This window comes from Homarus americanus, unplaced genomic scaffold (genome assembly GCF_018991925.1).
Source record: "Homarus americanus isolate GMGI-L3 unplaced genomic scaffold, GMGI_Hamer_2.0 scaffold51859, whole genome shotgun sequence".
Classification (NCBI taxonomy): Eukaryota; Metazoa; Arthropoda; class Malacostraca; order Decapoda; family Nephropidae; genus Homarus; species Homarus americanus.
This window is the reverse complement of record NW_024711292.1, coordinates 17,402,661-17,474,749: the sequence shown is the minus strand read 5'-3', so window position 1 is coordinate 17,474,749 and position 72,089 is coordinate 17,402,661. Positions and strand designations below refer to the sequence as shown.

The window sequence follows — 72,089 nt, the reverse complement described above, 5'->3', positions numbered from 1 at the left end:
TGTCTTGTCAGGTGACAGGTGTACTCGTTGGAGGGTAACTTCTTGAGTAACACGGTCATGTGGCCGGGTTAAGCTGATCGCATGGCGGTGAGAACTCTGGGTCAATGAGACTGACTTTTTTTGGGTCAGGTCTGGACAGCTTGTCCAAGTGTAGTTTCTTGAGTAACATGGTTGGTTTGATCTGACAAAACTTACTATACCTCCCGCCAAGATGAAAGCTTCTATGCCAGGAGAAAAAAACACATACACAGTAAGTTATCATAGTATGAACTTAACTGAGCCAAAGATCCTACATATCTAGCATAGTATCTGAGAAAAAACTTGCCATTTCACATTCTAAAACCAATAGCAGGTGTTACCTTGCCTTGCCAGCCCGGTGGACGGAAATAAAGTCCACAGGATAAAAAGTCACATGACTTGTACACATTGACAACACAATATATATATGATGGCATTGTCTTCTTCCTCTTAAGTAGGTTAGGTTAAGTTAGGTTAGGTTAAGTTAGGTTAGGTTAAGTTAGGTTAGGTTAAGTTAGGTTAGGTTAGGTTAGGTTTTATCATTGCCTTTTTATCTGTGACTTTTTTCTTGTGACTTTTTATCCTGGATTCGCCAGCCCATGTCAAAATGATGATTAGCCCAATTAGTAATATGCCTACAATATTGCATTAGGTAGCACAAAACATTGCTTAAATGAACTCATAGAAATGATGACTAATCTTCCTTAAAAAATAAAAACTTTCTCTGTAGTAAATGTTATCAAATGTCACAGAATGAAATACTTCAAAATACAAAAAAAAGGCGCCTACTTCCACATGTTAGGGTGTTTTTTTCCTTGTCTTTTTTAAAAGCATTATACATTTACAACAGCAATACAGTAGTGTGCCCCAGCATGGCTCACATTCTCCAGCAGCTGGTATCAGGGATACTGGCAGTGCAGCAGCGGGGGTAGGTTGGTTGGTTCTTTCTTCTGATGTCAGCACAACACGTTTCATGTCTTCTCTCTTCACATAGCACGTTTTTATTTCTTCAATACCACGTCTTGTATGTGGTGACTCCACACCTTACTTCTTCTCACTTCGTCCTGGTTTATAATACATATTTCCTCTTGCATCAGTTTCTATCATATTCCAGATGAGTTTTTCTTGACCCATTTGCGTTTCTTCTGTGCAGCATCATTTTCATATTCCAGATGAGTTTTTCTGTTACATCTGATTTTTTCTATGCAACATAATTTTCCGCCAATCCAGCCGGGGTAGCCGGTCACACTGGGGGAGGGGGGGGGGCCATCACTCAGGACGACATGGACCTGGGTTCGCCCTCTGTACACGAGTATCGGCTGGATCCTTGACCCCCTGTCCCACGCCCCCGCAGCAGAAATCCCCTCCCTGGTTCGGCTTGATGTGTGGTGCTGCATCCCACACGTCTTAACTGCCTAAAGTAGAAAAAAATATAAAGTCTCCTTAATCCTAGACCAAGGGAGGACTTGAAAGAAGTGTAGTGGTGTGTGGTGGGTGTGGTGTCTCATTCATCACGCTGTTTCTCCTCTGCTCGTATGTGCTGTGGTTGGAGTCAATGCTTGGTTCATCGTCACCTCTTGATTGCTGCTGTGACGTAGGGCCATCCTGGCCTATCACTGCAGACAGCTTGGACATGCGAAGTCAGGTTATCTCCAACATCCTGCCATGGAGCAGTACTGTGTGTGACATTTGACAGAGAAAGACAATCCTAAAGGGGTGATGTATTAGTTGGTAGTGCATCCGTAAAAAAATATTTACTTTATACATTACGTCAATGTTCGGCAACTATGGGATCCATCGCGACGATGTTCTCAAGGCTGGTTCGAGGAGTGAAGCTCTGCTCACTATGCTGAATATCATACCGTATATCACTACATGTCAAAGGGTACATTATAAATCATACTAAAATTCACACATACCACGATGAGAAACATTTACTTGAGTTGTTCAGATGACAACACTAGGACACTTTTCACGCTGTACTACTCGGGGTTCCTTACTGCACACGGTTAAACAAAACTCGAACTGAATTAAATGAAGGGGGAAACGTGCCAGGTGTAATGGCTAAGTGAAGGAGGGCGTGAGTTTACGCTGCTACCAGTGTAATGAGGGGATCTTATCGTAGAAATAATAGTAAGAAATTATTAGTTGTAGGACTGTAAAGTGAGGAAGTTTGGTAGCATGGCCAGTTAGTTATTTAACTTTATATTATATTCGTTGGGGAATCTTTCTAAACACCAACTCTAAGTACAGCTATTCATTATTTACTCAATGACACAGACACATTAATAGATCAATATATCGAAGTTACTAGACACTGACTCTCGGACGCAAACATGAAATGGATACACTTCCCACCGTAAGTAACTCACCCTTGGATCCCTCTGACAACGACTCACGTGCGACCTGAAGGAGGCCCAGCGGCTGGGGAAGCTGTGTGCAGGTGTTGCTGGACTCTGTCTCCTGTGGGAAACTCTGCTAGCTGGGGCTCGGTGCTGGGGAGGGGAAGTCTCCCTCTGGGGAGGAGATGTAGGCTCCCTCCCTATTACAATAATGATCCGAATGCTACTGTCTGGTTGGTGGTTGGTGATATGGAGAGAAGAGAGCATTAGCTCTGAGGGTGCAAGAAGGGTACAGTACAAGGTAAAGTTCAGAAGTGGGAAATATAGGAGGTTGGCAGCAGGTGGGCTATCCACCTTGCGGAGACGAGGTTTTGTCTTCCGTCAACAGTGCTGCATTAGAGGACTCTTGCGGGTAGGGAAGGCCGGTCTCAGCTAAGCTAAGTTGTTCTATTTGATGCCTGCTTGGGGCATATTATGTTGGGGAGGTCCCTGCAGGTCCTTGTGGCGCTGGAGGGGTGATCCCCATCTCTTTTGTTTTTAGTTTTTATTGAGGTGATTGTGATCTTTTTTTAGGTCTTTGTTTGTTTGTGGGGTCCCTCCAGGTCCTTGCATGGCTTGGAGAGTTGTTCACATCTTTTGGTTCTTTTTTATTGTGTATATAGAGGCTCTGGTTCTTCGTTATCATTTTTCCTGCTTCTAGGCCACCATCTGTGCGATGTGTTGTTGTTTTCCCCATTTAGTTGGTTTAGTATGGGATCCTGAGCTTGATGGATTTTTTCCCATATTGCATTTGCTTGGGTGTGTATTCTGGTGTTGAGTGGTCTATGCTGTGTTCTGTGTGTATGTCTTGTACTGTTTGTGTGTATGGTGGTTGGTGTTTTGCCGCTCTTCTGAGGGCTATATTTTGCACTGCTTGAAATTTAAGTTTGTTTGGCTTAGGACAAAAGCCCCCTAGGACAAAAGTCCCCCAGGAGAAATAATAAGAATTTTTAAAATAATTATTTTATTTTTTTACAGTTTATACACACTTCTCTAACCTAACCTAACCTAACCTAACCTTCAGGAATTCTGTTATAGTTAAATAAGTATTCAAGGAATGTTTATTAAATCTGCAATGACGTATGTTTTGTCTACTGGGGTAATTACTCCCCTAACATTCAGTGACCTCACTGGGCCCTAGGGGCAACTCAGTAAATACAAAATGAACATGAAGGTAAAATACGTCGTCTTTTTTCTTTTCTATTTATTTAATAATGTTGTATATCAAAAGAGAAAGAGCTATAATAATCTAATTATTTAAATTGTAATAATTTCATATTTAAATCTATATATTTTTAATATTTCTAATGACCCTCTCTTTAACATAAAAACAGGGGGCTTCTGTCCTATTTTGCACTTTTACTGAGGGGCTTTTGTCCTAGGGGCTTTTGTTCTCGGGGCTTTAGTCCGGGCCCCGGTCTGATCAGTGCTTTGTATAGGTGCAGTTGTGTGTTGGTGTTTATTTGGCGGAATCTTCTGAGCTTTGTAAGCTGTGATTTTGCCATAGCTATTCTTTCGTTGATGTGGGGGATTATTCCGTTTCTGGTTATCTTGAGTCCTAATATTCTTCCGTTGGCAGCATATGGTATTTGTTGGTTATTGACAATAATAGGGTAGGGATTTGTTTTTGCGATGTGAATTATTTTGAGTTTTTGGACATTGGATTTTATCTTCCATTTTCGTTCATAGTTGTTTATTATCTCTATTTCTCTGCTTGTTCTAATGGCCATCATTTGTTTGGATTTTCCGGGGTACCTGACTATCTGTGTGACATCATCTGCGAATGCTATATATTCTGATTGCTGTGGTTGTGGCATGTCTGCTGTGTATAAAGTGTATAATGTCGGCGATGTATTACTGCCTTGGGGAACTCCACTGTGAAGGTTGAAAGTTTGCCCTAGATGGTTGTCGATGATTAATTTGGTCTTTCTACTGTCCAAAAAAATGCATAGTAGTGTGGTGATATTGGGAGGCATGTCCAGTTTGATTATTTTCAACTTCAGTCCTTCATGCCAGACTATATCAAATGCTTTTGATAAATCTCTTAGAATTATATTGCACTGGTCTCTGTTGCTTGCAGCATTTGCAATTGATTCGTATATTAGTGCTATTGCTGTGTTGGTTCCTCGATTTTTCCGAAAGCCGTGCTGTCTCGGGTTATATTTGTTTTCTTGTTCTTGATAATTTCTGAGTCTGTGGTTGACTATTTTTTCCAATATTTTACCGGTTGTTTCCAGTAGTGAGAGAGGTCTGTAGTTCTCTGCTTAGGTAGGGCTCTTGTCTGATTTCGGGATGAGTCTGATTTTGACTATTTTAAATTTGGTAGGTGTAAGATTGTACCATCGTACGATATGTTTTCCCATGTTGAGATGGGGGCTTGTCTTTGGCAGCGCCCGGTTGCCAGTCACCAGCTGACGCTGTTAGAATAAAGTCTACAAAGAACGTGGTCTATGACTCAAACCTCTCACAGTAGGGAAGAAGCCAGTTGCAAGTGAGGCATTATATATATTTTTAAGCTGTTTGATCATTGACTCAGGTATGTTTTGTAGTACGGTTTTATTAATTTGGCTTATGCCAGGTGCTTTGTTCTTAAAGCTTGCTATTGTTTTTTCAATATCATTTTGGGTTCATGAAGCAATTATTGGGTTATTAATATTAAATGAATTAAGGTTGATTTTTCTAGTAGGTTTCCATTTCTTTGTGTGCTGGCATATATGTTCTAGTTGCCTGTTCTGTTTCTTGACGGAAGCTTCTATTGACTTCGTCATTGATTCTGAATATGTCTTTCCGGTATTCTCTAAATATTGGTTCTTTATCGTGTGGTTCTGTTGCCTTTCTTCCGTTTTTGTCATTTATGTAGCTACTTCCTTCCGAGTTAGTTCCCATTTGTTTTTTTTCCAGAATGCTTTTGGGTTTCTGTAGTCTGCTTGTGTGTCATTGATCAGTTTGTTCCATTTTTCATTGTGTTTGGTCTTGCTTATGATTTTCAGTTCTTCTTTTAAATTCCTGTATAATATTCTGTTGTCATTGTTCCACCTGTGTGTTTTTGTGCATTCATATAGATTGGTGAATCTAGTTTGGATCATTTTCTCGTCATATGTTAATTGTGCATGTGGTAATGTACGGTATGTTGTCTTTGGGATGTTGTTTTTCATTGCTGTTATTACTTCATTGTACCATGTGTCCAGTGTTTTGTCAATCTCTGTTGTGTCTTTGTTGAGTAGTGGTGTTGGTTCGTTGTTGCTAAGATCCGATTTAAATTTTTCCCAATTTGCTCTGAGTGAAAATCTTGGGATTGATGGAATTTGAATCGGGGAAGTGGATAGAGTTGCTATTATGGGTAGATTATCACTGGTTGTTGTGGGTCCAGCTTTTAGATGTGCGTTTAGATGGTGATGCCTATTGGTTAAAACAATGTCTGGTTTTCCCGAGTTACCCGCTGATACGTAAGTTTCGAAGTCGGATCCGAAGTGTGTTATTGTCCCGTGTTCGATTAGATCATGGAGGATTTTTCCTCCTGGGTGTCTGTTATTGTGTCCTAAGGTTGTGTGTTTAGCGTTGAGGTCTCCTATGAAGTATGCTGGATTGTTTAGCCTCATTAGTTTTAAGATGTCCCCTGTAGGGAATATTGGCCTTCTGAATAGTTATTGGGCCTCTTGTATTTATTTCATCTGCAAGAAAGTTGCTTTGGAAGTTGTCTATGATTTTGTATTGTATGTTGTGTTTTATAGCTATTGCTATTCCGTCATGTGGTTCGTCATGTATGTTCATTTGGTGTACATGGTAGTTAAAGATCTTGATTTTGTCATTGTTTTTCCGACCATGTGAGTTTATTAGTATTATGTCCGGGTCCAATATGTTGTATGCATTTGTTAGCTCTGTTTTCCGTATCTGTGTCCACTGTCCAGGCAAGGAGATTATGTTGTAAAATCTTTATGTTTCGGTTCTGTGCACTCGTGGATCCCGCGAAGTCAGTGCAAATTGCTTGCTTGCTCTTATCTCTCTTGTCGGATATCTCTGCAATTCCTCTTTTAGGCCTGTTCTTATTTTTTTTTTTTTTTAATGTCGACTTTTTTAATGTTGTTGTATTTGGTGTTGATTCTCCCGCTTTTGATCAGGGTTTCAATGTGTGGCTCCTCCACTCTATTGTCCCTAAATGTGTATTTTATGTTGCCTTCTTTTATTTCTTGTAAAAGTTTTTTGTTAGGGATTATCGGTTGTGAGTTGACGGAGAAAAATCGAATGTCGATATTTAATCCGTAGTCAGGAATCTTCTGAGATCTAATTGGTGACGATGGCGGGGCTCGGTGGCCAGTGGTGATCTCCTTCCGTACCTTTGGTTTTGTTTATTCAGTTTTTTGTATTTGTGGCTTGTCTGTTGTGATTATTGCTTGATGGCTCATTAAATCCTCGGTATCTGTCTCCATTACCCTCTCCTCACTTTTCTGTTCTGGATTTGATGCTTGCGTTTTTGCTCCTCTCTTGTCCGATGTTTTCTGGTGTGGTTGCACCTGAGATTTTTCTATTCCCAGGCTGCTTTCTGTTATGATTTTAAATATATCTGTCGATGGAGCATCGTCTGGGAAGTTCACATGGGGTAGATTGTTTGCAGCGAACATCTCTTTTGTGGTTTTCCCAAATGTTCCTGGTTTGGCAACGTTGTTGATGTGTGCGTGTATTATTGCTGTTAGAATTGTGAATGGGAGGCCTTCGTTAAATTTAAGGTTGGTGGCTTGAGTTGGTTGCACTTCTTTTTACTTTTCCAGGGCCTTTTTGGTTGTGTCTTGAAGTTTTGCAATGGCTGCATAGGTCTTGTTTGGGTCTAGTTCCATTTTCTTATTGGCGTTTTCTTTCTCCTTTTGGTCTTTTATTATTTCCTTTCTTGTGGGGCACCGGGCTGCCAATGTCCGGTGATCCCCTTTGCAGTTTAGGGATTTTGGCTTATCCTTGTCTGTGCAGTCTCTGAATGTGTGGCCCTCTGCCGCACATTCAGAGCAGTACTTCTTGTCCTTTTCAGGGCAGCTGGCTGAGGTATGATTGTATTATAACATGTCGAGCATGGTGTTATTGGGTAGAATCCTTCCTTTTCTATTTGGTGTTTCGGTATATGATAGTGTGATATGCTTATACCGCTTTCCACCGCATTCTGAGCAATGGAGATCTCAGTGAATCTGATCTTCATCATAGTTGGTGCATTTGGCATAAAAACTACCTCCTCCACTTTTGCCCAGGTGTTTTTCTCTTTTATTTCATTTCGTATATCGCTTGGTGTTTTCTGCGTGATGAACTTGTCCACCCTCTTCATTACGATGGATTTCCTCGCTCTTACTTGAGGTGGTAAAACTATCTCAAAGTTCCCCTTTTTCAGTTTTTTGACAGCGTCTGTGACGAGCATAAGGTCGACATCTTTTTCTTCTAAGCAGAGAACTATGCATGAGTCTCTTGCTTCGATGAGGGGCCGCGAATTTGATGTTGAGGTGGGCACATAAGATAGTGCCTAGTTCCTCTTTGTATTTTTCGGACACGCTCCTGATGAGGGGGCGCACCCGAATCCTGTTACTCGTTGTCTTTGTCATGCTTGGGTCGTCTTTTTTTTCATCCGTCCTGTGGTGGGTAGGGCCACCGTTGCGTGTGGCGACGCTTGTGTCTTACCTGTTCCGGGAGAGCAACCTAACAAAGGAATTTCAACACCCTCCACCGCCACTTTGATGGTCGAGTGGTAGTAGGGCGGTTCCTATGTCTCTCTCCCAGAAGCCCCGTTAGGGGAGCCTACTTTCCTAGTGTTTTTATTGCTCACTTATACGCGTGAGCTAGGGTCTCTATTCTGGGGGTTGAGGATTCAAGAATGTTGCCCCCTTCCCAGGTGGACCCGCACGATCACGGTTACCCAGGAAGGCTCGGCAGAGGGATAGGTTTTGCTCCTGTCCCCCTACAGTGTTCACTATCTCCTGGGAGAAAGGTGAACAGCTACAGGGAGGACCCGAGGACGAATACACCTCTGAGGGTGCAGGTCCCCAGTCCAGAACAAAGAAAAAGAAGGATTTAGTGGTAGTGATAGAACCCAAAGGCGCATGGACCCGACGGAATACCCCCTCGTGTTCTGAGGGAGTGTGCTCTGGCCCCTGTGCTTGCTCGCCTCTTTCGCCTTTGCCTCAAAACCCAAACTTTTCCTTCTTCTTGGAAGCATGCCTTAGTTCAGTCCATCCAGAAGAAGGGTGACCATTCTAATCCCTCTAACTATCGCCGCATTGCCCTAACTTCATCCCTCTCTAAGATTTTCGAAACTATCTTGAACTCCCATTTTCTCTGTCACCTTGAAAACCTTTCTCTTTTTTCAGATCACCAGTATGGCTTTCGCCAGGCGAGATCTACTGGTGATCTGCTCTCCTATTGCACCCATCTTTGGTCATCCACTCTTAGGGATTATGGGGAAACTCTCGTCGTGGTCCTCGACATCTCCAAGGCATTTGACAGGGTATGGCACAAGTCTTTACTTTCTAAACTTCCCTCCTTTGGTTTCTCTCCCCCATTTTGTTTTCTAATTTCTAGCTTCCTTGAGAACCGATCCATGGCAGTTGTTGTCGAAGGATCGATCTCTCGCTCTTTCTCTACCAGTAGTGGCGTCCCACAGGGTTCTGTTCTTTCACCTACTCTCTTCCTTCTTTTTATCAATGATTTACTTCACACTACAACTAATTCTATCCATTCTTACGCTGATGATTCTACTCTTCACTCTTCTTCATATTTTCCGGTTTCCTCCTAACTCTCAAACTAGATCTGTTTCTAGAGCTGATATCATTACTTCTATCAATGCGGATCTGCGCAGCATCTCTGAATGGGGAGGTACAAACTTGGTTAAGTTCAATAGTAATAAAACTCAATATTTACCAATTACACTTTGTAAATTAGACGATCTCCCACCAATTACAATTCAGGAGGCTATCATCCTGCCAAATTCTGAAATAAATATGTTAGGCCTCACCATTTTCTCCAATATGTCCTGGAAATCACACATCCTTAAAATAGCTAAAGCTGCCTCCCGAAAGTTGGGAATGCTGTACAGATGCCGTAGCTACTTCACTCCTGAGCAGTTGCTCCAAATATATCAGGGATTTATTCGTCCTAACTTGGAGTACTGCTCTCATATCTGGGGTGGCTCTTCTTCTGTCCAACTATTAGATAGGGTAGAATCAAAGGCATTTCGTCTTATTAACTCTCCTCCTTTAGTCGACAATCTCTCTTCCCTTTCTCTTCGCCGCAATGTTGCTTCACTCTCTCTCTTTTACAGGTACTTTAACGGGCAATGTTCGGTGGATTTGGCATCCTGTGTACCGCCTGCAAGGCCGTGGGCTCGTAACACACGTCTTGCCCGCGATGCCCACCGTTTCTCTGTGGATGTCGGTCACACGAGAATAACCCGTTATTGTACCTCCTTCTTTCCTCACACAGCCAAACTGTGGAATGCTCTGCCTTCTTCTGTGTTTCCTTACTTATACAATCTGTCTTATTTTAAAAAAGCTGGTTTTCCGGCATCTTCGTGGTGTAGATTAACATAGTATAACCTTTTTCTTCTCTATTTTCAATTTCTTTCTGTTCTTTTTTTTTCGCCCTCCAGGCCCCGTTGTGGGTCGTTTGACCTGTGCCCGGGTGGGCTAATTCCCGTAAAAAAAAGACAGTTAACATGGCCGGGTTATATTACTTATTATTAAGGTAGACAGTTAACATGGCCGGGTTATATTACTTATTATTAAGGTAGACAGTTAACATGGCCGGGTTATATTACTTATTACTAAGGTAGGCAGTTAACATGGCCGGGTTATATTACTTCTTAGTAGGTAGATAGTTAATATGGCCAGGTTATATTACTTATTAGTGAGGTAGACAGTTAATATTAACGACTAGTGGGGTAGACATACCCAGGTTATATTTCGTTACAATATGGGTTTAACGTTTTAAGATGATAATGTTATCTTACAGTAAATGTAGTAAGGTTTTGTTGACATTCCAGGTGGAGCTGAAATAATGCTAATGTGTATGTGTGTCTGTGGCGACCTGTAGTGTAATGGTTAGGGTGAAACTATGGGCAAGTTTCTTTACGCCATTTGCCTCTGTCTACCCAGCAGTAATTGGGGACCTGGATATTAATCGATTTGCTGATCGTGATCCGGGGTAATAGTTAGCCAGTGCAGTTGGCGAGATGTCCGGTTTTCTTGGATTATTCCTTGACACTGGGTCGTGTAACTCGTTAACTCAGGGTGTGATTGTTGTGTTGGCGACAGCTTCTATACCTAAAACAAATTCACGCCTAGGTGGCCCTTGGGCCGGCCATCCTCGTTACATGAGGGGCAACCATTGTCTGTGTGTGTGTGTGAATTTGAATTTGAATAATACCGCGGACAGCAGCTAGTTTATTGTGCACCCCCATGCTCATTCTGTGAGTGGTAGCGCAAAAGGGATTTTAGAGTAAAGGCCTCAAAGGGTGTTTATCAGACCCCAGTGAATTTGATATTTTGGCAATGCATGTTACACAATATTTCCAGTACATTGTTTGTTTAAGTCGGTACATAGAATTTTAATTAGGTGCTAGATGCGAAATGTAGATACAGACTTAATATATCAGCTATCTTGTCATCAGAGATAAAGTGCTATGCCATTGCATACACAGTGTGCTTGGATCTATCCCTATAAGGTTCTATTTTTTCACAGTCTAAGACGTAGTGTTGGAGTGTGTGGCCATATGTCTGGCCACACACTTTACATTTAGCTTTGTTCACATCTGCCTGAGTGGCCAACTGCCAGAGGTACTTATATCCTAACCTTAGGCTAGCGGTTACAACTTCTTGTAATCTAGTGATCTTGTTACTTGCTCCATATACATGTTTTATTTAATATATCTCATCATGATAAACAATGGATTGACTAGTGCCTGTTTGCAATTGTCTACTTGCTTAAAATTCATCAGAAAGCTATTTTCTGTTTACAGTTTTTAAGGTTCTGTTTAACAGTCATAGATTGTACTCAACATTGTCATTGTTGGACACGAGCTTAGCTAAGGCATCAACTCTATCATGTTTACTGATACCTATGTGAGAGGGGATCCACAGCAGCTTGGTCCTGATACCTCAGTCAACAAGACACATATGCTTGTGTCTGGCTTCTGAGACAAGCGGGTGACAATCTGAGTTTAGGGTATCAGGAGCAAGTAGTGAGGATAAGGAGTCAGTGGTGATGAGACTGTCAGTGGTAGTGTCTTCAACAAGTTTCAAGGCTGTGAGTATGGCAAATAGTTAAGTTTACTGAGTGGATGCCCAGTTACTAATTCTATTCTAGCTCCTTCTCTATTACATTACCGTAAGGCTGAATCACAATGACAGCACTTCCCTCCTTCCCACAGACAGTGTTAAGAGAGCCGTCAGTGTAGATGGTATGTATGATGTTATTTTCAATCTGTAGGTTATGTATGTGATCAAGAGCTCTCACTTTGGCAGTGTGTTGGATATAAGGATTATGTGTGGACAGTCGCTTAGACGGGAACGTGGATGTTGTGATATCGAAGGGAACTGTCCTCCAGTGTGGCAGGAAAAGCTGCTGCCTCAGCTTTGTACAGATGGTCTAGTTCAAACATCCTCATAAGTGTAACTGTAGTTTGGATCCACTTAGATTCACCAGTTTCATAATTCATATATTCTAGCAGTTTCTTAGAAAGTAGTAGGTAGTAAGCAGCTACCAAACAGGGAGGTACTACCGCCTGGGAAGATATTGGAAGCATAATGTATTGTCTAATGGTAGACCCTGCTGCCATATGGCATCACGAAAATTGTGACCAAGTCCCAGGTTGCTGATCTGACTTTTTGCCTCATTTACACACAATTGCAGGGTCTCAATTGTTTCTCTTACTTTTCACAACACAACATACATATATTGTTTCTCACTTTTGATTTTTTTTAGATTTTTTGCATGTCTTTATTATTATTATTATTATTATTATTATTATTATTATTATTATTATTATTATTATTATTATTATTATTATTATTATTATTATTATTATTATTATTATTTTTATTATTATTATCATCATTATTAGCATTACATTTTCGCCCCCCAGGCCCCGATGTGGGTCAGTGACGTGTACCCGGGTGGGCTAATCCCCGTAAAAAAAAAAAAAAAATCTGGATCACCACGCAAAAGCCTCAGGGCTATCATGAGGTTGACTTCAATTATTCTATCTTTGACACTAAGTTTACATAGTTCTTTCCTCATATTAAATACTTTAGTGCTCATGGGACAGCCTAAAATATTCCTAAGGGCTTTATTTTTCATTTTTTCGTCCTTGTCAATGTTTTCCTGTCATGAAGGACCAGGGCTGGTGCGTGGTAATCTATCAGAGATCTTATATAGTACTAGGTACATTGTTTTAAAAATTTTGATATTAGCACCATAATGTGGGTTGTACCCCACTAGACATTTAAGGGATTTTAACCTATCGGTACATTAGCGGGTTGCTGTTGTATGGCAGGTGGGGTACAAGGGAGAGATACCGAGATATTTAAAAAGAGACATAATCAATAGAGTTGTTACCTATCTTAAGTTTTACTGGTCCACGTTTGAGGTTACCAGCTTGTTTGTTGAATACTTTAGCGTTCTCAGTGATGATGATGAGACCAAGGTTCTCATAGGCTGACTGTACATGGTTCAGGGTGGTCTGCATTTCACGGTGAGTTTTAGTATGTATAAGAATGTCATCGGCATAGCTAACAGTAGCATTGCTGGGGTTCTCTGTGACTGAATTTAATAGTGCACTCATAAGAACATTGAACACGGTAGGACAAAGTACTCCATCAAGTTGCATATCTTTAACTTCACTTGTGTAACCCTGAAACAGTGCAGCAGCTCTTCTGTTAGTGAGGTAACCACTTATTCAGTGTAACAGCTGACCTCCTCTATCCATTTTGTGTAGTTCGTACAATATCAGTTTTTTGTTGGCAATACCAAATGCAGCTTTTAGGTCAAGAAATGTGGTGTATCTGTGCCTTTCATCCCCATGTACAGCTTGGAAAGTGGTATTGCAATTATGTACACCTTTACAATGGGTGTTCTCTGATTCTGTATAAAAATCTGCCAAGAACCATCCTCTCAAAGGTTTTGCAAAAGCAGCTGGTTAGTGATAGCATCAGGCTTTCCCGGCTTTGGTATTGGTACATCAATACTGTTGGTCCATGATGTGTGTAGTTGGCTCTCGGCATGACTCATATTGTACAATGCCAATAATGGTTTTCCCGGCACAAGTCTTATTAGTCTAACGATATTGCAGGTGACTCCGTCCTCACCAGGGGCAGTGGTAACGTGTCATAGCTAGATACACGAGCCCACGTTTATATTAGCTCATTAAATTTTTGCAGCTGGTTTGGATGGGATACGTGTTTTTATCTCTGTGTTTATGTCCCTCCGGGCTTTGCTGAGGGAGTGTGTTGGTTGAGGCTGTTGACATATTTTTCCCATGCATTTTGTCTAAGTTCATTCACGCGTTCCCGGACTACAGCAAGAGAAGCTTGAAACAGTTTGAACATTTGAGGTGTTCTGAGGTTTTTGTAACCCTCACCAGTCTGCCTGGCTATAGAGATAAGTTCGTTTAGTCTGGGGTCATCATAACACTGCTGTTGTCTGTTCCTGTTATGCTGACCACATTTCCTCCTCTTTTTGGTGGAGGCATTATTGGGGAAGAATGCATAAGTCCTAGCTAAAAGATCGTCATGGAGACTTTGGTAGTTGTCAGGCTTGTAATCTTTGTACCAGTCATAGATAAAATCTATGAACTGGTTTTCATGTTCTTGCTTAACTGTGAGTCTACATCTGTAAACTAGCTTTGATTGGTTTGTGATCAGACATAAGATCAGTGACTACATCAGAGCTTTGAGTTGTGTATGATAGAATAAGCCAATACACTTGTCTAGAGCCCCACCAAGATGTGTGCTGACTCACTGTCACCAATGATTTGAACATCTTCATATGCGCTTAGTAATGAGATAAGTCTCCTACCATTGGTGTTAGTGGTGGGGTCACCTAATTTCCTGTATCTAGTATTCAGGTCACCAATTAGGACAGTGGGTTCAGTATGTACGAAATCTGGGAAATCTGTGTAGTGAAGCTGATTTGAGGGAGCCTAGGTGTTTAGCACGTGGATTGTGGACTCAGGTGGATAGTGATCCCATGGTACTGAAACTTGTTAGTCTTTTTGGATACAAGAGGAACATGTGGTAGCGATTTCTTTACATACATGAGACATGTGTGAATAGAACTAGGATCATAATACACATAATTTGGCAGACTGGGTGGGGGCTTACCATTAGGTGTGAGACACTCCTGCAAACCTGTGCCCAGGTGGGCTAATTCCCGTAAAAAAGAAAAAAGAAAAAAAGACACAATATCAATGTGCTGAGTCACAACTTTGTGGTGGAGGTCAGGGTATTGTTTTCTGAGGGATGAGATGCTCCAACTCATCACCTTCACCTCTCCGTATCTCTGTCTGGTATTAAAATTGGCCATTACGTACTATATTTGGAAAGAAGCTGAAGACACTGTATGATACTGTTTTTTTTTCATGTTGTCTGTCCCTTCTGCAGGCAGGAGGCTTTTTTAATATTTTTTAAACATTCCTGGAGCATGTACTGCTCACCAGTTGATCTATTTAGGTGGCAGACAACAACATACTTTGGTTACACTCGACATAACCACCATTTTCTGTTTGTGTTTGTTCATCATCACTGACTAAGTCCACAGAGGCATCAGTAAAACTGTTACCAGTATCACTGTTTTCCTCTGCTTGGACACAAGTTCCTGGTGGATCTTGAGTTTCCACATCTGACACTTTAATTTCAGGATAATCTTTTCTATTACAATTATTGCATTGCTGAAAAATCATGGTGCTTAGTCCCTTTACTGAGTTGCATAGGTCTGCTATCACTTTATTTTGTTTGTTCAATTGATCTTTAAGCTGTTGTATGTCATTTTCCATGGTAGTGTTCACTACGTTACTTGTGTTGCGGCTCTCTGTGTCACTTCATACGGGTCTGCTGTTAACAGCTGGTACTGGTCGGTTAAGTGCGGTGGTGTGGGTGAACCAGGGGTTGTTCCTAGGTGGCTTCTCTATAGCAGTAGAGCTGCCTGACACTGGCTTAGATGGCGGATTTGGTCCCTGGGGCATGAGGGCAGTTGTAGTGCCATATAGGGACCTCATCTGTCTTACAGCTGAGGCATCATGTTTGTACAGTTTACCTGCAGTAATCTTCTCACTGCAGAACTTTGTTGTGTATGATCATGCACACAAACCACACCACGGTCTCTGAGAAGGGCAGACACGAGCCACATGGCCCCATCGCTGACACTTGCAACATCTCCAGGATCGAGGCTGATAGATGTCTACTTTTAGATAACGGTAAGCACCAAGGACAGTTAGAGCCCTGGGTGGGTCCTCAGATCCTATCCAATCAGCAATGACTGCAATCTTGCCTTTGAGCCGTCTTGGCCTTGTAATGTACTCATCTTGTTCGAGCATTACAGGGTGCTGGAACTGGTCGAGTCCTTTGATTATTATGGTAGTCCTGTTTGATGTCAATGGTGGATGTTGCATTGCTATTTCCACTAGTTCATTGTTGACAAGGTCACTTAGGATGTCAGGATCATTCTTCAGCATGACATATATCCCTGTGAGTGAACTCTGAGTGCGAACTGAGCTCCTGGGTGTCTCGCTGCTGTCTCATGTGTGTGTTGAAAGGTTAAGTGTAGAGACAGAAGAGAGTCTTAGACATTGAAACAAGAGAGTAGGTGTGAGAAAAATGCACTAATACTGTATGTTTAGATATATTATGTAGAGTGTGTGATCTGTTGACTTTTGCCTATCTCTTATTATATTAAACCCTGGGTATCTTAAACGTTTACCGTAGTAATGGATAACATAATGACTTATATGTTAACTGTCTGCCTTTGTTGTGAATAATATAACAATTGGCATGTTAATCATCAACCTCCTCAGGAGCTAATATGATTGGGCATGTTAACTGTCTACTTCAATAGTTAACTGTCAACATGAACTTTCCCGATTTCACAACTACCACTACAACCTAAGACAAATCTATCAATCATTTGCTTGACAATAATTATTTCCAGTTCCGGAATAATGAGAGATACAGCTTAAGGCACCCAGAGCTACTAAGACCACCCCCCATGTGCTCCTCTGTCTAATATATAAGGATGTGAAGACGGAGATGGACAACAACATCCCGACCACCAGTTACAGGACCATTCCCCATCCTCACACTAGTCACCAGCTGAGGCAGCTCAGTGTCCAGTACGCTCACGTGAGACAGCTAGCTAGTATCCGTGGGTGGACGCAGGAGCTGAGAGACCGGTACCGAGAGCTACAGACGGACATCCAGCACGAGAGCAAACGTCTACATGAACAAAAGTGGGCCGCCTTGGTGTGGGAGGCAGCCAACAATTTCCGCGATTCTGCTGCATTCTGGAAAGGGATCAAGCGACTGATGGGTTCCACCTCTAGCACGGTCCCTTACCTGCTCGACCAAAACAACGTAAAAATACTCGAGGAAGAAAACCAAGAATAACTACATCGGCGATATTTACGAAAAATCTTTACCATTAGTGAACAGGAGAACGAGGGCTTCGACAGGGAGTTTGAGGAGGACATTTTAGGTCAGTTGCAGGACCATCAGCACCTGCTCCAGCCGCTCCCACGGACTGACTTCACTAGACTGGTGGACGGAAGCTACCTGACGGAGCGCATAGTTCCTGCAGATGTGTCAGCCGTCATAAAAGGGTTTAAAATCAAATCACCTGGTCAAAGTCACATTAACAAGAAGATCCTGGCTCAACTCCCCGACAACATGATAGAGAGGCTTGCTCATATATGCAACGCCTGCCTCGCCTCTGGATACTTCCCTAAGATGTTCAAAATCGCCGTTATTCGCCTCATACCAAAAGCAGGGAAGCCTCCAAACAAAGTCGAAAACTTTCGACCAATATCGCTGCTAGAGGTACCTGCCAAAATCTTCGAAAAAATAGTCAACAAGCGATTGCGGATGTATCTGGAGGACGAAGACGTGCATAATCCCCGCCAGTTCGGCTTCCGCCAGTACCGAGGCACATCCACCGCCATAGCTCAGGCCTACGAGTAGATCGCCAATGCCATGACTGGCCGCCTGCAGTGCAATATAGTACTGAGGGACGTCAGCAAGGCGTTTGACAAAGTTTGGCACGCAGGGCTGCAGTATAAGATCATACAACTGGGGCTACCCGAAAATCTGACGCGCCTGCTGTGCAAATTCATTATGGACCGCAGAGCCAAAATCAAGATGCAAGAACATTTTGGAGAAGAAGTCTCACTATCGAGCGGCGTGCCTCAGGGCTTTTGTCTTTCACCAACCCTTTACACACTCTACACGGCTGACCTGCCACCCCCAATCGTCGGCAGCGAGTACGTCATGTATGCCGACGATGTAACACAGATCGTCAAATGCCCAGGAAGGTCCACAGCAAGGATGGCGCGACTCACTGATCGGGCAATAGAGGATATCTCGGAGTATGAAAATAAATGGAAAATAAAAACAAACAAACAAAAATTTGAGGTCATACCCATAGCCAAATTCAAGCCGGCGCCATTGATGATCGACGACGAAGAGATTGAGTACTCTGAACAAGGCAGGCTGCTCGGCCTCATCATTTCTCGGACGGGCATCATTCCCCACGTGAAGGACAGACTAAATAAAGCCAAAGTCGCCGCAGCCAAATTAAAACGTTTTAAACTGATGCCTCAGAAGATACAAGTTCACCTGTACAAGGCGCTGGTGAGGCCTGTGTTGGAGTACCCATCTATACCACTCGTCACACTCGGGAAGACTAGACTACAACAACTACAGAGCTTCCAAAACAAGTGTTTGAGGTCAGCCAGTGACCAAGCGCCACCCTACCAGGAGACAGTGGAAACCATCCACCTAAGAAATAAAACAGAGGCCCTCAACTTCAGGTTCCATCGCCTAGGGAAGAAGGTTTGGGACAAGCTCCTGGACGACCCTCACAGCCCAGACCACCTACGCGGGGAAGACATCAACGGAGGGAGACCCCACGCCTGGTGGCCCCGGAGTCTGCCCGCACTACAACAACCCAACCCGCGATCCATCTATGTCCGCCACAGTGATCCACCTTAGATTAAAACTTAGATGATATAAATTCACATTTAACAAGTCACAATCAAGTGAGTCCATAACGTAATACAGTATAAGATGTTAATAAACTTGTAATTGTAAAATCAATCTAGTCATTGTCTACTAAAATAACCATTGTGCAACCTCATTCTAAATCCTAGGTTAGCTTAGTTAGCCAACAAACTCTGTAATATGTAAAACAAGGGGTGTCGTCCCCCTCTGTTTAACTCATTAAACTTCTTTTCCAACCTTTCCCCCCGCGACTATATGTTGTGACTTCTCCATCCCTCATGTCTGGCTGTGCCTCGAGCCCCAGCATGCCTTCCATCCTTTCCCCACCTTAACCTAAAAAAAAAAAAAAAAAAAAAAAAAAAAAAAAAAAAAAAAAAATGTTCTCCTCTCAGTCCCAGACCTCCATAAAATTTCATGGTGTGAAGGTGTGGAACAACTTACCCCACACACCTGAGCAAAGACTACGCTCCCTTCCTTTAAATCATCTCTTAAAAAATATCTATTGTCGAAGTATTAATATTTCTTGTAACACCTACTATATTTACAGTACCTGCTTTTATTGTGCCATCATAACCGTTTTATTGGAAATTATCATGTAAATAGATAAGAAATTACCATTGCAATAAACATATTTGCCAACTAGACATAATCCTGACAGCTTTGTCCTCTCGTTAAACCTTAATACGGTACAACCCATGTTGTACTGCTCCCCCATTATACTTATGTTTTTCAATTCCACTGTAATTTATGTATATACTTATAATATAAATTTAAAAAAAAAATAATAATAATAAATAAATAAAATAAATCAATATTGAAGTGATAACAGTGGTAACATTATGAGATGTTCTTATTACCACCATGCTATTTTTCTATTCCAGATGTTGCTAAATGTTTCATAATACGTCCTTGGGTGCCTAAAAGAGAGCTCAGGTTCTCAACTGGCTCGGCCATGTTAATATTGTTAATATTATCCACTCTGTATCTGTGTTTTTTTGGCTAAATAAACTGTTTCAATTCAATTCAATCCAAGTATATGTTTCGTGTTCGTCCAGGCCTCAACCCCTGAACAAGGAAACAGTGTCTCCCAGATCCTTGCTCCAGTTTCTTGTCATCGTATGTAACTATATCTTGTACCTACCTGTTTTCGTTTTGCTTTACCCAACATTGAGACATATAAAGTCGTGACACCTGACATTATCCCTCCAAAAATATTTAGAAAATGTGCGTACAAATTTATTACAGACTTCTCTTATCCTTTCAAACCATCTTATTCCTCTGATACTGTTCCATCGTCTTCGATATTAGCCCGTGTTCAGCCATTTCTCCAGATAATGTGACCCTTCCTCTCCATCCATCTTAGTTTTAGAATGTCCCCCAGGAGAAGGCAACAATGAGGTTTCAGAAAACGCAAGTTCTTGGTATAATATTTTGCTTAAATTTTAATCTTTACCTGAATTTTAGATTTTGGCTTAAATTTATTGTTTGCTGTGTGTATACGTGTTGTGTTTGTGGGTTGTTGTTATAGTGGATTATAGTGTGTGTTGTGTTTGAAGGTTGTTGTAATAGTTGGTTATCGTGTTTGTGTCCCCGCTGTCACTAGTATTGTACTGTGCACTTCTGTTCCTCTTATACCCTTTCTTACCCATTATTCTTGAACTGTCTCGAAATAATATCAAGAACATTGAATTTCGTCCATTTTGTTTTAACCAGCTTAAATTGGTCGCTATTTGCTCATAACTACAGGATTTAATGTGTAGCCATAGATTCTACTATATGTGGTTAAGTTGGTGAAAGAGAGCTAAGAGTGAGGGAGTAGTGGTTGTCATATATCATGGGAAGACCACCACAATCTCTCCGGATGTGACGTAAACCTCACTGCTCTACTCATCGCTAGTTGTCGTAGCTACAGAATTAAAGTCAGTGATTAATTTTGTTTTTTTTAGTATCTCTTTGGTTCTGATAAGTCCTCGAAGTATCCTTCAAGAAAATTGTTTGCCCTACCCGTGTATCAACTTTCTCAGTTCGGATGAGGAATTATCTGAAATGTCCTCATAAGAAACCACATTTTCATGGAAAACTTGTGACGTAAATGAAAGAGGTGACGCGCCACTTGCCCACCAGGGAGCAGCCAACCAGTGCCCGTCCGACTGACGATCCACCAAGAGCTTCCACTTAACCAGCAACATTCAACAACGACCAGTCAATCCCAACTCCTGAGAGTCTTGTGAGAAACTCAAGGTTAGTCAAATTATTTAAAAAAAGTGAAATTCCATTCCCATCAACAAGGGGGTTTATAAAATTTCTGATCATCGTCCTTAAACAAGTTTTCAGTATACAGTACCAGATGTCAAGGTTCTGTAGTAGTATAATGTTTGGTGGTCACAAACGACTGCATAATGAAGGTCAAGGATGGGCCTCACCTGACCAGGTGAACGTGTGGGTTATCCTACATTATAATTTATACCAACAACATAATATTTATTTTATGAGGGACAGGTGACTGAGTGTGACGAGTGTGTGACGGGGTGTGGCTGTTACTAGCGTCGTAACAAAGGTGTGGATAGAAAGCAGGGTGGTGCCGGATGATATCTTGTGACGTACAGTATGTTGACTGACGTGCTATGATCAAAACGAACGTGTATTTAGAGGCAACACACTCCGCGCTAAGTATATATATATATATATATATATATATATATATATATATATATATATATATATATATATATAGTTACGCCGTCTCTTAATTTACTTAAATATCCAGGTTCTAGGCGTAACCACACAAAAAGTGAAGTAAATTAAAAGAATAAAAATAAATAAAGTAAACCTTTAAGAATTTAATTGATTAAATATTAACACAATAAAGAGCCTCGTAGGCTGTCACAACAAATTGATTCACCATCGAAACTTTTAAGACACAAGTGATACAAAACATCGAAACATCAAAAGATTAAAAATAAAGCATTGGATTACGTTAACACTGCATAAACATATAAAAACTATCACTGAAATTAACTAACATGAAACAACACTGAATTACTTGAATACAACTAAGCAAATACTGATGGACACAAACAGAGACATAAATAGGTACTCACATAGATATACCACATTGGTGGCGACAGGAACAACACAAATAAATTAAGAATAAGTGACGAGTGTCACTCAAAGCATGTGGACTGTATGACAAGAGGACTGAACTGACTCAAGTCAGTTGGTGGGTCCTATATATAAGGTCGGCTCCCGCCACGCGACCCGCCGGTGGGTCGTTTAACGATGCAGATGGTCGTTAGAGAACAAAGAATGCTGGTTACAATACAAAATAAAGAAATAAGATGGGCTTGAACAAATAATGACAGTTAAAACCTTAACAGCACAGGGTAAGGTGACTAGAATATATAATAGTAAATTTAACACATCATTACAGGAATAATATGGAACATGGGAGCATGTTATATATAAAAAAAATAGAAAAAATACGACACGGTCGTAACAATATATATATATATATATATATATATATATATATATATATATATATATATATATATATATATATATATATATATATATATATATATATATATCTTGTCTTAGTATGCCTTATTTTGAGTAAAAATAAGTATATATTAAATGCGTCCTCCGAAAGCGTCAATTTGCTACCAGAGTTTAACAGTTAATTCATGTATAAAATTTCTTATAAACTTCCAACGTGCTCATGTTTGAAATAATTATTATATTTATCTTTATTCAATTTAGCTAAATGTCTTTCTCGTCAGAAACGGTCATCCCAACGATTATGAATAAACTCATTTAGAAATACAGCATTACTTCAGGACGAAAAACACACTGTAACCATCTACCCTACATCTACGTCAAATGCTTTCAAAGCATTTTTAACCTTGGGCCACTGACAAATAAATTCATGTAACATATTATCAGTTTTGTACTGACCATCACTAAGGTTTATATAATTCATTTCCCTAATCAGTCTTTCTGTGACACAAGTTGATTTAAACACTTCTACACTGTTTTCTCAATCCATGGGATGATTATTGTTCCTAATATGAACGAAAAGTGCACTGATTTCAGATGCTGTTGTAGTATTATACTTGTGTTGTTTTATTCTAAGTTGTAATGCTTTCCCAGTCTGACCAACAAAATTTCCATTACAATTGCTACATGGAACACAGTAAACACTTCCATTTACATTCAAGGTTGAGCTGTTCTTAATAAACATACTAGTAATAGTTGAGTCATACTTAAAAACAACATTAATGTTTAGTAATTTAAGAGATTGAACTAACTTGCCTAGTATGTGCACAATAAAGGGAATTTTAGCCCTTTTATGACAGCGATCAACAAACAATGAAGGGTAGCCAAGTTTTTGTGCAATGAACTGAATGTGTTACAGTTCTTCTTCAATAGATTCAGGGTCACAAATTCTCAAACATCTCAAAAACATAGCAGAATGGTGACTCGATAAAAATGTATGAAACTGTCTACCTGTGTAGGCTTTCTGTACATCCTAAATTTATAGTTGGGACCATTTCTCTTGATAAGTGTAACCGCCCGATGAGCGACTATGGGATAATGAGACGTTTGCACGTAGGATTCGATTATTCTTTATTCGGTCAAAACCTGCAGAGTACAAATTACATATGTTACAGCAAAAGCAGATGACACAGCAAGAGAAGACACACAGGAGGAGACACACAGCAAGAGAAGACACACAGGAGGAGAAGACACACGGGAGGAGACACACAGCAAGAGAAGACACACAGGAGGAGAAGATACACAGCACGAGAAGTCACACAGGAGGAGAAGACACACGGGAGGAGACATACAGCAAGAGAAGATACACAGCACGAGAAGTCACACAGGAGGAGAAGACACACGGGAGGAGACATACAGCAAGAGAAGATACACAGCACGAGAAGTCACACAGGAGGAGAAGACACACGGGAGGAGACATACAGCAAGAGAAGATACACAGCACGAGAAGACACACAGGAATTCACTCGTACGTTCCTTCACTATTAACAACTACATATGATATATTTGAGTAGAGTAGGGTGTTACACCATATAAAAACTTACGTGCTAGCTCACTAGACGGATAGAAACTGTCTACTGAACCCCACAGGGAGCGAGTGAGTCAGCCCCAAGGCGAGGACCATCTGTTTCACATTTAACACCTCAGCAAAGTTCGTTGTAAACTCTCTCTCTCTCTCTCTCTCTCTCTCTCTCTCTCTCTCTCTCTCTCTCTCTCTCTCTCTCTGTCTCTCTCTCTCCTGTCTCCCTTTCTCTATCTCTCTATCCCCCTCTCTCTCTCTTCTAGGTTATCCTACTGTGGCGGTAAGACTCCCCCTGTCGAGCTTGCTCGAAAACCATTGTCTGCCGGGAGTCTCACTCTCTGACTTCCTCCAATAGGCAGAGCTTTGTCACTGGACGTATTAACACTGAGTCCTTCGTTTTCATCTTTTTTGCACGCCGCACCATGCCGTCATCACCCGGTACCGCCTCCAATACCCTTCCTAGCAACCATGTGCTCCTTGGGAGAGGATGTCCAGATACGATGACGATGTCCCCAGTGCGGAAGTTGCGGTGCGCCCAGAAGTGCTTCTGTCGCCGCCTGAGTGTCAGGAGATATTCCTTCACCCACCTCTTCCAGAACTGGTCTGCAATGAATTGGGCATGCTTCCATTTTCGTCGGTACACTTCTGCTATGGAATGATCGCCTACAGTGGGCAGGGTTCCTGCGTGCATTTACAATAGGTGAAACGGCGTGAGTGCCTCTAGGTCTGTCGGGTCGTCGGATACTTGGGTGATGGGCCTTCCATTGACGATCTCTTCCACGGCACAGAACAGGGTATTGAGTCGCTCGTCGTCTAGTTACTGTGTGCCGATCACCACCTGGAGAACCGTCTTCACCGTGCGGATCTGACGCTCCCATACTCCACCCATGTGAGAGGCAATAGGAGGGTTGAACTCCCATTCTATTTGTCTCTGCAAGAGTGTGTTCCTAACATTGTCATTGCTCTTCCACTTACTCACCGCCTCCTGAAGTTCTCTGTTCGCTCCAATCATGTTGGTTCCATTGTTGGATCTGATGCGCTTGGGAGGTCCTCTGCGGGATGTGAACCTCGTCATGGCGTTGATGAATGAGTCTGTGTCCAGCCTAAATGGATGGTGCAAGACAGCAGTCCAATACATACAAGTCAGGCAGTCAAGCGTTGGTTTGAGGCGCACCCGCAGATTATTCTATTGGACTGGCCCCCTAAAGGAGCCGATTGTAATCCAATAGAAAATCTATGGGCGCATATGGTTGTTGAATGGGATGTTGAGGAGAAAACAAGGGAGGCAGTGAGGAGACACGCACATAATGTGTGGGAGGGAATAAGGAGGAGGCCGAACATCTGCAGCAATCTGGTAGATTCCATGCCCACCAGATTGCATGAAGTTATAGCTGCAGATGGAGGTTGGACACGGTATTAACCTGTGGTCAAGAATTAAATCTCCGCCCTCGACGGTGCCTTGTAGGGGGTGGCGGGGGAGTTAGCTCTCTGGTGTAACCTCGTTGGGGCCACATAGACTTCGAATCCTAACTCTCGGGAATTTGTCCAGGTATTTTACTATGTGGTTTTACCTCACTTCACATAAGTATGCTTACAAAATCTATGCATTAATATGCATAACTCTTGGGAATCTGTCCAGACATTAAATATATGTTATATACTACAATAATCACATAGATATGTTTACAATGTTTATGCATAATAAATGTGAAAAATATTTTTGGGGTTTCAATTAACCAATTGTCATGCCTACAAAACAATCTTGATGCTCTAAGTTCATGTATGTGTTAAATAACGAGTAACTGATCCACATTATTTTGGTAAATAAAGAAATGAAAAGCAAGCACTTAGCCATATGGATATAGTTACACGGAAGAAGGGAAATAAGGATGAACCATGGTTTTGATGGAAACAATGTGCTCTGGGACGATGCTCACAATGACGAATGGGAGAAACCTCTTTATGAAACATCTTACCTACTAAGTGATGGTTACAAGTGTTCCCCGAAGAATGCAGTGATGGGTAGGGAAACACCGGGTAACACTGAAGTCCGTTTATTATGGATGAGAGAAATACAAGTGGTGACTAGCGTTTGCCATGCACGGCTCACACAGTCAGACTGAGACTGCCTTGCCATATGGCAGCCTCGGGGCAATGTTGCCACATAACACGTGCAGTGTTGCCACGTAATTATATATATAAATGCTACTCGGCACAGTAGCTTATTTACAAGGTTGCTACTCGGCACAGTAGCTTAGATGCATAACCTACACTAAGGATGAAGCTTAATGTTACGGAACACACACACACACACACACACAGTGTAACTTTATGTGACGCCTTCTGACTTGGGGTGGCTTTGAGCGAACCATACACTTGATATTACAATTTATGTATCCTTCCTGTCCATGATTTACAACAATAACTGTAGGGCAAAAGTTACAATATTATACTAATAACACTCATATATTGATACTATGACTAGTTACCAAGATACAGAGCACGATGAACATAACATGATAATGATAGTGAAGCCTGGAAGGGTTCATATCATAACTTGTTCGTTCGTGTGTATGTTACCCCGTGAGAGTTACCGTGGGCCTCCATGTGCCCAGGTGGGATGGTCAAAGTATTACACTATAAGTGAGGCAAATGAGCAGTGACTGATCCACATGTAATTTAAGGTTTTTGAAATATGTAGTTAAATTAAACGCGATTTTTCATATAGTTATGCGAATGAAGGGAAAATAAAAGTTATAGATGGGGTGTGGTGGAAGCATCGTGGTCTGGCACACACACACACACACACACACGTTGTGTGGAGTCATGGGTGGTTTGGAAGTGTTTATTTCCATTCATACTTTCGTAACTACAACCTATGGTAATTTTTCTTCGTGTTCATATATAATGAAGATAATGCAGAGTATAAAATGCCATATACAATATTTATACATAATGTCATCTATACAGCTGTACTATGACTGTGTGTGTTCGTGCGTGTGTTGCCTCGTGATAGCTAGAGTGGGCCCCGTCCAGAAAGGACACTGTACTAACCTCCAGCACCGACCCAGGTGGGCTAGAGAATATGGTTTCCGAGTGTACCTCTTGTACGATAAGTTCTGTGGGTTTTTTGTCCATGGGTAACAGTATGGGGTTCTTTTGGTCTTGATGGAGAGCAGCACGCTTCAGTCGGCTGCCTTCTCTGATCAGGCAGTCTGCACCCAGGTAAGGTTCCAGTCTCCTTACGTCACCAGTCCTGACGGTGTGTCCTCGTTCCAGTACCTCCATCTCGTGGGGAAAACCTTCCCTTTGTATCAGATGCAAGACAGCTAATCTTGCCTCATCCAACTCGCTGATCTTCAGTCGATCTTCTTGGTGACGTTCTTCCTTTGGATCGCTGAAGCGCCACTGTATGAACCTCCTTAGCCACGCCACACCTTTCAGTAGCTAATGCCACGAGGAATACCTTGCCCATAGCATTTTTTAGGGAACTCTCCCCCTGGTCAGTGCTCGTTACCAGTACTGTTGTATCTCCTTTTACCTCCGGGTCTTCATCTGCAAGGTTAGGAATTGGCTTTGGGCTCTTTGGCCAATTGTTTTCTCCCAACAGGAGAAACGGGGTCCCTGAATCCATCTGCAATCCTTGTTCAATTCTGCCCCATGCCGTTCACAACTGGCATCATCAGCTGGATTTTGGTTGAAGCTCATGTGTCGTCATTGTTCCGCGTCGGAATTCTCATTTATCGTTACAATTCGGTTTGCCACAATGGTATGGAAGCGCCGTTCAGTGTTTCGTATGTATTGAAGGGTGACCATGATGTCTGTCCAGAACACTGATCTGCCGATATGTAATTCTAGTTCTTCTCTCAGTTGTTTGTCTGCTATGGTCGCCAACACTGCCGCACATAGCTCGAGCCTTGGTATGGTTTGCTGTTTCAGAGGAGCTAGCTTGGCTCTGCCACACACAAAGAAGGTTGAGTGGGCTCCGTCTCCACTTGTGATCCTGAGGTAGGATACAGCCCAGTATGCTTGCTGGGAGGTGTCACAGAAGCGGTGCAGTTGTACCATAGTAATTGGATTTGCGCATTCAGGGTGGTAACGTCGAGGGATGCGTACTTGAAACAAGTGGGGAAGTTCATTTAGCCACTGCCGCCAAGCGGCTCTGTTGTGTTTGGTCATTTGCTAATCCCACCCGAAGCCTCGCCTGCACTCGTCCTGGAATATGATTTTGGCTCATATGGTGCTCGGAGTGATGATTCCTAATGGGTTGGATATGGAGCTGACCATACTCAGGAGACCTCGTTTTGTCCGCGATTTCGTCGCGATCTGGACTCGGACTGCGAGTTCGTCATTCTCTAGATCCCACATGATTCCCAATGCTCACTCAGCTGAGAGCCTGTCATCCTTCAAAAGTACTTCTTTCACTTTCATGGCTCTTTCCGTTTGTGGGACTGCTCTGGGGGCCCCTTTGTGGTTGCAGATCCATTTTGTAAGTCTGAACCCGCCTTTCTTCATCAACTGCCTCAGTTGGTGAGTGACTATCGTCGCCTTCCCTGGTGATGCTACTGAAAGAAGCAGATCGTCGACATAGAAGTTGCGACTTGCTTTCTTAATTTCTTCATGGAGCCTTTGCCCGTGGTCTTGGAATGTTCGTCATAGTACATATCCAGCACCTGATGGGCTCTTCAATCCCCCGAAGAGATGTACCTTCATCTGGTAAGTGACCGGGTTTCCCGATAGTTGGTCGTCTGTCCACTACAGGATGCTCAGGCAGTACTCATACCTGGTGGAACATAACCTAGATATCAGCCATAAGTGCCACCCTTTCTTGTCGGAACCTAAAGAGGACTCCCATTAATTTGTTGTTGCGGTCTGGCCCTTGCATCACTTGGCTGTTCAGGGACACTGACTCATACGTTGTTGCACAGTCAAAAACTATTCTCAACTTCCTGGGCTTATTTTGGTTCAATACTGGGTGATGTGGGAGATACCAGGTTTTCCCCGGCACAATGGTAAGCTCACGGTGTGGGACTCTCTCAGCGTGTCCCTTGTTGATCAGGTTTTGCATCTCTTCTCGATATCTTTGATGAAGGTCTGGGTCTTTCAGGAGACTTTTCTTCAAGCTTGCTAACCGTTGCTCAGCTAGTTTCTTGTTATTCGGGAGTCCCCACTCTTCATGATGGACCGGTATGGAAAGTTGATAGTGCCCGTCCACCCTCGTCACTGAAGTTGACCACAGCACCAGGACTCTTCTCTCTTCAACAGAGATGGGGTTTTCATTGCAGTAGGCTGAGTCACATTCCCAGAAGTGTCTGACCTGTTTCTCTAAACGAGTCTCCAGGCTCAGCGGCTTTTCTGAGATGAGGTGGTGTATTGCTAGGTGGTTACTTATTGCAGGTCCAATCTGGTCGTGTATGGCCCATCCTAGAAGTGTGCACACCGCGAACGGCTCTCCGTTCTCCCTAGTCCTTACTTCTAATAGTGTTACGGCTTGTGGTAATCTAACCCTATCAGGAGATCCACTCTTTTCGGTGCGTGGAGTGGTGTGGTTCCTTTGAGGTGCCTCCACTTGGCAATAGCTCTGGTGTCCGCAACCGATGCTTCCAGTGAAGAAGGCAGGTCACCTTCAGATCGATCTCTTTGGTCTTCACGCTCCTCGTCTCCTTCAGGGTCGTGCGTATGGATATTGAAACAGAATTCTCTGTTATTCGTAGTAGGTTGGTTGGGCTCCCGGTGCAGTAAGACCTGTTGTTGCCTGAGTCCAAGAGTGCTCCGGTGATCACTGTTGTATTCGTTTCTCGCATTATCTTCCCGACCTTGACCTTTAATATGGGGAGTGCAACTCTCCCTTGATCTGCTAGTCATATGGTGTAATCTTCGGGCCCCTCACACTGGTTATTTTCTCGATCGTAAGTATCTCTGGCCCATTTATACGGGTTTTCTCGGTTTGTGGTCAACGGTGCAACCTGCCTGTTTCCAGCCCTTTTCTCCATAACTCTCGAGCTGGATTCGGGTTTCCATGGCCTAGCTCCACTGGTCGTTGATTTCGGTGCTGACATGATGGCCTTGAGTTGACAGTCATCTAGCTTCTGCCGCTTGTGGTCGGGCGACACTTCTGTCTGGTATGCATCCATGGTGGAAGCTCTTTTCATCCCTTGAAAACTGGCTGAGTTCCTTTCTTGATGGCTCGTCCCGGTTTGGTGTGTTATTGCACATAGAATTTCTCGAGAATTGCAGGAGATTCGAGTGGAAGCTATAGCAGCCATCTATGCCACACCTTGTCTTCTGGATGCACTCGGCCATCCGGTGAGCGCGATCTAAGCAGGCGAAACAGCGAAGTTCTTCACGTTCGAGTGAAGTTCGCGCTCCAGTCGACATGTTGAGGAATGCTTGGCATCTCTGCAGAGGGTGATATCCAGGGCACAACGGGCAAGTGCAGTCGTCCCTTCCTCTAACCTCCTCTCTTCCCGAAGTCACTAGGCCCACAGGTCTCGTTTCTGATGAGGAAGGGTATGGGTGTGAGCCTGTTCGTCTCCCGCTCGGCTCTTCTTGTCTTAGTCCCCTCGAAGCCCTCCTTGTCCTGTCTAGCATCTCCAGAACAAAATCCTTCATCCACTCGACCCCTGGAGAATTCCTGTGTCCCCTTTCATAGCCATATGCTCTATCCTCGTATCGCTCCCTGATCTTTCCCGTGAATCTCTTAGCCAAAGTATTCAGTGATTCGTACGTGTCAATTTCGTGCAGTTTTCCCAGTACCTTTAAGTTGTTTACGCAATTTCCCAGATCGTCCACGAGCTCCAGAAGTCCTTTAATGTCATCTGTTCTCACGGCTGGGCCACGTAGGACCTTGCCTACTAGTTCTTGGATGTTGGCTTGCTTGTTGCCATAGCGGTCTTCTAGCAAGGCTAGAGCTTGTTCGTATCCTGCCCTGGGGTCTTCTATTTGCAGGCACGCTCTTAGGGATTTCTTAGCACGGCCGGTATAGGCCGAGAGAAGTGTTTCCAATTTTAGTGCATAGGGTATGGGCGCCTCCCCAATGTGGCTTTGGGAGGCATGCTTGAATTCCCAATACTCGTCACAAGTCCCTCCGCTGAACCTTGGCATCGGCCTCTGGGGAAGCCTCATAGTGCCCATTAACTCTCCAGTCTCTGGGTTGGTAGCATAATGTCCAATGGCCTCCCTTCCATCCGTCCTGGGCTGTATATCTTGTACTTGGTTTTCCTTCTCCTGGGTTCCTGTTGGTGTCTCTGCTTCCGGAAAGTGGGTATGACGGGTGGAAACATGTTCCCTCTCCCCCTGATGAGATGTTCCCGAATCTGAGGCGCTGAGTGTTGGGAACCCTCCTTGGGTGGGTGTCGAGGTGTAGCAGCTAAACACTCCTAGTTCCGGCGGTTGACAATGTGTCTCGTGGAAACCTCGTTGCGGCTGTCATTCCCTCACTCCGTTCCAGAAAAGGCTTTCCTCCTGGTACTGACAGCATCTCACCAAAGTCCTCCATATCGCCTAAAGTCTGCAGTTGCTCCATATGAGCTTTCATATTCTGCATCATTGCCGTCAATTGGGTGAGCGTCTGCTGATAACTCCCAATTACCCTATTCAACCGGCCTGTTGGTTGCATCCTTCTCTCGGGTGAAGGGGTTTCTCCACTTCGCCCTGGCTGTGCGAGTGACCGGTTAGCATCTCTGTCGTTCAGGGTCTCCAGGTCTTCTATGCTGGCTAGGCTTAACTCCTCTGCCTTGTTCCCTTCCATGACTAGCGGCACAGTGAACTCGATATGGCTCTTTTGGTGGAAAGTTATAGAGACGTTCGGTTAAGAGGGAGCACTCTTCAACTGAAACACCTGCTCGTTTATAACGATTTCATATAACTGAGGTCATACAAGTGATGTCATACAAGCGATGTCATACAACTGGAGTCATATAAGCGATGTCATACAACTGAAGTTATATAAGCGATGTCATACAACTGAAGTTCATATAATCGATGTCATACAACTGAAGTAATATAAACGCGTGCAATAAGCACGAGCGTTGTCCCACTAACACGACAACAGAAGAACCACAATCAGTGTAGAGATCATTACACAACTGCTAAGATCATAAAACTGATGCCACAAGCACTACTGTATCCTTACTCACAACGTTACTTAACTGTCACAACTACTATTTTCTAATAGAAAGGGCAACTCACTCGTTCTTAAATTTTATTTACAATTGGTGATCCAGTCTGGCTGTACACTTTGAACACTACCTCTTCCGCGTGTACGCACGTGTACGCAGGCGGCGTGCCATTCCGGAATGAGTGATAACACTCCCAAGCTCCCATACAAACAATTTTGGCACCGAGACCAGTCCTTTCTGACACTGAACCCACATACAGAGGTGTCACCCTTCTCTACGTACAAATACGAGTGCTATACACACACTCAACCCACTTTTCGCTGGGGTTAACTATTATTATATTATATTATAGGCATCACACTTTAGTCGATGATTCACAAATTCACACAAAGGCGTCCCCTCTCTCCTGCTGTGGCGCTCCAGGGTGTGTCGGGTGCCAGAGGGAAGAGCACGCTGAAGGTCAGTCGACGGTCGAGCTACTCGCCAGTTCTCAGTAGACTACTGTATATCGGTAAACTGTAGGACCCACGTTTTGACTGGAACCGCCCGATGAGCGACTGTGGAACAATGAAACCCTTGCACATAGGACTCGATTGTTCTTTATTCGGTCAAATCCTGCAGAGTACAAATTACATATGTTACATATGAGATAATTAATTCAATCGTACGTTCCTTCACTATTAACAACTACATATGATATATTTGAGTAGAGTAGGGTGTTAAACCAAATAAAAACTTACGTTTTTCGGGTCTAATGTAGGACTTATTAGCTCCCTGACTTGTTGAATTGAATTGAATTGAATTGAATTGAAACATTTTATTTAGCCAGAAAAATACGGATATAGAGTGGCTAATAATAACAATATTAACATAGCTGAGCCAGTTGAGAACCTGAGCTCTCTTTGAGGCACCTGATATATACTATACATTTATCTCAAGGAAGTATTATGTAACATTTAGTATCATCTGGAATAGTACAATAGCATGGTGGTAATAAGTACATCTCATAAAGTTACCACAGTTATCACTTCAATATTTATTTATTTTATTATTTATTATTTTTATTTTTTATTTATTAATTTACTTTTATTTATTTATTTATTTATTTATTTATACATATACACATACTGGACAGCTAGACACTATCTTGTGAACTACACAGGGAGCGAGTTAGTCAGCCCCAAGGCTAGGTCCATCTGTTTCACATTTAAAACCTCAGCAAAGTTCATTGTAGACTCTCTCTCTCTTTTCTAGTTTATCCTATTGTGGCGGTCACAATAAGCATATAAAAAAAATTAAGAGATCCATTTCATTATCTTTCAATTTTGAAGGTAATACTAGGGACAAGATCATTAAGCTTGTCCAAAAATTCCAGTGGGTCACTGTTTCTAGGCCAAAGACAAAGAACATCATCTATATGTCAATACCATGGAGGACAAAAATCACTTATGTTGAGTAGTAATGTACGAGTAGCTTCAAAAAACTCCATATTAATACAGGCTAAAGGAACAAAAAGACAATTACCCATGCTCAGGCCAAATATTTGTTTGTAAGACTTTCCATTTGCCCTAAAATCTTTGTCAGTAACGCATAACTCTATTAATTGGAGAAATATGTCATGTTCAATAGTCAAATCTAACAGATGCAATTTATCTTTAAGGAATTAAAGCAGGTCATTCAATGGTATACTCTACTGAAAAGTGAATTGACACCAAAACTTATAAACTCACATGGTTCATTTGTGTTTCTTGAGTTTATCAATTAAATCACTGCTGTTATGTATATGCCAATTAGATATCTGGCCTGTGAGAAGGGGAAGCATCCTAACCAAAAACTTGGAAAAATTTTAAGTAACAGAACCAACAAAACTTACGATAAGACGTAAAGGATTGTTAGGCTTATATGTTTTGATCAATCCATATATATATATGGTAAAATGGGATTGATTTATGAGAACTGTTTGATGAGATCTGGGTTCATTTTCAATAACTCCTTCATTTTAGAATTAGATAACTTATTAACATTTTCCAGGGGATCTTTTCTAAGCTCACAATAAGGGTTTTCATCAATTAGTAAAGAATTCGTCTTATCGGTATAGTGTGAGTGCAGTAGAGGAGCAGTGTGAGTGTCAGTAGAGGAGCAGTGTGACTGTCAGTAGAGGAGTAGTGTGAGTGTCATTAGAGGAGCAGTGTGAGTGTCAGTAGAGGAGCAGTGTGAGCGTCAGTAGAGGAGCAGTGTGAGTGTCAGTAGAGGAGCAGTGTGAGTTTCAGTAGAGGAGCAGTGTGAGTGTCAGTAGAGAAGCAGTGTGAGCATCAGTAGAGGAAAGTGTGAGTGTCAGTAGAGAAGTTGTGTGAGTGTCAGTCGAGGAGTAGTGTGATTGACAGTATAGGAGTAGTGCGAATGTCAGTAGAGGAGTAGTGTGAGTGTCAGTAGAGGAACAGAGTGACTTTCAGTAGAGGAGCAGTGTGAGTGCCAGTAGAGGAGCAGTGTGAGTGTCAGTAGAGGAGCAGTGTGAGTGTCAGTAGAGGAGCAGTGTGAGTGTCAGTAGAGGAGTAGTGTGAGTGTCAGTAGAGGAGCAGTGTGAGTGTCAGAGAAGCAGTGTGAATGCTGGGTAGAGGAGCAGTGTGGAGGCCAGCAGAGGAGCAGGAGTGTCAGTAGGGAGCAATGTGAGTGTCAGTAGAGGAGCAGTGGATGTCATGTAGAGAAGCAGGTGAGTGTCAGTAGAGGAGTAGTATGAGGCCACAGAGGGGCAGTGTGAGGTCAGTAGAGGAACAGTGTGAGTCTCAGTAGAGGAGTTGTGTGAGTGTCAGAAGAGGAGCAGTGTGAGTGTCAGTAGAGAAGCAGTGTGAGTGTCAGTAGAGGAGCAGTGTGAGTGTCAGTAGAGGAGCAGTGTGAGTGTCAGTAGAGAAGCAGTGTGAGTGTCAGTAGAGGAGTAGCGTGAGTGTCACTAGAGGAGTAGTGTGATTGTCAGTAGAGGAACAGTGTGAGTGTCAGTAGAGGAGCAGTGCGAGTGTCAGTAGAGAAGCAGTGTGAATGTCAGTAGCGGAGTAATGTGAGTGCCAGTTGATGAGTAGTGTGAGTGTCAGTAGAGGAGCAGTGTGAATGTCAATAGAGTAGTAGTGTGAGTGTCAGTAGAGGAGCAGTGTAAATGTCAGTAGAGGAGAGTAGAGGAGCATTGTGAGTGTCAGTAGAGGAGCAGTTTGAGTGTCATTAGAGGAACAGTGTGAGTGCCATTAGAGGAGCAGTGTAAGTGTCACTAGAGGAGTAGTGTGAGTTTCAATAGAGGAGCATTGTGAGTATTAGTAGAGGAGCAGTGTGAGTGTCAGTAGAGGAGCAGTGTGAGTGTCAGTAGAGAAGCAGTGTGAGTGTCAGTAGAGAAGCAGTGTGAGTGTCAGTAGAGGAGTAGTGTGAGTGTCAGAAGAAGAGCAGTGCTAGTGTCATCAGAGGAGTAGTGCGAGTGTCATTAGAGGAGCTGTGTGAGTGTCAGTAGAGGAGCAGTGTGAGTGTCAGTAGAGAAGCAGTGTGAGTGTCAGTAGAGGAGTAGCGTGAGTGTCAATAGAGGAGCAGTGTGATTGTCAGTAGAGGAACAGTGTGAGTCTCAGTAGAGGAGTAGTGTGAGTGTCAGTAGAGGAGCAGTGTGAGTGTCAGTGGGGGACAAGTGCCAGTAGAGGAGCAGGAGTAGAGGGAATGTGAGTGGCAGAGAAGCAGTGGAGAGTAGAGGAGCAGTGTGAGTAGAGAAGCAGTGTGAGTGTCTGTAGGAGGAGTAGTGGGAGTGTAGAGGGAGGTGTGTGGAGTGTCAGCGGAGGAGTAGTGTGAGTGCTCAGTAGAGGAGCAGTGTGAGTGTCAGTAGAGGAGCTGTGAGTGGTGAGCAGCAGTGTGAGGTGTTGTGGCGTAGTGTGAGTGCAGTAGAGGAGCAGTGTGAGTGTCAGTAGAGGAGGTGTCAGTAGAGGAGCAGTGTGGGAGGGCCGTAGAGGAGCTGTGTGTGTCAGTAGAGGAGCAGTGGAGTGTCAGTTGGTGGCGTAGTGTGAGTGTCAGTAGGGGTAGTGTGAGTGTCAGTAGAGACAGTGTGGGAGTGTCAGTAGAGGAGCAGTGTGAGTGTCAGTAGAGGAGCTGTGTGTGTCAGTAGAGCAGCAGTGTGAGTGTCAGTTGCGGCGTAGTGTGAGTGTCAGTAGAGGAGTAGTGTGAGTGTCAGTAGAGGAGTAGTGTGAGTGTCAGTAGAAGAGCAGTGTGAGTGTCGGTAGAGGAGCAGTGCGAGTGTCAGTAGAGAAGCAGTGTGAATGTCAGTAGCGGAGTAATGTGAGTGCCAGTTGATGAGTAGTGTGAGTGTCAGTAGAGGAGCAGTGTGAATGTCAATAGAGTAGTAGTGTGAGTGTCAGTGGAGGAGCAGTGTAAATGTCAGTAGAGGAGAGTAGAGGAGCATTGTGAGTGTCAGTAGAGGAGCAGTGTGACTGTCAGTGGAGGAACAGTGTGAGTGCCATTAGAGGAGCAGTGTAAGTGTCACTAGAGGAGTAGTGTGAGTTTCAGTAGGGGAGCATTGTGAGTATTAGTAGAGGAGCAGTGTGAGTGTCAGTAGAGGAGTAGTGTGAGTGTCAGTAGAGGAGCAGTGTGAGTGTCAGTAGAGGAGCAGTGTAAGTGTCAGTAGAGGAGCAGTGTGAGTGTCAGTAGAGGAGTAGTGTGAGTGTCATTAGAGGAGCTGTGTGAGTGTCAGTAGAGGAGTAGTGTGAGTGTCAGTAGAGGAGCAGTGTGATTGTCAGTAGAGGAGTAGTGTGAGTGTCAGTAGAGGAGCAGTGTGAGTGTCAGTAGAGGAACAGTGTGAGTGTCAGTAGAAGAGCAGTGTGAGTGTCAGTAGAGGAACAGTGTGAGTGTCAGTAGAAGAGCAGTGCTAGTGTCAATAGAGGAGCAGTGTGAGTGTCAGTAGAGAAGCAGTGTGAGTATCACTAGCGGCGCAGTGTGAGTGTCAGTAGAGGAACAGTGTGAGTGTCAGTAGAGGAGCAGTGTAAGTGTCATTAGAGGAGAGTAGAGGAGCATTGTTTGCGTGCAGTGTGAGTGTCAATGGGGGTAGTGTGTGAGTGTCAGTAGAGGACCAGTGTAAGTGTCAGTAGAGGAGAGTAGAGGAGCATTGTAGTGTCAGTAGAGGAGCAGTGTGAGTACCAGTATAGGAGAGTAGAGGGTATTGTGAGTGTCAGTAGAGGAGTAGTGTGTGAGTGCCAGTGGGGAGTAGTGTGAGTTGTCAATAGAGGTGCATCGTGGTGTCAGTGGGGAAGTGAGGGAGCATTGTGGTGTCAGTAGAGGCAGTGTGAGTGTCAGTAGAGGAAGCAAGTGGAGTGCCAGTAGATGAGTACTGTGAGTGTCAATACAGGACCAGTGTAAGTGTCAGTAGAGTAGCAGTGTGAGTGTCAGTAGAGGCAGTGTGAGTGTCAGTAGAGAGGAGCAGTGTGAGTGTGTCAGTAGAAGGAGCAGTGTAGTGTCAGTAGAGGAGCAGTGTGATTGTCGGTAGAGGAGCAGTGTGTGTGTGTCAGTAGAGGAGCAGTGTGAGTGTCAGTAAAGGTTCAATGTGAGTGTTAGTAGAGGAACAGTGTGAATGTCAGTAGAGGAGCAGTGTGAGTGTCATAGAGGAGCAGTGTGAGTGTCAGTAGAGGAGTAGTGTGAGTGTCAGTAGAGGAGTAGTGTGAGTGTCAGTAGAGGAGTAGTGAGGGTGCCAGTAGGGGAGTAGTGAGGGTGCCAGTAGAGGAATAGTGAGGATGCCAGTTGAGGAGTAGTGAGGGTGCCATTAGAGGAGTAGTGAGGGTGCCAGTGAGGAGAGGGAGTAGTGTGGGGGTGCCCAGTAGAGGGAGTAGTGAGGGTGCCAGTATGGGAGTAGTGACGGTGCCAGTGGAGGAATAGTGAAGTGCTAAGGAGTAATGAGGGTGCCAGTGAGGAGTAGTGAGGTGCCAGTAAGTAGTAAGAGTGCCAGTAGGGGAGTAGTGGGGTGCCAGTAGAGGAGTATTGAGGGGTGCCAGTAGAGGGAGTGGTGGGGTGCTGGGGAGTAGTGAGGGTGCCAGTAGAGGGTAGAGTGAGTAGTGGCCGGTGCCAGTAGAGGAGGGTGCCAGTGAGGGTAGTCAGAGTGGAGTGAGCGGTGCCAGTAGAGGAGTAGTAGAGGAGGGTGCCAGCAGGTGCTAGTGAGCGGGAGTATTGAGGTGCCAGTAGAGGGAGTAGTGAGGGTGCCAGTAGAGTGCAGTTGAGGGAGTAGGAGGGGGTGCCAGTAGGGGAGTAGTGAGGGTGCCAGTTGAGGAGTAGTGAGGGTGCCATTAGGGGAGTAGTAAGGGTGCCAGTAGAGGAGTATTGAGGGTGCCAGTAGAGGAGTATTGAGGGTGCCAGTAGTGGAGTAGTGAGGGTGCCAGTAGAGGAGTAGTGAGGGTGCCAGTAGAGGAGTGGTGACGGTGCCATTAGGGGAGTAGTGAGGGTGCCAGTAGAGGAGTAGTGAGGGTGCCATTATGGGAGCAGGACACCTCCCACAGCTCTATCAACCGACGCAATCATTAGTTCTATCCCTCACGTTTCTATTTCCCGACAGGATATGACAGAGAAACTCTCTGTTCACCCATCCAACTCTTTGTATGTGTATCATTTTTTTTCCAGTCTTTGTCAGTTAACAGTCTGTCATTTGTTAGTGTTTTTCAGTTTGTATTTCATTATCAGTTAGCAGTCCATGTCATTCTTTGTCAGGTTTTCAGTTTTCTCAAATTTTCATTATTTGTCAGTTTGTCAGTCTTTGTCAATTTGTCAGTTTTTCACTCTCTCAGTTTAAAAGTCTTTGTCAATTTGTCAGTCTTTGTCAGTTTAAAAGTCTTTATCAGTTTAACAGTCTTTTTCAGTATTTGTCAGTTTAAATCTTTGTCAGTTATCAGTCTTTGTCAGTTTTTGTCAATTTGTTAGTAGTTGTTAGTTGAACTGTGTTTGTCAGTTTGTCACTCTGTCAGTTTAACAGTCTTTGTAAGTTTGCCCGGTGTAGTTGCTGAATAATGTAGAATATTTTTTGTAAGGTTTGAAGAGTTTCTATAGTATATGCTATCCTGGGATTATTTGGCAGAAAAATTAGAAAGTTATAGTTACTTTCTGCACTTTGGGGAACTGACTGCACGACTCTCATATATTCTAATGTCACACCTAATGATTCAGATATATCTGGAAGTCTTCAGCTTCTAATTGCCTTATTTTGAAAATTATATTCTTGGTTAGGCTGTGAGTACTTCATTTCCAAGAGTACGTTATGATTTAAAGTGAGGATGTTTGTACTAAGAACACATGGCTCCTACAGGATGGTGTTACCGGTGTTGGTAGCTTTGGGAGGGCTCGTGAAGGTCCGCTACTCACACACCCTCGTGGACTCGCAGATCTTCCGCCTTCATTACCGCTGGACCTCCGCCTTCTGTTTCATTAGCTGCGCCCTTGTCACCGCCACCAGTTATGTAGGGGAAACGATCCAATGTCTGGAAGGTCAAAGAGACGCCCCCAAGCCCATTAACACCTACTGCTGGATCTCTTCCACCTTCACCATCAACTCTACTGGTCGTAAGAATCCTCTTTGGCTATTTGTTGAATATCTTGTAGGTCTTTGATCAAAATATTTTTTCATACAAGTGTTCATCACTTATATAAACCTTCTACTGCTGTATAACGGTGCTGCTCCACGAAGGCTTTTTCCACCCGCAGCCAGTATTCCATAGTGTACTTATTTTATTCATGTGTACAAAGGCTTTCAGTCCTCCTCTCAAGCTAGGGATGATCCAGTTTGTTTTGAGATAAGACACTGAGCGTGGTTAAAGCACAATATTACCATATTATCAATGCTCCAACTATTCATAAACAGTCACCAACAAAACTTCAAAAATCTTACAATCTACCCACAAACTTCTTCATAATTAAGTTACCCAAAGAACATAACACCATACAGTAGTGTTCAGTTATCCCAACGATGTTTCTAAAAATCTTGTTAATGTTCACCAAAAATTATAAAGTTAGGGTAAACCTAGTGTTTACACAATACTGTGTAATGATTATCATAAAGTGTATGATGGCCAGACAGGGAAGGACGTATCTGCTAAGTTAACTAAATTTAACGTGTCATAAGAGATGGCAAGATAATTCGGTAGTATGTAAACATGAAAGTGAGTTGGGTCACACTATTAACTGTAATAATGCTATTATAATGTACTGACTGTAGCTTCTGAAAAGAATCAAAATCGTATGGTTTGCTTTCATTGACAAAAATCCAAATTTCAAAATCTTAAGAAGACAATGGTCCTCTAGAGATGAGGGCTGTTCATGAGACCTTACCGCAGTAGGGTGTGTCATAGGAGGGAAGATCAGCTAAAACTAATGGCCCATCACTTTTTTGGTAGATTTTAGTGTATATAAACAGAAAATAATTTCAGTTTCAATATTTTGCAACCTTTTGCTAGGTAAATTTTAGCGTGAAATTTATCGAAAATCTAACGTACAGCTGCATTAGTGCATTACAATTAAATAGTGAACATTGCTTTCTGACTTCATTCTTTAACAACCCAACTAACAATATTTTTTTTCTGTTTCAGATTCTGATGCATTTATAAGTTGATAATATTTGCGATGGCTGCTTGTGTCAGGACGAGGAACCAAAAATCCAGCCTCTCAGTCACTATCTTGGGTCTGGGAGAGAGCTCCTGAAGTCGGAGTTGCCTACATTGAGAGATGCTTTGAGATACGGTGTTTAATCAGGCAAATCAGTGAAAAGAACCAAAGAACTTACACAAACAAAGACATTGCCAGTGATATGACCAAAGCTGTCTTGGCACAGTACACTCTGGCTAACGCTCAGTTCAAGCCTCCAGTCATAACAAGTCAGAAGAAGATTAGTGAGAGACTGCTAGCCAGTTGGGAAAAGACAAGAGATATCTCTTTTGGGAGAGGAAAACTTGCAGTTAAGGACAGCTTTGCCAAGCAACTGGACCAGTTATTTGACATAATTACTTGCAAGTGCCCAATTGTTCTCTGTCCTGAGTTTGGATGCGATCGTGACTGTAAATCCGAGGCCCACATCTCCTGTATTTGCAAGCGTGAACTGAAGATTCCTGTGATCGAACTGGCATTTGTCAAAGCACAGAGAGAGAAGACTGGCAGTATAGGGGCTCTCATGATTTCTAGCCAAGATATTCCGGAGTCCAAGAGACAGGAGGCTGCCACAGAGAGACAGAAGAGGAGAAGAGTTGCCGAGGAAAAGAGACTTGAGAAGGCCCAGGGTGAGGTAAAAAAGGCCGATGATTGGAGTCAAGCTGATTCAGAGTTTAATGACTTCCCATGGCTGATCCGAGTGCTGACCAGGAGAATGGTGACTTTGTCCCTAACCCAGAAAATAATGATCCCAAACCTTCCGGGCATAAGATTCGAAATAGGAAAGATATCCCGAGCATAGCTCTGGCCAGCATGCGACACCACACTGGTCTCAGAGAAACTGCAGAGATAGCAACAGCTGCCTGGATTGACGGTGGTTTGATAACACCTGATGATGTTCACCTGGTGATAGATCATAACAAAGTAAGGAGAGCTCAGGAGAAACTTGTCAGTAACCTAGAAGAGGAGTTTGATAAGGGGATAAGAGAAAATGGAATCAATTGTTTGTTCTTTGATGGGAGAAGGGATGACACTAAAGTGTTCATGAAAGTTGGAGATTCTGACAAGTTGTTCCCTGCCATGGTGAAGGAGGAACACTACTCCTGCTGCAGTGAACCAGGAGGGAAGTATTTGTGGCATTTCACTCCAGAGAAATATGACATCAGGAAACCAGCTGAGATAGTGGCAGATAACATTGTGAACTGGCTCAGAGAGAGGAACGTAGACCAGACCCTGCAGGCCATTGGAGGGGACAGCACCAACACGAACACAGGGTGGCAAGGGGGGGTCATACAGTGGATAGAGCGGAAGATTGGGAGGAAGCTGGTCTGGATTGTTTGTGACCTCCACACCAATGAGTTGCCACTCAGACATGTGATCCAGGAGCTGGATGGCAAGACTCTTTCAAACAACAGATGGTCTGGTCCTCTTGGCAAGATGCTGGACTCTGCCACTGAGTTAGAAATAAATCCGAGCTTTGAAAAAATCACAGTTGGCCCTCCACTCGTTGAGCTTGCACATACTGTCATTGACGACCTGAGTACTGACCAGTACTCTGGTTACATGATTTGCAGTACCATCAAAACTGGGGTCATGCCTGATAGACTTGCTTACCTGCAGATAGGTCCAGTCTCACATTCTAGGTGGCTCACAACGGCTCTCAGGTTCTGCAGAATTTGGGTCGCTCATCATAAACTGAAAGGGAACCAGCTTCACAACCTGAGACTTATTGTCCAATTCATCGTGAGTGTCTACTTGCCAAATTGGTTCAACACCAAGGTCAAGTCATTGTTCTCCGAAGGTCCGAGGCATGTTCTCTTCCAGCTTGAGCTCCTGAGGAGTCAGCCAAGGAAGGTTGTTCAGATTGTGGAGCAGACTGTGAGGAGATCTTCCTGGTATGCTCATCCCGAGGCAGTTCTGCAGACAATGCTCTGCAGTAAGGATGAGGAGGAGAGAAGAGTGGCAGTCAAAAAGATCTTGGATATGAAACTTATGAGAGGATCTGGGCATGACGAATCAGTTGGTGACGATTCCTTCAGGGTCAGGAAGACTCCTGAAGTCAATCTAGGTGCCAAGACCCTCACTGATCTCATAGATCTGGATAACATCCAGGCTGGCAGTGAGCCCCTTCTTACCTGCAGCCTCACCAATGTTCAAGTCAGAGCTTTCCTGGACAACCCCATGCATGTCCCTGCCTGGCCCTCGTACACCCAGAGTATAGAGCGTTGTGTACAGCAAGTGAGCGAGGCCAGCAGTCACGTGTACAGCCAGGAGAGGAGGGAAGGCTACATCCGAGCTCAGGTGGTCAGCAGGGAGGTGATGAGTAGAAACAGAAGCAAGAAAGACATGTTCTCTATGGTGTGCAGCAACACCGAGTCGTAGTAGTAAAACCGGTTTTTCTATTTGATGATTTTGTTTTCTAAAGGAATATTAAATTTAATACATGTGTCAAGATCATTCGTTTCACTATTCTGGATCATTTTCATCCTAATAAATTAACCTGATACATTTACTTTACTTTAAATAAGCTATTTAGTGGTGTTGGTAAAAGGGTGGGAATACTGAATTTTCATAAGATTTCAAGTTAAAATTTACCTAGCAAAAAATGAAAACTTTTCAAATCTGAAGATATCACATGATTCTGCACATAGAACTACATCATTAATACCATGGGCCGATTTTTCAAACTCAAAAAAAAAAAATTCGCCTCCGTATGACATACCCTATTACCGCAGTCCATTGTCTCGTCACAACACTTGATGTCAATGAAGATGACCGTAAATCACGGTCGAAATATAAAATGTTCCTGTGATTTTTGTTTGCTTTATCTTCTACACAATACACTGGGATATATTGTTTGAACACACATACACACACACACACACACACACACACACACACACACACACACACGTTGCTTAAGAATAAGACGAATGAGCAGGCTTAGTATGAAATGAAACAAAACCTAGAATTGCTTTTGCTATCCTTGTAGTGCCGTGGTAGCGATCCCTGCTCAGACGCAGAGGTCCGTGGTTCGATTCCCTACAAGTTTGGTATTGTTTGTCTGCGTGTATATACTGTGTATATATATATAGTGAGTGCGTATTACCTGTAGAGAATAATAAATTAAGGTAAACTGTACATGTTGTCAACTAAATTAAAACTTCTCAAGTTTATATTTATAACATTGTTTTGATCCAGATTTATACCATTGAAACTGTCTCATTAGCAGCAATTATTTATCAATATATTTAGAGGATATAAGTGTAACATATCACGTGTCTCCTCAGTCGCCGCGGGAGTGGGCCTTTACGACCCCAGGTATCACCAGAAACGAGTCCACGCTTATTACCAGTGGGTGGCTTCAGTCCTCTTTCTCCAGGTAAGTGGTGGCCAGAGTCCTCTTCTCACACAGTATACCTGAGACGTGGCACCGCAGTCATTTTCTCGCACATAAGGTTGAAAGTTTTGATAACTCTAATTACAAACTAATCCCTTCAAATCCGTGGTTTATGAGATTATTTTACAACACACACACACACACACTCACACACACATATACACATACACACACACTACTACTACTACGTGGCCTCCAGCCTCCCCCAATAGCCACACCTTTGCCGCCATTTTTTTACCTTAAAATTAAATATCCTAATACATAAGTAGCTACCCTAGCAGTGTTGAGTTAGTTGAGCTGCATATCTATGCGGCATTCAGTGACTGTAGCCTCATAGTCATTATCTGCAACTGTTGTCGGCTTTGGGACTGATGCTCTCGTTCCCCTGAGGCACAGCAAAGCCGACCTAAGGAGAGAGAAGGACAGTCGACATCTCATCCAGGCTGTAACATAACTTCTGGGCTGCTGCTTCTGTTCGGATAGCACCTCCGCGAGTCTGGCATAGAAGCATCTTGCACTTAGTCCCATCCCACCAGAGGTTGTGAACACTAGAGGAGTGAAGCTGCCTTGATCAACGTTCTGAATTCTCTCCCCCGTATGCCCTTATCTTGTCGTTCTCGTTCCTCCTGCGTGAAGCATCGAGAGTTAAGTTACGGTGACATGCGGCCATGGGATCAAAAATCCTGATGTCGAAGAAGGCTCGCTGTCCCAGCGTCCAGAATCCTCGAGCACTGACGTCAACACGGGCTTTGTTGGATGTGTTTGAAGTCTCACCGTCCAATGGAAGGAGGGTTGGTTCTACCCTGACATCACGGCAGATTTCCTTCAACATATTTGCTGTCAGATCCCTTACTTCGTCATGCCTCATGCATATGAAGCCCCCTTTCTTGCACACCATGGCGTGATCGACATCATACGCATTGGGAGGGCAAACCTTCTACTGGCCTACCGTACCTTAGAGCATTGGCATCTGTAAATTCTTGTTTATTGAGACTGAAACCATTTTCCCTTATCGGTAACGTAGTTAACCAATTCGAGGTGCCCACTTCATGTGCTATAGCTACTTTTTTTCAAATTCTCTGGTGCTTGCAGCAATAGTTAATGCAACTTATCACTTTGGCCGTGCTGTCATTCTGTCGTAATGGACCTTCAAATCTTGTTTACTTCACTGGTATCCACCTCCCCTGTTGCGTTCTGAGCTATTATTTGGTCCGTGAGGCCTGCCGTGAGCTTAACTGAGTTTTGATGTTCGGTGGCAGTAATCTCCTCTGGATTGGTCAATCCCATTCCTCCCAGTCGCGGTGGTAGTGCAAGGAGTGATCTTTCTGCTGGGGTTAAGTGAGGGTGTTTCACTAATTTGGGAATGAAATTGACGCTAATAGCTTCTTCCACAGGGTGGAGGAGGGGTCCGATATCAGGGATAGTGCGCATCAGGTACAATAGTTCCAGCGATGCTTGACTCCATGGGTGAATGCCGTAAAAGCCGCATGTGGCTCTGTGTTAGCAATCTCAGACAGAGCTGGGATTTCCCTAACCCACTCATTCACCTTTCTCGTTACGTACTCGGTCTTGAAGTCCGTTGTGCTGATTACTGAGCCTAGATGTCTTTGGCCATCCTTTGTTATTTTGACCTCACTTCCATCGAACACCTCCATTCATAATGTTCTGGCTTCACAATGAGGAAGGACTTGCTGGCATTTGGGTGGTACCCAATTTGTGGCCTCATGATGTTACCAGGTCCCACCACTTTTTGATGTCCTCCATTTTTCGTGGTCCTGTAAGGTCATCAGCGTACGCCACTTGCTTGACCTCAGTTGTTTCAAATTTTATTGTATGTTGGAGCACGGATAGGCCTATTGCATACATTGCCATTGCAACAGGGTCCCCCTGCGTTGTTCCCTCGGTTGACTGTATGATGGAATCACCTCTTAGAGCCTTGTTGTTTACTATATAGAGGTCAGATGGATTCCTATAGGAGTTTTCAACATACATTGCAAAGCTTGGACACTTGATCTTGATATTGTACAGTGCGGCCTTGCGGTTAAGTATGTTGAATGCGTTTGAAGCGTCCACCAGGAGAACATCCTCACAATCACGCTGCTCAAATATCGTTCTCATGGCATGAATGGCAGCTTCCTCTCCAGCCTGGTGGCCAGCACAAACTTGCAGTTTCCCTGCTGCTGCCCTGACATCATCCTTTACCACCTCCAGTATGCATTTTCCGATGATCCGCCTTAGCACTTCCCCCACCCCTATAGGCCCACACTGGATTCTTATTCAGGGGAATGAGGCGGCAGGCAGTCAGAGCATGGAGGTGTTGGCAGCACGAGGATGCCAGCTTTCTTGCAAGGACGCCAATGGCAGTGCAGAGGTCACTTGCTATGGGGCCAAACTTGTCAGTGCTGAGGGTGACTCTCCAACCATTTGCATTCATACCTGAAGGGCCGGCACCTCCTCGAGTCTTCAGTGTCTTACTACTACTACTACTACTACTACTACTACTTTGCTGTCACTTGGAATCGAGTATGACGATCATCCAGCCATGACACAATGATATGCGTTATTTAGGATGTCACTTTCGTTGGTGAGCTCTGATGTGATTCGCGAGGCCGATACGGGATCGCCAGGGCTGTCCTAAGATGTTACACGAGTGGAGAGCTACATCTAGTGTGGGAAGGATGGCGGCAGTGGCTTTCTGGTGCTGGCGCTTGTCTGCCTCGGTATGCAAGCAGGCTAACTCGAAAGTACTGACACCTACTTGTGCGGCGCTCCTCCAAGCGTTACGGTGTGGATTGATCGTCTCCCAGGTGAGAGGGTCGATTTGGCACTTTTCTGGTTTCTCTTAAGACTATCTTTATATCTTTTCCGCTGTCCGCCAGCGTTACGTTTATCATTCGTTAGGTGACTGAAAAGTAGCTGCTTGGCAGTCTACTGTCGTTCATGCGGGTAACAAGGCCAGTTCAATGCAGTTGTTCATGGATAATGGTAGCCTCAATGCTCCTACAGATGGTGTCAGTGAGAATAATGGCATTTGTTCTCTTGTATTCCCGGATAACTCGGATGATGGAACGTAGACTACGTTGGTGATAGTTTTCAAGTGCCTTCAGGTGCCTCCTATATGTGACCTATGTCTCGCTGCCATACAGCAGGGTGGGGAGGACCATTGTTCGATAAATGTGCAATTTTATAGATACTTTCAGCTCCTTACAGCTAAAGACAGAGATACGGAGTCTACCAAAGACTTGAGATGCACATCTGATCCGATGTTGAATCTCTTCATCGATGTCCGCGGTGGTGGCCAGGTGGAAACCAAGGTACTGGAAGTGGGTAACATTAGAGAGGGTAGTACACGGCCGTCAGTGCCAGTGTGCATATACATCTGCATAGGTGTTCACGATCTCTTGTAGGTCGAGTTCAGTGTGAGCGACGAGGGTGATGCCGTCTGCATACAGAAGTTCTGTGATGGAAGCGGCCGACACCTTTGTTCCTGCCTGGAGTCGTGTTTTATTGAAAAGTCCCTTCATCCGGTACTGGATGTCTACCCCGCCGGCTAAGTTGGCACTGGCACGAGTAAGGAAGGCAGCCAAGAAAATAGAAAAGAGAGTTGGTTTCAGTACACATCATCGTTTTACCCCCGTTTGGATGGGGGAGAACTGAGACTGGATCTCATTGTCCATGCCATTGTGAAGTTGCCTCACAATGGCCTTAGTAAGGTCAAAGAAGGCCATGTGCAGGTCACGACCCTATTCTATTCACCTTTCCTGTACCTGGCGGGCAGCAAAGATAATGTCAGTGGTGCCAAATGATGGTCTAAAACCACATTGAGATTCTGGGAGGAAGTTTTCCGCTTCAGGAAGTAATCTGTTCAGGAGGACTAGGGCGATAATCTTGCGAGCTACGGAAAGCAGTGAGATCCCGCGGTAGTTGCCACAGTCTGAGCGGTCTCCCTTGTTCTTATAAATATGACGATCGCCTCGATCTTGGTATATTTCCTCCTTCTCCCATACATTCTCCAGGAGTGAGTGGAGACAGCTGGTAAGCAGAGGCCCTGTGGCTTATTTTTCTTCTGCTTGATGGCGGAAGCTACCTCATCCAGGGATGGAGGATAGCTGATGTGGGTCAGCTCTGGGTGCTCAGGATCCTGCTAGGTAGTCACGACATCCACATCGGTGTTTCGGTTGAGTAGCGATTGGTAATGCTCTTTCCAGCGCTGACAGATGCTTTCTTCGTGTTTAATTAGGGAGTTACCGTCGGGTAAGTGGAGGGGAGCCACGTCATGAGTAGTTGGGCCATATATTGTTTTAGCAGAATTGAAAAATTCACGCATCTTATGCTGATCATCAATTTTTTGCATTTCACACACAATAGTTTGTGAAGTTCGCGTTGGACCGCCGCTTTCTGCTCGTGGAAGGTATCAGCTTTGGTCCGAGACTTAGGGCTGTCCTGACAGTCAGTGAGAGCAGCACTTTTACTATTGACGAGTACTTCTATTCCAGATAGTCTTCATCAAACCAATCATTGTGTTCTATTTTGATCTGGCCGATGTCTCGTCGCAGGTTTTTGTGATGACAGCTTTGATGGGACCCCATCCGGCGCTAGGATTTTGGTTGTTTGTTGTTGGGTTATTTCTCAGCCCCTGGTTGAGCTGCTCTCTGATAGCATGTGCTACCACTGGATCGTCTAGTCGCTTGGTGTCAAAGCCTCTTCTGGAAGTTTGTTGCCTTCGCCGTTTTGGGGGGAGATGTGAAGGGAGAGTTTGGCTCCGAAGAGCCAATGATCTGTGTCACAGTGGTCTGCACCACGCATGGCACATGTGCAGGCCTATAGCTCTTCTTAGCTCCTTGGCTAGTGAGTACACTCAAAGAGGGTTGGACGAATACTGCCAGCTAGAGGCATCCCGAGCCCTATCTAATGGTTGTAACAACGCAAAACTTGTTGTGCCCCACACACATCTGGCGAGGTCACAGGTCGGGCAATGAGTTGAGAGGTACTGCCGTATGTTATCGTCTAGGCTAGGACCTGGGCTGTGGAGCCATCGTCTCCTCCTTAATGCACAACACCACTTTTCTCGTTACTCTTATCACCCTCCCATAATTGCAATAACACTGCGTGCGAGGACGGCGATAACACCAATATTCAAACTGAAGTTGTTTTGGGGTGACATAATGGGATCACACGTTTCACCACTCACCTCCCTTAAGTGACAACCGAATTCTACCCCTACGTGTGAGTGTGTCTGTGTGTATGTGTGCGCCCACCCTTTATTTATATTTATTATATTTCATATGTTGGTATTATCACATTTTCCATCCATGAATGTTATTTATTAAACCCATTAGTGTACAGATGTCTATATTCTTCCTCCTTATAGTATCATAAAGTACGTCAGTTTGAAGCAGGACTTCAATTGCTGTAAGCTACTATTAAGGACGTCTCTTAGGATGTTACCTACTGACCCCATGACTAAGTAGCATAATAGTTACTTTCTATTGTACAGGGCTGCCTCTTCTACCTGCCCCACATGATATGGAAGTTCTATGAGGGCAAACAGGTGGACCATCTGCTGCAGGACCTCAACAAGAACCTCTTTGACGATGATGCTGAGAAGAAGAAGACAAATATTGTCTCGTAAGTTGATGGAATCAGTGTAGACCCTGAGTGTTGCTGTACCTCAAAGAGATACAAAATTTAACAGCTGAGAAAAAATGCCCCGCCCTCTCCTCAAGAGTTACAGCTGATTGGCTGTTGCAAACCTGTCCGATTTTGTCCTGAGTAATGATGTATTTCAAAATGAGTTTATTCATAATGACCGTTTCTGACGAGAAAGATATTTAACAAAATTATATAAAGATACATACCTTCATTATTTCAAACAGGAGCCACCTAGGAAGTTTATCAGAAATATTATACGTGAATTAACTGATAAACTCGGGTAATCAAATTTACGCTTTCGGAGGATGCATTTGATATATACTTATTTTTACCCACAATAAGACATACTAAGACAAATTACATTTCAGTAATATTACATTATGCAAAAACTAACATTTTAAAAGATCAGAATCACATTGAAATATTACTCGACCGTTAGCAGAGGCGGGAAAATATGAAGTACAGTGTAGTTCGCAGTCATATTTCATAGGTGCTCCATTGTTTTCCCTTTTTCTTGTGTGATTTTATCAAGATTTATCTTATCCACCACGTTTTCACTGTGGATCTACTTGATATATATATATATATATATATATATATATATATATATATATATATATATATATATATATATATATATATATATATTTATTTATTTTTTTTTTTTTTACGGGGATTAGCCCACCCGGGCACAGTTCACTGACCCACATCGGGGCCTGGGGGGCGAATAATAAATATAATAATAATAATAATAATAATAATAATAATAATAATAATAATAATAAAGAACCATAAAGAAAAAAAAAAGATCAGAAGTGAGAAACAATATATGTATGTTGTGTTGTCAAAGTAAGAGAAACAATTGAGACCCTGAAATTGTGTGTAAATGAGGCAGAAAGTCAGATCAGCAACCTGGGACTTGGTCACAATTTTTGTGATGCCATATGGCAACAGTGTATACCATTAGACAACACATTATGCTTCCAATATCTTCCCGGGCGGTAGTACCTCACTGTTTTGTAGCTGCCTAATACCTATAGTCCATGTGGCGCGGTAGTAGTGATCCCTGTTCACACGCTGAGTTCAAGGGTTCGATTTCGGACTATCTATATATATATATATATATATATATATATATATATATATATATATATATATATATATATATATATATATATATATATATATATATATATATATATATATATATATATATATATATATATTTATATAATGTAGATCCACAATGGAAACGTGGACAAGATAAATCTCGATAAAACCACACAGGAAAAGGGAAACACTGGAGCACCTTAGCTTTCGTCCTTAATCAAGACATCTTCAGAGGCAACTGAATTTATAGGGATCCACTAATCCACACACCACCTCCACCGCACACGAAAGAAGAGCGTATAAAAAAAATGAGCGACGTAACAAGTAAGGTAAAGTCAGGTCAAAAACTTGAGACCAACTAATCATCTATCCTACATCTGCCTCAAATGCTATCAAAGCATTTTTAACCTTGGGCCACTGACAAGTAAATTTATGTAACATATTATCAGTTTTGTACTGACCATCACTAAGGTTTATAGAATTCATTTCCCTAATCAGATTTGCTTCAACCAGAAGTTTTTCTGAGACACAATTTGATTTAAACACTTTTATACTGTTTTCCCAATCCATGGGATGATTATTGTTCCTAATATGAACGAAAAGTGCACTGCTTTCAGATGCTGTTGTAGTATTATACTTGTGTTGTTTTATTCTAAGTTGTAATGCTTTCCCAGTCTGACCAACAAAATTTCCATTGCAATTGCTACATGGAACACAGTAAACACTTCCATTAACATTCAAGGTTGAACTGTTCTTTATGAACATACTAGTAATAGTTGAGTCGCACTTAAAAGCAACATTAATTTTCAATAATTTAAGGGATTGGACTAACGGGGCAAATTCCTTACGATAAGGTTGAGTTAAAATAGTCTTAAATGTAGGAACTTGTCAAGTATGAGTACATTTGTACAATATAGGGAATTTTTAACCTTTTTAAGACAACCTATCAACAAACAATGAAGGGTAGCCAAGTTTTTGTGAATGAACTGAATGTGGTGCAGTTCTTCTTCAACAAATTCAGAGTCACAAATTCACAAACATCTCAAAAACAAAACAGAAAAACTTATATTTGTGTAGACTCATGGGGACTCGATGAAGTTTTTTTGAAACTGTCTACCTGTGTAGGCCTTCTGTACACCTTAAATTTGTAATTGTGACCATTTCTCATGAGAAGCATATCGAGGGAAGAGATCCATTTGTTTCTCTTTCAATTTTGAAGGTAATACTAGGGACAAGATCAATAAGCTTGTCCAAAAATTCCAGTGGGTCACTGTTTCTAGGCCAAAGACAAACAATATCACCTACATATCGATATCATGGAGGAATAAAATCACCTATGTTGGGTAGTAATATTGCTTCAAAAAATTCCATATAAATTCAGGCTAAAGGAGCAGAAAGATAATTACCCATGACCAGGCCAAATATTTGCTTGTAGGACTTTCCATTTACCCTAATCACATTACCAGTAACGCATAACTCTATCAATTTGAGAAATATGTCATGTTCAGTTGTCAAATCTAACATTCAATTTATCGTTTTAATGAATAAAAGCAGGTCATTCACTGGTACCCTCGTGAAAAGTGAATTGACATCAAAACATATTAACTCACATGGTTCATTTGTGTTTCTTGAGTTTATCAATTAAATCACTGCTGTTATGTATATGCCAATTAGATATCTGGCCTGTGAGAAGGGGAAGCATCCTAACCAAAAACATGGAAAAATTTTAAGTAACAGAACCAACAAAACTTACGATAAGACGTAAAGGATTGTTAGGCTTATATGTTTTGATCAATCCATATATATAAGGTAAAATGGGATTGATTTATGAGAACTGTTTGATGAGATCTGGGTTGATTTTCAATAACTCCTTCATTTTAGAATTAGATAACTTATTAACATTTTCCAGGGGATCTTTTCTAAGCTCACAATAAGTGTTTTCATCAATTAGTAAAGAATTCATCTTATCATTATAATCGTTTTCATCCTAAATAACAATAGCATTGCTCTTATCAGCCTTAATAATGTGGATATTCGCGTTACTTTTCAAGTTTTTCAAGGCTGTTTCAAATCTTTTTGGAATGTTTGAAACCATTTCCTTACGTAAAACACTATGTATACAACCTTTGGCAATGGAAATATCTTCATTTGTGACATCTATCGACTTATTTTTTTGCAGTTTGATTATACCTTTAGCAATTGTAAGTGGATTAACGGTGCGCTGAGCAATAGAAAACTTCCTACCAAAACCAAGCACAAGATTCTCATTTGTCTGTAGTTCTTATGATGATAAATTTATGAACAAAATTTGGATCACTCAATTAAGTCGAGTAATTCTCGTCAAACAAAGCATTTAATTTAACATTGTAGATGTATAAAGGTATTAACAAGGTAGTAAAAGTCACCTCCTGCATCACCAGCTACCTGAAGCTCTCGTCGGGTCTCAACATCCACTACTCCGTCGGGTACTTCTTGTGTGAGGCGTTGAACCTGGTGAACGTGGTGGGCCAGATGTTCCTGATGGACGCCTTCCTCGGAGGGTTCTTCATGAAGTACGGCAGCAAGGTCAGCTTCTTGTGTTATCATGGTCTTGATGATCATCACTTGCGGTGACACATGTTACAAGCTTGTGTGACTGTGGAGCACGTCAGGTATTGTTGGTTGCTTGCCAGGACCCCCAGGAATCCCCCCCCCCCCCAAAAGAGATGTTAGTATCACAGAGGAATCTTTTTACTAGATGGGTGGCGCCAACTCTTAGTGAGTGGTTATGGAGGGGTACTGACTGCGTCGTTAAGGGTCAACAAAACGAACACAATAGAACAAATTAAAAAAAAAAAATCTACTTTCGGCAGGAAGATTTGTTATTACCACTTCTAACTTTTCAACAGACTAACTAACTTCATAACCTGTCTTATAATACTTAACTTTATAACTTTCTAATGAACTGATTTTACAACGTGCTTACCGGACTAATGACCCAGAATCTGCTTTTCCAGGCGATAAGCTTCTTGGCTGCTGACGACGCCAAGAGGAACGACGCCTTGTTGGAGACTTTCCCGAGGATTACCAAGTGTATCTTCCATACATTCGGGGCCTCCGGTGCCATTCAGAAGAAGGACGTGCTGTGCGTCCTCCCCCAGAACATTATCAACGAGAAGATCTTCCTGGTGATGTGGTTCTGGTTCATCATACTCACCATCCTCACCATTCTGCAGGTGAGGGAGAGTGAAATGGTCAGGAAAGTGAGATAGTGAGAGAAAGAGGGGGATTGTAGGGGGGTAAGAAAGGTGAAGAGAGTGAGAGGTATGGTGAAAAATAGAGAGTTGTGGTGAAAGGGATAGGGATGGTGAGATGAGGAAGAGGATTGGTGAAAAGGAGAGAAAGATAATGAAAGAAAGAGAAGGATGGTGAGAGAGAGAGAGAGAGAGAAAGATGTATGGCGAAGAGGAGAGGAGAGAGGAGTAGTCAAGGGAATGGTAATGGAGGGAGGAAGGGTGAGAGAGAAAGAATGATGATGAGAGAGGGTTAAAGAGAGAAAGAAAGAGGGAGACTTAGAGGATTAGGGAGAAAGATAGATAGAGAGAGAGAGATAGACATAGAAAGTGATGGTGAGTGGAGTGAAATATAGTAAAAGAGAGGGGGGTTTGGTGAGAGACACAGAGGAATAGTGAGAGAGAGAGAGAGAGAGACAGAGAGAGGATGGTGAGAAAGGAGGATGATGAGAAAGGAGGATGGTCCTTCACTTTTTGATGCTGTTAAAACTTCCTACTTTCTTAACTGCGCTGCTTTCAGTGACATTTTCTATTCTTAACATTAATGATGTGACTACTTTCTAATCTTAATGTTACGACACTTTTTACAGTCTCAACTTTAATGGTGTAACACTCTCTAATTTGAACCTTAATGATGTTAAATATTTCTCACTCTTGACCTATAAATTATAGATTATTTTACATTTTCTAACTTTTCATGCTCTATCACTTTTTGGGGGTCTGTACCTTCTTATTCACATTTACAATTCCAGCCCCGTAATATTCTTTTTCTTAACCTCACCACCAGCTTGCGTGGCGCCTGGTGGTGTTCTACAGCCCCTCGCTTCGTATTCGTCTGCTGGAGCACCGGGCCTTAATGAACTTCTCGCCCCGAACGGAACACGCCGTACGCCGTATGCACCTGGGAGACTACTGTCTCCTTGATGGCATTGGACGTAATCTAGGCACACTCAACTTCAAGGCAGTATTACAGGGCTACACTGAGGCATCTGAAGAGATTGATGATGTCCCCAGCGCTCCATCTCTTGGCGCCTACCGTACCTTTACCACCCCTAACGAGCCTGATACGCTCCCTCGCAAGCGTCCATTGTATCAGGATACTACCCTGTAGGAACATGTGGCTCCCAGTATAACTATATCCTATTACACTGTATCACTCTAAGCTTCTTAGGGATGTACACATTATAAAAAACCTGCGAGATATCTAGTTCTTTTTTTATAATGTTATTTTATATATGCTCTTCAATGCTATTTAATGTTATTATTCAACGTTATTTTGAAGTGAAACAATCATGTAAGACACACAACAGGGTCCTGGGGTGTTGTTGATGTAAGTCTGTAGAAACTATAGATGGACGTCGTCCTCAAGGCGAACCTAGTACACATGTTCTTCTGTAAGTACGTTGTTTAGCTGCATACACACAAATACCCACATGAGCTCGTTGACATGCAAATAACTCTAAAGTGTGAAAATATTACCTTCGTGTACTTCACTTTCATTGTTGGAACGTACAATACACGACCTTAGCCAGGCATCAGTCATCACTGTACACTCGCACCAAAAAGTATCGGTGCATGGTAAGATCGACGACTTCCGAAACGATATGTATACACTGTGATATGTCGGGAAGGTTGGTAAGTGCATCCTCATAACCCTCCCCCCACTAGGTGTTGCCATATAGCTGACAATCAGTGTGTTTGTTTCCTCTTTTCGGATTGTTGTTTTGTGTCGACTGAATGATGATCGAGGGTTCGGTCTCGGTGAACGTGGGTATAAAACAGAGGCAATATGAAGCAGTAGAGATCTACACATGCCAGACGACATGGAAACCTCAGAGGGAACACGAGGAGCTATTAATGCCCTTCATAACGAAGGGTTCTGCGTCACAGATATTAGCCGGCGGGTTGGTGTCCATAGGAACACCGCTGCACGATGGATTCGGTGATACCTCGAAACTGGCGCTACAGACGACAGGTCTCGGAGCAGCCGTCCACGCTGCACCACCCCTCAGGACGACAAGGTTGAGTGGTTTATTTGGTAGTGTCGCGATCCCACTACTCTTTATACTTGGGGAGTGAATCCTACCCCAAGTTATTAACAAATAAAGGTACAAACAGGGAACACGGCAATAATTATCTCCACCAAATACCTACTCAACTAAATGTACTTGAAAAAGTAAGAACAGTTGAAATAAGTGAATTACAAAATGGAAGATAATTAATTAATTCAATTTATGTTTTAAAGGGAGTAATGATTAGCAAACATGAATTTAAGTGAATAAGTAATTGTATCATAAAATAAGAGTGATGCCGGAAGGGCGAAACTATACTGTAAGGAGTTAGACCAAACAAATATTACTTAACATTACTATATTACACAAGACATACGAAATATATATATACAACAATCAATACAAAATGATTATCCCTACCAAACAGGAGATACCTTACCACCAGGATCCCTTCCTAGGCCTAACTAAACGTGTCACTAATACCTGATACCCCTAGGGCATTGCAGAAGACTTGATAAAGCACTTAGACAAAGGTCAAGGCTAGAGAACGAATAGACACGTCTAATCTAAGCCACGGATTTTTCGCTACTGGGGAGCGTGGCGTGGGTACGCCGTGGAGGAGCGTCTCATATCACGTGATCTAGACATTTGCTGGATATTTTATATAATTAATTAATATTACTCTTGAGTTGACTTAACAGAGTAAGACAATGATGCATATAAATTACATACATAAATATACAATTAACCTAAGTAGCTAAGAACAATAATAATATAATAAGTACAATTAACAAATTATTAGTAGCTTGTGTGAAATGGAAGCGTGAACAGATGCAGCGAGTTGCCGAGCGCTCAGGCACGTGACACCTCCCCCAAAAAAGTGAGCTTACAACTAACTGGAAGCGAAAATGGATATACAGCTACACAGTGAAAGTAATAACTAACACAATTGGTTTAAATCAATATGAAGCAAAATAATTCATAATATAAACACAAGGTACTCAATGACAATAAAACAAAAAATTAATTTGTATATAGACATAGTTACTAAATAATCAGACTCGAGAAAGTGCATCAGCCAACACGTTCTCTTTTCCGCGGATATGGGAAATGTTCAAGTTATAGGGCTGAAGTGATAGAGCCCACCTCAAAAGTCTTTGGTTGGTATGTTTCATCTTGTCAACAAAAGTAAGTGGGTTATGATCAGTGAACACTTGAATGGGATAAGCAGTGCTGCCAATATATACTTTGAAGTTTTCTAGTGCCATGATCAGTGATAAAGCCTCCTTTTTGAATGGTGGCATAGTTTCTTTGATATTTATTAAATTTTCTAGAAAAATAGCACAGCGGATGAAGCACGTGATCACTCTCACCCTCTTGCAGAAGCACAGCACCGGCGCCAATTTCACTGGCGTCGACATGGAGAGTGAACTGTTTCTGGAGGTCAGGTGCAAGTAGTACAGGAGCATTTGCCAGCAGGGATTTAAGATTCTCAAAAGATTCCTGGCAAGCCGTAGTCCACTTGAAGGTTTTCTTGCCACTCAGCAGGTCAGTCATGGGAGAGGCAACTGAGGAGAAGTTTGGACAAAAACGGCGGTAGTACCCCGCCATACCCAGCAACCTCATCACACTCTTCTTATCGCCTGGCACTGGATACTGTTGAATTGCCTCAATTTTGGCTGCTATAGGCTGGACTTCCCCTTGTCCGACCACATGCCCCAAGAAAGTGACGTGGGCATGGCCGAACTCAGTTTTGACGAGGTTCACCGTCAGCTTGCTTGCAGCCAGTACGGAGAAGAGGGCTTGTAGACGACTCATGTGATCTTCCCAGGAACTGCTGAAGACGATAAGGTCGTCTAGGTAACAGCGGACACCTTCCAGACCAGACGTGATGAAATTCATGAGGCGTTGAAAGGTTGCAGGGGCGTTCCGCATACCAAACGGAAGGACTGTGAATTGGTACAACCCCTCAGGAGTGACAAAAGCAGAGATGGCCCTGGAGCGTTCAGTCAGTCTTATCTGGTAGTAGCCCTGGAGGAGATCCAATTTGGTCACGTACCTTGCCTGTCCAAGATCGTCGATCACATCGTCGATGCGTGGCAAGGGATAACCATCGGGTTCAGTGACGGCATTTACCTTGCGGTAATCCACACACAGCCGCATTGACCCATTCGGCTTTGGAACTAGAACAACAGGGGATGCCCATGGACTGATGCTGGGTTCGACGAGGCCTAGCTCTTGAAGACGCTGTACCTCGGCTCGCACACACTCCCGCTTGAAGGCATTAAGACGGTAGGGACGCTGTCGGATTGGCTTGGCTCCCCTTGTCTCAACGTCATGCTCCAGCACTGAACAAGAGAGTGGGTAATCACCAACTATAATAAGATACTCCTGTAATAGAGACTTTATATTATTGGCTTGGTCACTAGAGAGATGACACAACTTAGCACTGGGGTCCTCCAAGATAGTCGAGTTTTCAACTTTTACACTAGACCCATTCATTATTTCAGAAAAACACTGATCTTTATCATCCTTACACTCTGGCACAATGATACAATTTGGCAAGGATTGATCAACACAAGCAACTGCTTTTCCCAGGGTTTCGTTACGAACGTGATATGACTTTAAAAGATTGACATGGATAAGGCGTTTTTTCTTACGCCGTTCAGGGGTGCTAATCACATAATTCACGGACCCCTGTTTTTCTAGTACTTCATATGGACCACTGTATTTGGATTTAAAAGGGTGATCATGTAAGGGCAGGAAGGCCAACCCCTGCTCCCCAACTTGGAATTCTCTAGGTTTTGCCTGATGGGCCTTATCAAAATGCAGTTTCATTTTCACCTGAGCACACCTTAAGTTGGACTGGGCAAGTTCTACAGCCAGACGCAACTTCTCCTTGAATTGGACCACATATGAAGCTAAGGGCGTCGCGCTCTGATCACTCAACCAACACTCTTTTAACACCTTAAGAGGCCCTCGCGCCTCATGTCCATAGACGAGCTGGAAGGGCGAGAATCCTAGCGACTCTTGTTTACTGTCCCGAACAGCAAACAAAAGCAGGTCAACTCCCTCGTCCCAATCCTTCCCAGTCTCCAGACAGAAGGTGCGCAACATGAGTTTTAGTGTCTGGTGAAACCTCTCTACCACCCCCTGTGACTGAGGGTGATAGGCCGAAGACCTCAACTGCCGGACTCCCAGGGTTTGCATTACCTGATTAAACAACCGGGAAGTAAAATTGGAACCCTGATCTGACTGCACCACTGTAGGAAGGCCTACTTGAGTGAAGAAGTGGGTTAAGGCTTTGATAACATTCTTCGCTGTGATGCGGCGCAAGGGAATGGCTTCAGGATAACGGGTTGCACAATCAATAATGGTTAGCAAGAACTGATGACCACGAGGGGTCTTAGGTAAGGGACCGACACAATCTATGACCACCTTACTAAAGGGCTCTTCAATGACTGGGATAGGCTGCAGAGGGAATGGTTTAACACTGGGGTTCGGTTTCCCTGCTACCTGACAATCATGGCAAGTGCGACAGTAAGAGCTGACGTCTTTCTTCATCCTAGGCCAAAAGAACTGGGATAAAATTTTTGCATAAGTCTTCCTAACTCCTAAATGACCACCCACCCCATCATGAGCGATACTAAGTATGTCCTGCCGCAAAGGTTTGGGAATAACAACTTGATGATGAACTAACCAAGGGTGATTGGCAGGAGAATTGGAGGGACGGAACTTCCGCATTAATACACCAGACCTAGTGTAGTAGCAATTTGATTCTTGCTCAGCTTCTGTCTCAGTGACTGACCTATTGAGAAAACCTACCAGCTCAGGATCCCCTGCTTGTAGCTCAATAAACCTACTCCTAGTGATGGGAGAGGAACCAAAACTAGTGACATCTGGGTTCCTATCTCCATCAGAACTACTCTGGAGGTTACCTGGTGGTGGGGAATCCTCAAAGAATTCACTGAGACCAAGATCAGTATGGTCCGGCTGAACAAGATTATCCTCGGACTTCTCACAGTCCTGGAGGGAAACTTCATCAACTTCACTAGTCTCTTCTACTTCTGTACTGCGGCTCATGCTACGGGTCACAGCACACGCAGGGAACAACCCTGGAAAGTCTACTTCTAACTGCACAGTATTATTCTCGGCAGTGGGACAAGATGAGATCACAACATTAGGGAACATCATGTCACCAACAAGGTCATTTCCTATCAATAGAGAGACCCCTTCTACAGGTAAGCTATCTACTACTCCTAACGTGACATAACCTGACTTTATGGATGACCGCAGGTACACTTGACAAAGGGGAATACGCGACCCACCGGTCAAACCGTTCACAAGCACCCAGCTACCAGTATAGCATGAATCCAGGAATGGAGCAGCTTCTTTAGTAACAAGAGATAAGGCTGAGCATGTGTCTCTCAAGAGTTTAACAGAAATGGGTTGACTGAATTGATCCAAAGCTAAAGAACCAGGAGAACAAAATGGTTCAAAGGTTGATATCATAGAAGAGGGGGAAGCATTCAGGGCAACAGTCTGACTGAGGGCAGTGACACAGGGCTCCAATAATTTCTCCGATTGCTCGGCCACCCTGACCAAAAGAGTGGGGGATCCATGGTGAGAGGAATTTCTTTTCTTTAACTTGAGACAGTCGCTGATGACATGTCCTGGCTTCTTACAGTACCTACAACTAGAGTTTCTCTCACCAGTAGGAGTGGATCCACCTGTCCCATGGACCATGGGCTCACCCGGGGTAGATGATGCAGAACCTGAGGGTCGGGTCGGTATGACAAGAGGCAGGGACCCCGATGTAGATGTTGGTGTGGGCCGCTTGAAGGAAGTGAAGGACTGGGACATGGGAGCATAAGACCTGGAATTTACATTTCTATTAGTTAAGGAATAATGGTCAGCCACTGGACCAGCATCAGCCAGGGTACAGATACCTCTCTGATCCAAGTGTGCTCGAATGTCGCTTAGGATACACTTTCTAACCTTCTCTAGCAGGATTAGTTCAACAAGCTTGTCATGTTCTACATGGGCAGACTCACTTTCAATCCACCTCCGACAAAGAACCTGTTTCTGCCTGAAGAACTCCACAAATGTTTGTTTGTCAGTCTTCCGGCAGTTACGGAACTGTTGCCGGTAGGCTTCAGGAACAAGTTTATACGCGCTCAAAACCGCGGACTTAACAAGGGCATAGTCTAGACATTGATCCTCAGAGAGGGCAGAAAAAACATCTAATGCTTTACCAGTGAAAGATCTATAAATAAGTTGAGACCATTGAGAAACAGGCCACTTGTTAAGTCGGGCAATTTTCTCAAAAAGAGAGAAGAATTTGTCTGGTTCTTCCTCATTAAATTTAGGAACACTGTTGAGACATTTGTCTACACTGAATGTTGAAGTATTACTACCTTGAGCCAAACCTCGTTGTTTGAGAGTTTCCAGCTCCACCTCGAGTCTTTTGAGTTCAACTTGTAAGGCCAAATTACTTGGTGTAACAATTTCCTCTGAATTTCCCGACGGTTGGGCTATGATTTCATTGTCAATAAGGTAGTTGAGGACAGCCTCTTCTAAACTAGACTTATTCATGGAAGAGCGGCCTTCTACTTCATAATAAGCAGCGAGGGATTGCCACTCTGCCTTAGTAAGCCCCTTCAGTACTTCGGCTGAAGGTGAAGCCAAAAAGCTTTCCAGGTCAAACATGTTGAATTCAAAATCGAGTAGCGAAAAAAAAATAACCGTGGCAGCTAAGCTAACTAGCTAGCTAATTAATAATGTCAAAATGCAATAAACTGTGAAACACAGCAAGGGATTAACCAAACACCTGGTACACAAGATAAGGGTTAACTCACCAGTAGCTTAAGCAATAACAGGAGCAATATAAATGAACACTGTGAACACAGCAACTTGCATCCAAAAATACTTAACGATGAAACAACACCTGGCGAGTAACAACACTTGATATGACGCAACAATGGCGGTTAGCTCCAGGACACAGGCCCCCACTTGTCGCGATCCCACTACTCTTTATACTTGGGGAGTGAATCCTACCCCAAGTTATTAACAAATAAAGGTACAAACAGGGAACACGGCAATAATTATCTCCACCAAATACCTACTCAACTAAATGTACTTGAAAAAGTAAGAACAGTTGAAATAAGTGAATTACAAAATGGAAGATAATTAATTAATTCAATTTATGTTTTAAAGGGAGTAATGATTAGCAAACATGAATTTAAGTGAATAAGTAATTGTATAATAAAATAAGAGTGATGCCGGAAGGGCGAAACTATACTGTAAGGAGTTAGACCAAACAAATATTACTTAACATTACTATATTACACAAGACATACGAAATATATATATACAACAATCAATACAAAATGATTATCCCTACCAAACAGGAGATACCTTACCACCAGGATCCCTTCCTAGGCCTAACTAAACGTGTCACTAATACCTGATACCCCTAGGGCATTGCAGAAGACTTGATAAAGCACTTAGACAAAGGTCAAGGCTAGAGAACGAATAGACACGTCTAATCTAAGCCACGGATTTTTCGCTACTGGGGAGCGTGGCGTGGGTACGCCGTGGAGGAGCGTCTCATATCACGTGATCTAGACATTTGCTGGATATTTTATATAATTAATTAATATTACTCTTGAGTTGACTTAACAGAGTAAGACAATGATGCATATAAATTACATACATAAATATACAATTAACCTAAGTAGCTAAGAACAATAATAATATAATAAGTACAATTAACAAATTATTAGTAGCTTGTGTGAAATGGAAGCGTGAACAGATGCAGCGAGTTGCCGAGCGCTCAGGCACGTGACAGTAGCATAAATTAATGTGGCAATAGTCACAAGTATCACATATAATTTTGTTAACAGGGAGCTCCTCATATTTCATACTGTCTATTTATCACTTCCCGACCTTATTTATAACGGTTTGTTTCACTTGACCAGGCCATAGTAGCTGCTCAGCAGGATTACAGGTCTGCCAACATACGGCTGGAACAACTCGCCTTTCCCAATACCTATCGTCACTGGTCTCAAATTGTTCACACTACAGTATGCACCGATACTTTTTGTTGCGCGTGTACATGGCGCGTCAAAAAATAGATGTCCCTTCAACATTGCACACGGCACATCAACACTGTACATGGCCTCAACACCGTACATGGCACATCAACACTGTACTTAGCACATCAACACTGTACATGGCACATCAACACTGTACATGGCACATCAACACTGTACATGGTGCATCAACACTGTACATGGCACATCAACACTGTACATGGCACATCATCACTGCACATGGCACATCATCACTGTACATGGCACATCAACACTGACACATGGCACATCAACACTGTAAATGGTGCATGAACACAATACATGACTCATCAACGCTGTAAATGACACTTCAACACAATATTTGACACATTAACATAATACATTACACATCAACACAATACATGACACATCAACTCAATATATGACACAGCAACACACATGACACATCAACTCAATACATGACACATCAACACAGTATTTTACACATTAACACAATACATTACACATCAACACAATACATGGCACATCAACACTGTACATAGTACATCAACACTGCACATGGCACATCAACACAATATATGACACATCAACACTGTACATGACACATCAACACAATATATGACATATCAACATAATACATGGCACATCAACACAATACATGACACATCAACACTGAAAATGACACATCAACACAATATATGACATATCAACATAATACATGGCACATCAACACAATATATGACACATCAACAGTATACATGTTACGTCAACACAATACATGACACATTAACACTGCACATTGCACGTCAACACACTAGGACCCAAGGGAAGGGTGAATTAAAGAAGTCAAAAACAGGTTAGTGAGAATATTAGAGGATTATTTTGAGTTTGCCCAGTGTTTATCTGGTCCACTGGCAAAAGATGAGCAAGAGTGTTGCCCGACCACCATCGTCATTGTTTCAGTGAGGAGACACTTATTTATTCTAGTTGTAAGTTAAAATGTCACTTAGAAATGATCCAAAACGTTAAGAAAATAATATGATGGTATCAGTAAAAAGTGCCTTAGGTAGTGATCATCTTCGACTTAAGGTAAAGAGGTAATTTCATGTTCCACCTCGGAAGTTCCAAGGTCTTCACGGCCACAACGCAACATCACCAGCAGTAGGTGAGGAAATTATAGTGATAATTGCAATCTAACGAGGTGTCTTTAAAGTTGCGGCTGTCACCCCCAAGGCTAACATACAGTATTGTAGGTTACCCACACTATGTATCTGTAGCGAACAGTGCGTTACACACACTATGTATCTGTAACATAAGGTAGGTTACCCACACTATGTATATGTAACGTAAGGTTGGTCACACACACTATGTATCTGTAACATAAGGTAGGTTACCCACACTATGTATCTGGAACATAAGGTAGGTTACCCACACTATGTATCTGTAACGTACAGTATGTTACCCACACTGTGTATCTGTAACATAAGGTAGGTTACCCACACTATGTAGCTGTAACATAAGGTAGGTTACCCACACTATGTATCTGGAACATAAGGTAGGTTACCCACACTATGCATCTGTAACGTACGGTATGTTACCCACACTGTGTATCTGTAACATAAGGTAGGTTACCCACACTATGTAGCTGTAACATAAGGTAGGTTACCCACACTATGTATCTGTAACGTACGGTAGGCCACCCATACTATGTATCTGTAACGTACGGTAGGTTACCCACACTATGTATCTGTAACATAAGGTAGGTTACCCACACTATGCATCTGTAACGTACGGTAGGTTACACACACTATGTATCTGTAACATAAGGTAGGTTACCCACACTATGTATCACCAGCAACCTAAGGTAGGTTACCACACTGTATCTGTAACATAGGTAGGTTACCCACGCTATGTATCTGTAACCTAAGGTAGGTTACCCACACTATGTATCTATGTAACATAAGATTACCCACACTATGTATCCTGTAACATGGGTAGGTTACCCACACTATGTATCTGTAATGTGAGGTAGGTTGCACACACACTATGTATCCTGCAACATAAGGTGAGTTACCACACTATGCATCTGCTTAACATAAAGGTAGGCTACCCACACTATATGTATCTGTAACATAAGGTAGGCTACACACTATGTATCTATGTAACATAAGGTAGGCTACCCACACTATATATCTGTAACATAGAATAGAGTTACCCACACACTATGTATCTGTAACACATAAAGGTAGGTTACCCACACTATGTATCTGTAACAAGGTAGGTTACCCACAATATGTATCTGTAACATAAGGTAGGTTACCCACACTATGTATCTGTAACATTAGACAGGTTACCTACAATATGTATCTGTAACCTAAGGTAGGTTACCCACACTATGTATCTGTAACATAAGGTAGGTTACCAACATTATGTATCTGTAACATAAGGTAGGTTACCCACACTATGTATCTGTAACATAAGGTAGGTTACCCACAATATGTATCTGTAACGTACGGTAGGTTACCCACACTATGTATCTGTAACATAAGGTAGGTTACCAACATTATGTATCTGTAATATAAGGTAGGTTACCCACACTATGTATCAGTAACATAAGGTAGGTTACCCACACTATGTATCTGTAACATAAGGTAGGTTACCCACACTATGTATCTGTAACGTACGGTAGGTTACCCACACTATGTATCTATAACGTACGGTAGGTTACCCACACTATGTATCTGTAACATAAGGTAGGTTACCCACACTATGTATCTGTAACATAAGGTAGGTTACCCACACTATGTATCTGTAACATAAGGTTGGTCACACACACTATGTATCTGGAACATAAGGTAGGTTACCCACACTATGTATCTGTAACGTACGGGAGGTTACACACATTATGTATCAGTAACATAAGGTAGGTTACACAACTTATGTATCTGTAACATAAGGTTGGTCACACACATTAGTCTACTAAATTATGATTTATCATTTAAATAAAAAATAATAATAAGGAAGCGGAAGATTATAATTATGTGACTAGTGTAATATTTTTATACTGTTTTGTACCGTTGTTTATAAAACTAAAAAGTAATCATATTAATACAACGTACGCTGAAAATTGTCCATATATATATATATATATATATATATATATATATATATATATATATATATATATATATATATATATATATATATATATATATATATATGTGTGTGTGTGTGTGTGTATATAAAATCAACACCTCACCAACCAGTACTCGAACCCTCGACCTACTGCATGGGACCAGGGAACGTTACCGACCATGCGACAAATGCACGGTGGAATTTTTGAACTAGGCCTATATAAAACTAAAGGTACTTTATCGAATTATTGTATACACGATTCATGAAGTTAAGGGACAATTATTAAATTTAAAGTTATTGTAGATCGTTTCTCAATTCTAAATATGTTACGTGTGTCCCAAAGAAACTATTAGTTACGCGAAAGATGGCATCACTAGGCCAGGCGAACGCCTTGGGGGAAGGCGAGGCGGGCTGTCTCAGTAGCGAGCATGTGTTTGTCCCAGGTTGAGGGATTCCACGTGTCTGCCAAGGAAATCGACCACGTGGCCTCGTCCCTTCCCGCTCATGTCATCAGTGTTGCAAGTAAGTTTTATTCTCAGACAGTGGGTAGATAGGGCGGAGAAGAAGTTAACAATAGCTAACAGAGTGTTCTCTTGCAGGGTTTTTGAGAACCCACTCGGTCTGTCGGTTTAGCGGTCGGTCAACTGGTGTTTAGCGGTCGTATAGCCGGCCATGCACGAGGTGAACAGGTGTCCCTGACAACTAACTACGTGGGATCAGCGTCCGCACTTGGTCGGTGGTCGATCTGGGTCAACAAATCTCCCCACCTTGGTTCGCCACATCTCTTCAGTCAGTTAGTGAAAACTCTTACTAATGGGAAAATAGAACCCTTCCCTCAGCTAGGGTTCACCTGCTGACAGTCACTCTGTTCCTGTCTATGGAGTACTGAGTAAACTGAGTGCAGCCTGAGTAAATGAAAGGTCTCACACTGAGGACCAGGTCTAGTTGGTGCATATATACATTTATCTCCCCAGTATTGGGTGTATGTGATCAGATTATTAAGTCGGGTGTGTAATCAACGCTCCTCATGGTTGATTGCACGTGGGATGAGGGGTTTTCCTCTCAAAAGTTGTGAAATGCTGTTAGTACCTTAAAAGTGAGTGCATTCGGAACCTATGTGTGAAGCTATTACGGGTATTAGTGGAAAAACATTCATGACTCCTGATATCTGAGTAAAGAAGAAACAGTGGAGCCTCCCTTGCCTGCCTGATGGGTAATGAGAGATTTTCTCGGTTTCTTGTAAATGCCTGCCCTTGCCGGTTATTAGCTACAACCTTCGGGTTCTGGGTAGTTAGGACAGTTAGGATTATAGTATTTTGTGAGTCTTTACAGACAGGCTATGAGTGATCCATGTTCTTGTGTAGTATGACTAAAATCGGGATTTCTATTTCTAAGTGATTGCTACTATTTTGTCGGATGCCCTTAAGGCATGTTCATTGGTGCCAGTTATATTTTTTTAATGTTTTACTTACTAAGTGATGTAAGATAATTAAGGAATTGTTTTCAGATAAGTTCCTCATTCTGGTGTCTGTTCTGGTGTAGGCAGTTTTTTGCATTAGTAGTCCTCCCCAGATGCATTTAATATTTTTTACTAATTTTTGATACCATGTATAACTTTTGTTCCCCATGGTAGTGTTTTAAGCCACTAAGTACTCTAGTGTTGATGTACCATTATTGATTGTGTTTGTAGTGTTGGAAGGAATAGAAGTGTCATCCTTTACATTGCGTCTCATTAACCCCAATCACAGGTGCTATTTCCGATGCAGAATACTTTTATTTAATTGTGTTCGTGCTGGTTCGGGATTTCTCTGAGGCGCTTCCATTACCATCCACTATAACTCAAAAACCCAATAACATAACACGAGTGTGAGATTAATATTCTGGCTGGCTATATATATATACATATATATATATATATATATATATATATATATATATATATATATATATATATATATATATATATATATATATATATATATATATATATATATATATATGCAAGTAAATCACTGTAGGTGCGCGTGATCTGGGTATGCAATGTACAGGAAAGAAAGCACAGAGTTCCCAAGCTTGGGCAATATTTCTTCTTTCATATTAATTATATATATATATATATATATATATATATATATATATATATATATATATATATATATATATATATATATATATATATATATATATATATATATATATATTATATATTTATATATATATATATATATATATATATATATATATATATATATATATATATATATATATATATATATATATATATATATATATATATATATATATATATATATTACAGTTGTCTGTATAAGTGTGTTACAGCAGCAAGGGATCATACACAAACACTGGAATCTGATCATTGTGTTCCACTTGTAGTTGTGATAAAAAAAAATTCTCTCAGTAGACTACCACGAATGTTAGATATTCATTGACGACCTATAACTCATGTGGCGGGACTACATCAACATAATAGAACTTAGATATGACCTTGTTTAAACATTGTAGTTGCTATAAAAACAGCTAAAATGTAAATATATAATTCAGCAGTTAATAGTGAATTATTTTTACCATTGACCTTATATCTAACTTATCAGTATAATGTTTCATGCTTGAATAGGACTGAGTATAATCATTAATTTTATTAATTGGTAATTTACTTTTCTTACTTATGACCAGTTAAAATTGCAAAAGACTGTTATAAATTTGTTGGAGTTTTACAGTATTATCTTATAATGCTTTTTACCTCACTGAAATTAAATTTCGGTCATAGAACAGCATACATTGCCTCATGTTTGAGGTCAGTGTAACACAGAGAAGTAGCTAGTACTGTTTGAGCAAAACAAAACCTTGGATGCCATAAAACTTAAATGCAGAGAATTATGAATTAAAATATATATTCTCGGGGTGTGAAGACAAGATGAGGAGTACGCCAATATGTTCAGAGATGAAAAGGTTGCAGTGAAACATTGTTGGATTGGTTCAAGACGAATATCACTTTATATACAGTATTAAGATACTGAAAGTATGAGAGGTATACATATTCATGAAACATAGTTGATGGATATTTGTGCAACAGCGTAATGGGAAGCGCCAGATAAAGTTCTGTGTTTCAAATTTAATACTACACTCACAGGCCTTACATTAATCAGCTTTGTGTACAAACACATGATAGCGATGATATGATTTTAGATAACTCTTATTAAGATTAACGGAAGCAAAAGAAGCAGTGATTTCTAATGAATGAGAGTAATACATGATTCTAATACAAAGTCAGGCAGAGAAGAGAATGACCTGAAGCACGACAACATGGGGTGGTTGAAAAAGTAGAAAGATTAGTTAACTTTAGTAAGGAAAATAAGAGGAATATTACAAATTCGTGGTGTTATCATCAATTAAGACATTCTTTGTATCCCAGGATGATATAAATAATGTCGTCAGTGATGAAATAGATTGCACTTTATTAAGAAATTAGAAATAGTAACTAAAACTTAAACTTATCAAGGTGCATTTTACGCTGCCGTTATGATATTATACCATGCTTCAACAACTAAGGTCTTTTAGCACCTGATAATGTTAGTTATTTCTCGTATATTCTGTTCATCTGAAGAAAGCTGCTAATTGGGTGATATAATAGTGGACAAGTCGGTAGTTGTGTTCTGACCTTACTAGAGGAAAGGTCACGGCAGGCTTAGCTCCCGGGGATTAATTGTCAGTAATGGCTATTGCTACTTGTGAACAGGGCTGTGCCCTTGTGAGGGCAGAGTTAGAGAGGACCAGGGAAGAAAACTTGAAACTAAAGGAAGAGCTAAAGAGGATAAAGGAGGAAACGAGACAAGAAAAGCCGTGTCTGACGAAAACTCAGGCGAATGGAAGGTTGTGAGGAGAAGGACGACCAAACTGGTGGTGAAAAAACACCCCAAGGGTACGACAACAACAGCTAAGTGTACCAACCCTTTAGTCCTTTGATAGACGAAATGGACGTTAGTATAGGCAGGGACAAGGCTGACAAGAAAGGTACGAAAACTTTAATTGTTGGCGACTCACAGGTACGGTATCTGGACAGAGCTTTTTGTGGTAAAGATAAAAATAGGGTGAGGGTGTGTTTGCCAGGAGCTGGGGTGGGGCATATAGTTGACAGGATGGACAATATCTTGTCTGGTAATGGGAACAAACCCATTATCTGCCTTAAAGCAGGAGGCAATGATATTGGCCGGTGTAGGAGAGAGGAGCTTCTTGATAAGTTCAAGACAGCTATAGAGCGTATTAGGTCGAAGGGAGGGATCCCTATTGTCATGATCGTGATAATTGCTAACCTAAAAACCTTAAGGATTCATATTACGCTCAAACGTCCACAAAACCTTCCGAGTTCCCCAGTGGAAACGTCCCCCGTTTTCTCTGTTTCCCTATCTTTGTCTTAAGGGAACTTTGAATATAATCCGCGGATTTCGTAGCAGACGCTGTATGTTGGGACCTGTTGCCATCCAACCCTTTGTAATCAATTTAATTTTGCTTTTGATAGCTGAGTCAGAGCATTGTTAGTGAGGATAATAGTAGGGAATGAAACTGAGTTCATAGACTCAGTTTCAACGTCAGAGTGTACAGTAAATTAATTCATCGAAATAGAAGTAGGTGGACTCCCTGGCCTATTTTGAGTGAAGGTGCCGCGGGCATTTCTAGGGTTAGTAAGTGCCCGTCCCTTCATCCATACAGGTAGGCCATTCCACTCTGTGTTGTAATTCAACCTTCTTTAAGTGATTTGACCCAATTAATAGTTGATTGTGCAAGTGTTACCGTAACGTAGTTGATATGCTCTGAGTGAAGTCATATTTACGTCTTTAACGTCCCCTGAAATGTGATGTCGTTGTCACTGTTAGTAAGTGCCCGTCCCTTCATCCATACAGGTCCCTAACGCAGCCTAGGCCGTGTCTGTAACGTGGATGTTGTATCCACTATGTCTGGGGAGATGTCCGAGTAGGAGCAGTTACCTTCGTGAGACCCGGCCGTCAGACACTTCAGACTACCTATGGCCCCCATAGCTGGCTCGTCTGGCCCTAACGCTCGGCCTGGGAGGTAACCCCGGATCACCAAGCCACACACCACTACCAGCCCCCATCATTGGTGGATGAGTGTCTAACTCAGTAGGGCTATTTGTGTGGTGGGATTAATCCACTGGGATCTTCAGAGTTCGTCGGAAAGTACCCCATGGTGGCTGGACCCCATGGCTGTTGCTTGAGTATCACTCCTGACGACTGAGTGTTGTAGTGGCAGTTGCCCTGGTCTTTATGGTGCTAAGTGACTATAAGAGTTATGTGTTATTGAGTATATCCACCCAGTAGGGGTGTGAGTGTTATTGAGTATGTCCACTCAGTAATGGTGTGAGTATGTTGAGCCTGAGGGCCTAGTACTAGATTTCGTCTGTTGGTACATATAAATTCTTTCTCCTAATTTCATATTAATGTTTAAATAAATTTTGTATTTGTATATTGTGTCTATTATTTACCTACAGTATTTACCGTTATTTCTTCCCTATTACTTGTTACTATCATTACATCTACCCACGCGCCTCCTCTCGTCACGCTACCAATGGTAATAAGTATGAGAGTAAAAGGAATTGTTACTGACACAGGCCCTTATAAAATGGTGGCAGCTCAGGCCCTCATAAAATGGTGGCAGTTCAGGCCCTTATAAAATGGTGGCAGCTCAGGCCCTCATACTATCATATGTGGTGTCCTGCCTAGAAGGAGATTTGGCAATGAATGGTTGTCAAGGGCAGTTGGTGTCAACGGCCGTCTTGACGGATAATGCAAGACAATATCTGATCCATTCATTCACAACTGGGACAACTTCTACGGCAGAAGGGACCTTTATGATAGGGATGGGGTGCATCTGTCCAGGGATGGGGGTGGCAACCCTGGCTGGTTCTCTCGAGAGGGCAGTTCA

The 72,089-nt window shown here is 42.4% G+C and overlaps 2 protein-coding genes across 2 annotated transcripts; one reads left to right on the top strand and one right to left on the bottom strand.

Annotated features, from left to right (window-relative positions):
• The first annotated feature begins 20,714 nt into the window (after positions 1-20,714).
• Positions 20,715-55,288, top strand: LOC121854258 (innexin shaking-B-like). The gene is made up of 7 exons (XM_042348839.1): positions 20,715-20,869; positions 39,126-39,379; positions 43,747-43,838; positions 49,354-49,484; positions 53,039-53,183; positions 53,615-53,833; positions 54,678-55,288. The coding sequence occupies exons 2-7, from the start codon at positions 39,127-39,129 to the stop codon at positions 54,999-55,001; spliced, it is 1,164 nt and encodes a 387-aa protein (XP_042204773.1). The 5' UTR covers positions 20,715-20,869; position 39,126; the 3' UTR covers positions 55,002-55,288.
• On the bottom strand, positions 27,423-27,776 carry LOC121857064. Its single transcript, XM_042352959.1, has one exon. The coding sequence runs from the start codon at positions 27,774-27,776 to the stop codon at positions 27,423-27,425; it is 354 nt and encodes a 117-aa protein (XP_042208893.1).
• Positions 55,289-72,089: the final 16,801 nt, after the last annotated feature.

What these genes read in the sequence shown, in the direction of transcription:
- LOC121857064 (XM_042352959.1), bottom strand. Translation starts at nt 27,776, where the DNA reads ATGGTACAACTGCACCGCTTCTGTGACACCTCCCAGCAAGCATACTGG.
- LOC121854258 (XM_042348839.1), top strand. Translation starts at nt 39,127, where the DNA reads ATGGTGTTACCGGTGTTGGTAGCTTTGGGAGGGCTCGTGAAGGTCCGC. An exon ending in CTTCAGTCCTCTTTCTCCAG is followed by an intron (nt 43,839 to 49,353) that starts GTAAGTGGTGGC and finishes TCTATTGTACAG; the next exon opens with GGCTGCCTCTTCTACCTGCC. An exon ending in CCATCCTCACCATTCTGCAG is followed by an intron (nt 53,834 to 54,677) that starts GTGAGGGAGAGT and finishes CCTCACCACCAG; the next exon opens with CTTGCGTGGCGCCTGGTGGT.